Consider the following 60,963-nt stretch of genomic DNA (forward strand, 5'->3'; position numbering starts at 1 on the left):
TTTCATTCTCAACTACCATTCCACAATGCAAAAGCTGTGATGATAAAATTTCCAACTCTTTTATCTTCTATTTATATTTACTGTTTTTTTTTCCTTTTTATTGATTTTCATCCAAATGAAAATTAGATTACTGATGTGTCAAGTTTGAAACAGTTAAAAGTAAGTATTAGGTATGCGATAAGGACAAGCATTCTAGATTTATTTAAAGATTAATTTTTTGTTCCAAATTAACGCAAATGTCAAAAAGTTGAAGATATGATCTAAAACATAAATATACTTCAAGTGTGACCTGTGCAGCATAAAATGTTGTGTGATACAGTAAATTTTGAATGTAAAAATACTAATTATAAAATTATATACACTGGTCATTACTTGGGCTATTTTAATCAAGACGAATGTATCGTGCATGTGAATGTGTCAAAGTGTATTTCAACTTCAATTAGAATTTAATCAAAATAGATGTACCGTGTATTTAAATCATTAAATGTAACAAACGTGCTCTTAAAACTGAGCCTTCTATTCTAACAACGCGGAGATGCCTTCATCAAATTCGATCGTGCCTCACCGAGTGAAAAATAACAAATAAATAAATAAATAAAATTTAGAAAAAGAAAAAGGAGAGAAATTGAATATGAAAAAGTATTGGGTTGGAGTTGGTACTACACCCCACAAACCTTGATTTACTGTATTTTGGATTTGGACTACATATATATTTACTATTATGATCCACTCACTGCATCTACTCTCTCCTGTTTCAAAATTTTCTCATTTGTGGTCAAGCTTTATTGTCGTACCACATATTAAATGGAAATATTTAATTGAGTGACACCCGAGCAAAATATCCTCCACTATCACTAGATTTAATTATTTAGCTTAAGCGCGGCAACTTCACTTTAGGGATTTGATAACATGACCAATATGATAATTTTATCATAGTAGTGGTGCAGTTTAATCACGCCAACACATTATATCAATCTATGAAATGAGACGTGAATCTCCAAATTAAAGATAAACTCGACGCTATCGTTCTAAACAATGTTATCATTTTCTATTTATTTTTTAAAAATATTAAATAAGCAGAATTGTACGTGCAATAAGTGGAGACGCAAACAAAAATTACTTCATCCGTCTCATTATAAGTGGTTCAAAAGTTTTCGACATGAGAATTAAGGAGTATGTGTAAATGTGTTAAAAGTGATAGGATTCATACTTTTTTAAAGGGTTAAACTTTGCCTTTTGTGAAAATAGGCCACTTATAATGTGACGGTCCAAAATAAAATACAGATCACTCTTAATGGAACGGAGGTGGTAGTTTGTATGCGTTTGTTTTGATACTCGCCTAAGAAAATCGATATGGACAAGACCATGTTGGCGTCACCTCCATCTATTAAACTCAAAAATCATTTTTTTCTCATCTATTAACACATGAGAGTAAATACATTAACCCAAATATATAGAGATGATGCAAAATATATATAAAAAAATGAGTGGATAAGGCCACAGTAGGTTGATGTATGTAACGACAAAGAAGTACTGGAGTGCAGAAAAGAAAAGGGTAATTAATGTTGAGTGGTCTCACCTATGTCGACTCTCCTCTCTGTAGATCTTCTAAATTTTTTAAGGCGGTTAATAATTGAAGGGATGGAGCGGCCTAGCTCAAGTTTAAAAAGTTGAGGTATCATAATATTTTCTTCGGTAAATTTGGTATAAAATCATAATAAATTTTTAAATTTTGGTTTTTTCCATAATTTTTCATTTTTATTTCAAAATTCATAATAATTTTTTTTTTTTGGGAATTTTCCACAATGACAGATTCCGAACAAAAATTTAAATGATACAATATAATTATATAGAAATTATGTGACATGACAATCTAATTAATTGTCTCCTGCGTTTTAACGGTGCTTGATCCTGTTAGAGCTGCGCTTGGGGCAGCCGTTAAAATGTGAGGGTATTTTGCTTCAATTTTGAAACGTTGAGGTAGTAAACAATGTCAACTCTGATGTTAGGGTGTTAAAGGCGATATGTGTGTCAACGTTGAGGAAAAAAGTGGTACTTAACCCTTAAATATGCCACATCATTCAAATTCGGAGCCACGTCATTCAAAAAATTCGTCGGAAAGTCACACTATGGGAAATTCCAAAAAAATAGATTTATTATGTATTTTGAAACAAGAATGAAAGTTTGTGGGAAAAACCAAAATTTGAAAATTTATTATGGTTTTAAACCAAATTTACCCTATTTTCTTTTGTAAAAAGTATTGGATTTACCTATGGTGTTTTTTTATATTTATGTTGTGTAGATCTAGATTTTATCTGCGTGAGTTGTATTATGTCGTGTGTAGAGATTCTGCCTGTATACGGTGTATTAATATTTTTCAACTTTATGTGATGTAGAGGTTCTGTTTGCACACAGATGTTGTTGTATATTTTTCATCTTTATGCGGTGTAGAAGTTTCGTTTGTATGTGATGCAATGACTTATTTAATGATATATAATATTTATATAATTTTAAAAAAAAAAATTGAAGGGGTGGATATTTGAATCCTTATTTTACATGGCAAACTACGATTTTTACTTGCGATGATTCTTTTGGAAGAATACTTATCATAATTCATAATTATTTCCATACACAACCTATTGTGACTTTCTATAAGTAAAATATGGCAGACTTTAAAATATCTTCATGAAACAATAGAGTGTATATATAGTTCGCGAATATATATTAAGATTAATTTGTCTATTATTTTAAAAGAAAAGATCAATACTCATTATTACTTCATATATACCGGACTCATTTTAGTAAGAAGGTGGGTAACTTATTTTAGAACAATTTAAAAGATGCTTTAATTAAGAACTTATAAGATGTAATGTATCATGAGCTCATAAATTATCAAAATGTATATTTGAATAATTGAGCTTATAAACTAGCTAAAGAGATAAATTTGAGTTAGAGAGAGAAAAAAATTAACAAGATAGAGAATATTAAAAAGAGATGAAATTAGAAGGGTATATGCAGACAATAAACTGTAGTAGAATTATTTCCGTAAAATGATTGTTGTTTATAAGACAATAAATAAGTTTAATTGAAGAACATATTTGATGGGGATCTTATAAATTATTAGAGCTTATTTGTACAGTTTATAAGTTGTTTCAAAGTTTATTTTGCTAAATATTTATTAAGAACTTTTAAAATTTTAAATAGCTTTTAACGTAGTTTAAGGAACTTAAAAGCCATCTAACTAGGTAGGGCATAGATATTCGTGTAACAGTACAATCAGGTTGACTCGCACTCAAACCTTGACCTGCATTTTGATTCGAACCCGCATTGTGACCCAAATCGTGTAAATGACACTATTCGGGTATACAAATGACATTGCCTATGATTGATATTATTCGGTTATATAAATAACATTGTAACATTTTAAAATGTTATAGTATCATTTTCAATCTTATAGTGTCATTTAAAATATTATAGTGTCATTTAATTTACAATCTTATACTAATAACAATTACAGGAGGTGTCATTTATATTTTTGAATAATGTCAATTATATACACAGTGTTATTTACAATATTATAGTGTTATTTATACGCAGTGTCATTTGTATAACAAAATAGTATCAATTATAGACAATATCATTTGTATAATCGAATAGTATCATTTACACGATTTGGATCAGAATGCGAGTCAGAGTCTGAGTACGAGTCAATCCGATTATACGCAAGACCACCTTTTGGTGTAATATATCTTCATAGTCCATACTATTTCAAAAGAAAATTATCCTAAGTTCATGAAAGGTTCAATTATACATGGAGATATATGAGTGTCCTATTATATGTGGTGATGTGATTTAGATAGACGATGCCACATTATTAATGAATGGATCTGAGTGGGTGTGATATTAGCTGGGTTGGGTCAAGATGTGTCGGTATAAGTTGGGTTGGAGTTTCTTAACCAAAGACTTTGGCCCATTAGTAAATAGATCAGATTCAAGAATTTATAAAATTATTTGAATATACGTAGAAATAATAACAATTAATAGAAGTACAATAAAATGAGAAGTGGGATGGTCCTTGGTAGTTGACACTACATATGATAATGGAAAGTGGAGGTTTTTGGCCGGTGGGGATTGGAGAAGCACCCAAAAAGTAAAGCAATATTTGCACATATCTAAGAAAGAAAAAGAATTAGAAAAAAAAAAAGGACTTACTGCCGACATGTAACACATAGAAAAATAGCTGGGTATATGAAATAGCTAGTGTTCACAATAATTATATTCCAAAATCCAAATGCTTTAGATATAGGCACAACACTTAAATTAATAATGATGAGTCATACTCACAGTAAAGCAAACACGAGATATTGTCACATGGTGTCGTTGCAAATGTATCAATTCTCCAAGTGGCCATCAACCAAAAATCTTCACAAAACTAATGAAACAAATAACACTTGCCACAGAATTTGGGAAAGCCAAGCTTTGCCTAATATGAAAGTTTTGCATGAGATTGTCTCACACCATATATATATATATATATATATATATATATATATATATATATATATATATATATATATATATAAAATGAGTTAATGTTCAATTTTAAGATTGCGTTCTCTTTTATTGATAAATTTATTATACGGAAATGAAAGATAAAAAAAATTGTGCCTATAAATATCTCTTTTCTTTTTTATCATTTTCTACAAAAGAAAATTTCACCATATTTTGTTCCTTTTTTTAGGAGGAATAATATTATCACATAAAAAATGGAGTTATAATATATTATATATCCTTCTTTGAAGTAAAAAAAAGAAATAAAATATGATAAAATTCTCTTTTGTGAAAAATGAGAGAAAAGAAATGAAGTATTTATAGGCATAAATTTTTATTATCCCTCATTTTTCCATGATAAATTTTTCAATCAAAGAGAACACACCCTAAATTTATTAAAAGTGGTCTGATTCAGTTCAATTTCATGACAAGCCAACTAAATATTTATATATTTGTACGTAATTATGATGATGTAACTCAAATATGAGTTAAAAAACTCGTGTTTAATTAATTATCTGCAAATTTCATTCAATAAATGTGATATATGAATCGATCCAAATACACATATATGTTATTTGGTAAACATACGTACGGTTGATAAAACTAAGATTGATGAAAATTACAACATTTTTAGTTAGCAGAAAATTCAGAAATTAAGATAGCATATTCGAATCGCTAAGATTTCGAATTGCTAGGGACAAAGTGAGATTCATGCAATAGATTCCCTATACACGTATGCATTACATATGCTCAAATAGAATTGTTGGACACCTATTCCATATCATATGATAAATTAATGATATAGTATGAATCACAAACTAATATTAATGGTCAATAACACAGACTAAATCAGTTACACACCAACCAACATTAATAAATCGGCACATAATAAATGCTCTCCAATCAAATCATAAATTATTTTTATAAGGTCGCATGTCATTTCGTTGGTTTCTATAATTGGTTGCAAATTTCGGTTGACTTCACGATCGAAAAGTGAGAAAGGGAATATGCAGCACAAGAATCAGCATCCAAAACCAGTTGACAAATTGCCAAATCTTGTTGTAGCTAACCCTACTTAATTACTTCAACCAAGATCATGTGATTTCCAACCATAAACATGTGAATATTGCAGAAACTAACATCGTCACATATGTTTGCAGTTTCACTTTTCAAATAATGCAAATTTTAGTTAATTTCCCCAAATTTTCAACCACATATACGCTAAAGCTCACCACTTGCGTCCTATAAATATGGCCTAACTCTTACTCAGCATAGCTTCTTCCATTTTTTCCCATCAAATATACATAACATAAACATTCTTTTTTCTCTCAAGATTGATTAATTATATACATAAATGAATTTTTTTGGAATGGTAATGAGGATTTCTAGGGATGACTACGACGATGATTATGGTTGGACAGCGAAGATGGATATGGTAAAGAAGCGTTCAAGTGTGCTAGCGAAATCGACATGGATGACGGTGTGTCGGGTCGGGCAAGAAGATCCATGTCGGGTGTTTCATGCTCTGAAAGTAGGGTTTTCTCTCACACTCGTTTCTTTGCTGTATTTGTTGGAGCCCTTCTTCAAAGGCATTGGACAGAATGCCATCTGGGCCGTCATGACCGTCGTCGTCGTGCTCGAGTTTACTGCTGGTAATTACTTACAACCTCTCTCTCTCTCTCTCTCTGTATATATATACAGCTTAATCATAATTAAAGGTTGGCATGGAATTTTTAGGTGCAACATTGTGCAAAGGGTTGAATAGAGGCATCGGCACGTTGTTAGCAGGATCACTGGCATTTTTCATCGAGTTCATTGCTCAAGAATCTGGCCAAGTATTTCGTGCAGTCTTTATAGGAGTTGCGGTTTTTGTTGTTGGTATAAATCTATGCTATCCATCAACTTAATTAATTAAACCCTAATTATCTCTTTGTGAAACAGAAATAGTAGTATTAGTATTAGTAATTAATTTGAATTGGTAGGCACGGGGGCGACGTACATGAGATTTTTCCCTTACATAAAGAAGAACTACGACTATGGAGTGGTGATATTCCTCCTAACGTTCAACTTGATCACGGTGTCGAGCTACCGGATTCACAACGTGCTTAAGATAGCACAAGATCGCTTTTACATGATAGCCATAGGCTGTGGGATCTGTCTCCTTATGAGCCTTATAGTGTTCCCTAATTGGTCTGGCCAACATCTTCACAATTTTACTGCCTCTAAGCTTGAAGGAATGGCCACTTCCATTGAAGGTAATTTACTTCACTATTATGTTTACTTGCCTTAAAGAATCAAATGCTCATCCCTTAAGCTTGTGTGTGTTGCATTGCAGCTTGTGTGGCTGAATATTTCAGCAATGAATATCCAAATCATGATGTGGCCAAAGAGTCATGTGAAGACCCTATTTACAAAGGCTATAAGGCTGTTCTCGACTCTAAATCCACTGATGAGACCTTGGTACACACATCTCTCTCTCTATAACATAGCTTTTATTTTTTTTTTCTCCGAGTATACAGACTTTATATTTGTTATCATGATTACTTTTACCATTCTATCAAGTCAAAGCTATGTAGTATCGACATGGCTACTTAAAATACATGTATATAGTCCAAAAAATAATATAAGAATTACGAGCTATACGGTATCATTCTTCCTTTAAAATATGTTCTTTGAGTTTTAAAGTAAGAACAATACCATATATTAATTCCTATAATTCGTCGTTTCGAACTATACATATATGCTTTAAGTAGGCACATTGATGTCACGTCAGCTTCGATTTGGAAGGATGGTTAAAAAGTTTATGTAGTTGAGGAGAAAAATTGAAAACTGACATGAGCTGGACCAAAAATTAAGCCTTTGTAGGTAATTATAAGTTAGTCTAAAACATATGGTTTTTGGTTTAATTGGTTTATAGGCAATGCATGCAAGTTGGGAGCCATGCCATTCAAGCAAGTGCGAGAGGGTGCCATGGCAGCACTATGTAAAGCTAGGCGACGTTCTCCGCCATTTCGGATACACCGTTGTAGCTCTTCATGGATGCCTTCGTACTGAAATTCAGGTATACCTCTCTCTCTCTCTCTCTTCGCCTCTCTCTCTCTCTCTAACAATGGGTATATATATATGGTTGATATCAGACTCCAAGATCGGTTCGTGCCCTTTTCAAAGATCCATGCATTCAGCTGGCTGGAGAGGTAGCCAAAGCACTGATGGAACTGGCTGACAGCATAAGGCAGCGCCGGCAGTGCTCGCCCGAGATTCTCTCCGACCACCTCCACCAAGCCCTACACGACCTCGACGCCGCCCTCAAATCCCAGCCCAAACTCTTTCTAGGCCCCAACTCCAACGCCACCAACAACATGTTGGTCATGGCGGCTGCCGCCTCCGCCAGGCAGAACTCCTCCCTGTCCAGCGTGAAAACAGACTCGTCCGCGCTGCTCCAGTGGAAGTCCAAGAGGGCTGCTGCCGCCACCGAACAGGCCAAAGAGTTTGTCGATAGGAAGTCGTCTCTGCGCCCCACGCTGAGCAAGATTGCCATCACCAGTCTCGAGTTTGCAGAGGCACTGCCATTCGCCGCCTTCGCCTCGCTGCTCGTTGAGACGGTGGCAAGGCTCGATCTCGTGATCGACGAGGTGGAGGAGCTGGGGAGGGTTGGCAACTTCAGGGAGTTCTGTGCAGGTGATGATAAAGTTTGCCATAAACCTACAATGGGAAAAGATGCACCATTGGAGAATCATCTGCCTTCTCATGGCATGGAGTAGATTCATCATAATGCATCATACTCTTTCTTTCTCTCTCCTCTCTCTCTCTCTCCCTCTAAGTTATAATCATTTTCCCCCATGAATCAAGGGATACTCTGGCTTATCTGTTACTATACTTTTTTTAGGGGGCTATATATACTTCCCCTTTTCTATTATGACTTGTTTTTATACTATCCTACTACCTATTCATAAATAGATTTTCATCTAGACAATCCAACAGTTTCGAAGAAATGGCAACACCCATATTCTAAGAAAGCCACAAAAAAAGGATATAAAAAAGAAAAAGGTAAAACAACAAAGACAATCATAAAGCCATAAAGATTTCGCAGGTGGTGAAATAAATTGCAAAGGTAATATTCACAAGTTTCAGTTCTCAACAAGAACCGACGGGCTTTTGATTGCTTCTGATCATAGTTATTTACAGTTACATTAAAAAGTGAAACATAATTTATAAGTATGTTACAGTTCAAACAGTCTACACATAATCTAGCATTATAGGGTGAAGATAATGAGGGGGAAAAAATGTAGCAACTGATCCAGTAGAGCTATTTTCTTTCTGTATTGCAATTACAAATATGTACTAAGTTATCATTTACCTTCTTAAGCCAAGTAAGCACGCTGAATGCTCATAAAGAATAACTGGTAGATGGCTTTTGTTCACAGTGGCTATAGATCGAATAGCATGGCGTGCGCAAAATTTTCTCTCTCGTATCAAGGGAACTAAGCATCTGACTTTCAACTTACTAGGTGTATGTCAGTATGTGGATTGATGAAGATTCCTCGCAGCTTTTACCACTTCAGGTTCTCAAACAAGCTTCCTTAGTTGAGGGAACCGTAATCTCAATTTTTTCCACCTGCTGTTTGCCAGTAGCGGATGCAGATTTAGGACATGTTCTGGCCTGAAGTCATGCCTCGTCAATATACCCACAACTGGACGTCTCTGTTTAAGACAGACGTATCATTTTCAATAACCTTCGTTAAGAGTGACAATTTAAAAAAGAGTAGGATATGAAAGCATGAGCATGATTCTTCCTCTTCTATGCTTAAATAAGCATAAGCACATGAATTTACTGTAAATAATACCCCACAAATAATCGTGGAATGGTAGTGCCATGACTATTCTTATATATGATCATGATGATTCGCATGATTAAATTTAAAATGACTCACAGTTCATATTTGCACGAAGATATGAGACCAAGAGCGAAATCATTTGATAAATCTGTTTACGCATCAATTAAAATAACAAGGGAGAATCTTACCCCAGAGAACTTAGGAATGACCAGCAGGTGCCTCAAGCCAACTTGGCGGAAAAGCATCAGGGCTTTTGCTAAAGACATTGTCTCCACGACGGCGTAAGGTGATGTGTTAGTAAATGGGTGCAAATCTATGTACATCTCCATCTCTTCATTAGAGAATGCTAGATCTTCAATTCTATCGTCATGGCCCAAGCCCTTCTTTGAAAAATCGTCAACTGAAAAGAGCGCAATGGCATCTTGGCTAACTGGTGAAGGAGTTCGTGAGAAAGCTTTTGATCTTAACAATGTGAGAAGATGCGCTCGTAAAATTAAACCATATAAGACAGGGGACTCGGAGAATGGGGGCTCGTCGATCACGGGAAACCCATTATGTCGTGTGGTTCTAAGGACATGCACAACATTAGCAACCTTCTCGAAGCCACGAAAGATCTGTAGTGGGCCTGTAACAACATCGCCAACTGCCAATTGCCTCATATATGGTTCGGCATAATCTTCCAAGTAAGGTAAGCCCTTCAACGTCATTATGAGATCGTATACATTTTCATTGAAGACATCAGCCACAGTCTTCGAGATGAGAAGAACTATCATTATAAGTGGCAGCAGCAACAAATTATTGGTCAACTCGAGAATGATGACGCACAAAGAAACTGTCGTCCTCATCGATCCCCCAAGAAGGGAAGCAGAACCAAGAACTGCAAAGAGTCCATGGTTTAGATTTGACTTTGACCTGAGTAATAACATCCCTGCAAAACGTCCATAAGCAGCACCGGTCACGATGACCGGCACAAATAAGCCTGCCGGAGCGACAATGCCATAACTGAAAATGCTGAGAAAGAAGCAGGCAGCAAAGAAGATGAGCATTGATGAACGCTGAAACTCAGAGTCAGTGCCTTTGCTGAAGAGGTTTTTGATTGCATCATCGTTAGTGTTGAAAAAGAGGCTAGCGAGATCATTGTAGTAACCAGGAGGACACTGGAACTTCTTATAATTCCCTGACCGACCAATAGTAGGGCAAGGTTCTGATGGATCAGATGGACATGAACGACAGGAGGCGAGCCATGGTAGTCCAAATAGAAGACAAGAAGTGAAGATTGATAGAGAACAAGCCAACAGGATTCTTAAAGCAACTCCTTTCCTGGCATAAACGACAAGTACACACTTAAAATTGGTTTGAGTAGGAAACTTAACTAATTTCATAAAAGAAGTATGAGATTTGAAGACTTACTTGTTAATTACATTGTAAATTTTAAGAACATTATTGAGTAGAGAATTGTATATGCTTCCTAATATGCCACCTCCAAATGCAAGAAGAAGAACAGCAGGCACATCCCAGAGGTGATAGGAAATATCTACCGATGTGACGTCATACATTATAAGCCCCCCTTTGCCAAATAGGCCACATTGACCACTCAAACAGAGATCAATAAGAGCCCGAAGAACTATAGCAACAACAGCTGTAGTAAAGAAAGTTCTCCACAACAGAGCACTTCTCCACCTGCAGGAAAGAAATTACATAAAGCATAAGCAGTCCATATCGATACGATCACAAATAATGATTGATAAACAAGATTAACTGATATGGTAGTACCAAGATGCCATTTCTTCAAGAGCAAACAGCACACCACCAACAGGAGCACGAAAAGCAGCTGCTATACCTGCGGCAGATCCACAAGTTACAAGATCTCTCCTGTCACGGTCATTTTTGAAAAAACGCAACCACTTCCAGGTCAATCTGAACTTCTTTGATCCACCCTGACCCAATAATGCAGCTATGCAAGCACCGCAGTGAACCATTGGCCCTGCCTTTCCAACATTTAGAGATGATGACACAGCACATATGCTTCCCACTATCTGTGTTATGCAAAATTCAAAAGATTTAAATTTGACAGTTAATTAACATAAGGAAATACAGCCGTGCAATTGAAGAAAACAGTGAAAATGGCTTTCACTGGTGTTCCAGTATGCATTTATTTGAGATGAGAGGATGGGGAGATTCATGCCATAATTATACGAAGATATTAGAGAATTAAGTACAATGAATTTTTGACAGTCGTGATTCTCAAAGCAAGACTTAATTTCTTATGTTCCCTACATAATACTTAAATAGATTTGCCACAACAGCCCATCACAGTTTAAGAAGATCTTATAGAATTTTTGTGAATGATAGAGCTTAATATTGAGCTGCACTATGTCAATTGGAGGTAATTATCATGTTCAACTGGACAGCTATTTTGTTCCCCCCTATAAAGGGCTCATCTATTGCCTACTTGGCATATTGGTTATTTTAGGAAGTTCAAAACTTTAATTATCAATGATTTCAAGTTTTTTGGGAATATTTATACATTCGTGTATATAAATTGTGAGCTTCATGTCAAACGATCATTCAGTGTGGCAGCATTGTAGTCTCGGCCTAAATGTAGGAGCCTGACAAAAGTACTTAAAAGTTGAAAGTCACCTTCCTAGGATTGATAAAATCCATAAAAGAGTGTAGGACCAGAACAAAGACAAACAGATTCAATATGGTCACCACTTTGAAATTATGTGTATCTGTGTGTGTTATTTTTATCTTTTGAAGGGGGAAAAGTGGGGACATAAAAATTCGAATACCTTGACAATCAGAGTCCGGAGTGAAAATATTGCCGGTGCATCTACACCATTCAAATAAGCCTTAACCTCTGGTATACCTGAACCAGCAGCCTCAGGTGCAACAAAAGCAGTGATCAAACTTGCAAACAATGTCAAGCCTAGATTTGAAGATGAAAAAACGAGGAAAGCCGCCATGAACCTGTCCCATATAAAAAACTAGTAAATATACTCTTGAAACATAAATAACCGTGTAGCAAAAAAAGAAACGAGAAGGGGGTGCAGATGAAAAGAAGATAGAAGAGTACTAAGAAACTACGAAAGATCAATTTTGTCTTGTATTTGAATCCAAGACAAGATTTTGCAGTAACAAAAGGATTATATAATAAGCTGATGACAGCAAGAACTTAACCCAAAATTAACAATTGTCAGGTACGTTAATGTAAAAGGAGAAAACTTTCTTACCTTCTGGCCAACATCATGTTGGAGGTGACAACAAACTTCTGACCAGCTACATTTTCAACAGCGAGGTTGATGAAGAATCCAAGTAGACCAACAATTTGGCCAATAAGAAGACACAATATCCATTTTATTAACGTATATTGGCATATCTCGACCAATTCCCTACTTCGCCAGTCAGGCCTGACAAAATCATTCTCTATTATCCTGCACAAAAAACCTACAGTTTGTTGGACGCCAAATACTTTTGAGTTTTGTCATACTATAATGATATGGCAGATGTAACTCATTCCTATCAATTTCTCCTTGGCTAAGATAGGATCAAGGTTAAATTGTATCCAATGAATTGCACCAGAAGTAATAAAGAATCGGATTTTGGCAAAAAGAACTTGTATTACTTTAACATTACTGAAACATAAAATTTGAGGGGAGACAAATCTAATAGAAAATCTAGTATTCGAGAATTCTATTGCTCAGACAGACAATAAACATCTATTAATAAACAACAATCACAATTCACAAGCAGCGGTTTACAAACACACGCACACATAGATAATAAACAACAAAACAGAGAGCAATTTGAGATACGACGAATCAACCAGAGTGAACAGAAACAGCCAGTCTTTAAGATCATTCAAGGACTTATGGAAATACAAGCTAACGAACATTGGAACAACAGGAATACAAGATCATTAAAAACGCACACTCCATTCTGATCCAGAATCAGAATTCAGAAGCAACAGGAAGTTGGTATCAAAAGAAAAAAGCAGGCTTACTCATAATCAAGGCTTTCGATGGGGCAAATATTGGAGCCAACAATGGCGACCTGCGACGTGGTGTTGGAAGCGGAGCGGCGGAGGCGCAGCGGCAGCAGCGGCGGGTCATCGTGATCCGGCTCCAGCAGCGGGGCGGCCAAGCCATTGAGGAGCGGCGAAGACATGCTCTTGCGTTGCGAGAAAACAGAAATTGTGTATGGGAAAGAAGCAGTTGGGAAAAGAAAAGGGCAAACCTTTTAAATTGTTATCCTCTTTTCTCTTCTTCGTATATAAAAGTAATAAATAATACAGCAAGGCGAGGGAAAGAGCACTCAACGCTCTAAAACCGCCATTAACATAACAACAATTTGCAGGATTATAAAACAAATACCAGAGAATACTACTACTACTTGGACTACAATTCTCATCGCCTTCAACTTAATATAAATTGTTTAAGAGCTTATAAAGTGTTTGGCAAAATAAGCTCCTCAACAATTATAAACTTCAAAAATAAAGCTTCAAGAGCTTATAAGCTCCCAAAAAATAAGTTTCTCAACCCCAACTTATTTTTTTATAATCTCATATGCAACAATCTTTTTACAAATATTTTTCAATTATAATTTATTATTTTCATCATATATCATTTAAGTTTATTTTTCTTCGATTTTCTCTATCTAGAAAAATATTTTCTTTTTCAAGTAAAAAAATTATCTCTCTAGCTTATAAGTTCAATTATCCAAACACTTTGACAACTTATAAGCTCTTAAAAATGACATCTTATAAGCTCCAATAGCTTATAAGCTCTTTAAAATAAGTTTAGCCAAACACCCTCTTAGTAGTACACAAAAACTTGGGTGCAATCAGTTCCATCGTGCAACCGGGTTGAACCGCGTCTAAAATAATGTTATTTATACGGTTAGGATCATGATATGGATTCAAGTTAAGGTACAGATCATGATTTAAGTGAGGGTGTAATCGGGTTACATGGTGCAATCGGTTGCACCCAATACCACCTCTTAGCGGTAAGCAAAAAATCCAAAACCGAATAACTAAATCGATTCAAACCGAAATTTTAAAATATAGTTTTGTTTTTTCGATTTTTCGATTGGATTTGGTTTGAATTTTTAAAATCGAATAAAATTGAAAATCAAATTATATTTATATTATATATATATACTCCCTCCGTCCCTAAAATAACTTCCTCTTTTTCCATTTTGGGACGTCCCCCAAATAACTTCCTCTTTTTTTCTTTTCATTTTTGGACACCTACCCCACCACTAATAATACTTTATTTATTCTTATTTTTCACTTTTCACCACTCCCAATACTAATTATAACACTTTTCACAACTTCCAATAATAATTATATCACTTTTTCTCCACTATCAATACACTTTACAACTTTTCATTAAAACCCGTGCCGTCCCCAAAGAGGAAGCCATTTCAGGGACGGGGGGGTATATTATATTTTAATTATAATTTTTTAATATCTAACCCTAATTATGATATTTTAATTATATGTTCTTAAAATGAACGATGGATAACGATAAAATATGTAATCTAATTTTGAGCAGTTTTTTTTTTTATTTTATTAAAAAATCGATTTTTTCGGGTTTTTTGATTTTTTTTAGATTAGTTCAATTTTTCGATTTGGTTCGGTTTTAATTTTAAAATTTTTTATTAATTCGGTTCGGTTTAATTTTTTTATAAATCTAACATAAATTTGATTTGTTTGAGTTTAGCAAAAATCGAACCGAATAATCGAATGCACACTCCTATTCTATTCGATAATCTAATGTGCTAATACTAATTATACAAGGGATAATTGCGTGTAATATCACGAACTATTGCAAAATTCCATTTTTCCCACAAATTAAAAAAATTTCAAATTTTACCACGAAATGAAAGTTTGGTCCAAATTTCCCACGATTTGAAAAACTAAATATTCAAAATTAACCCCTTGAAATTGCACAAAACCCCACCTATCTTATCAAGATACATTGAAAACCCCAAAAAATTTCAAAAATGTATCCAATAACCCTATTTAAAATTGTTTTCTTATAATTATAGATTACACGACCCACGTTCACGCCTAAAATGGTATCAGAGCGGGTTTTTATTGAGGAATTAATTTTGTAATTAACCTATGTGGAAGGAGACTCCATTTAAAAATTATGGATCCGGACACTTGTCCGAGATGTATTATATACAGGAATTCTCTCCAACATCTGGAGAGAGAAACCTATCGTCTACTAGACGAGCTCAAATGGAACAATCGAGTCCTCGTAATGAATATTCGTCGAGGGAAAGACGGGAATATTATTCATGATATCATCACGAGTATTAGATCCTATCACGACCACCTGTTGGAAATCGTCAAGACCAGAGCGGCGGTTGAACAAGCCAGAGCTAACATCCATCTGTCTCACGACTAATGGAACAGATTGACAAGGCCAGTACCGCTTACCGGACGTACCAGCCAATCAAGCCAGATTCTTCCGAAAAAATTGAATTACGGGAGATTCAAAAGACGGTGGAGTTTTATAGCAACAAGCTATATGACATTCCCATGGAGATGAGCCAGATATCAACCAAGCAAGAGGAAATCCTAACTCTTTTGCATGATATCAAGAAGAGGGTGGAGGAGATCGAAAGGCGAAAACCATGTTACGGAAGAATACATGGTCCAAAGATCCAACCTATCCCTTACCACTGGATGCAAACGATAAAAAATTGCATGAGGCGGCAACCCGATTCTTAAAAGGGAAAAATCATGAATAACCTGGAAAGAATCGAGTTGGATGATCTCCAAGAGTTAGCCGAATCTTTTGCTAATCTCAATATGGTAGATCTCAAGATGAATCAAGGAGATCCCGCGCCAAAGGTCGAGGTGCCACCACAAGGAAATCCACCACGTGAGGTACCACCACCGGTGGAGTCAGCAAGTTGGTGGAGTCACAAAAAGATAAAGGAAGGTTCAGCTCCATGTGAAGGCACTAGCCGGTGTCGGCAATCATGACCGACAAAGGAAGGTGACAGTCACATTCCATGAGTTGGCCTCGATGGAAATGAATCCGAGGCCAACCACCAAGACTTATAGAGGGTATCAAACCTATATAAGAACCCAAGCTCTGAAGAGGAAGATTGATCTGAAAAACGCACACACCTTCACACAACACACTCTTTCTCTCTAGAATTCTATCCTTGTAATTTTAATTTTAGTTTTCAAAATTTTTTAGTTCTAAGTTTTGTTCTTTTTATTTTATGTATACAAGTTGTAACTACTAATGAGTAGCTAGACAAGTTTGTCTCTTCCCCAAGGGAGACATTACTAATAAATTAAATATTTTATAATTCCTCCATAAACGCTTAGTTTTGCTCAACTTTCCGGTTTTGAAAAGATTTTTCATTCATTTTCCAACTAAGTATTATACGTCGAGACTTAGAATTTTCAGAAGAAATCATCGCTTAACCATCTCTTGCGAGTGCATGGTTGGATTTATCTGTAAAACGAGGGTGATAGATTTTAGGTAATTCGAAAGTTATTGCTGAAGGAGGGGGGTTGCAACCATCTCTTGCAAGTGCGTGGTTGGACGAAGCCTCGGTGTGACAGACGGTCCGTAAAATGCAACGAAACTGACTCCAGAAGCGGTTTTCGACTAAAGGTATAAAGTTGGTTTATGTTTTGATTAATTTATTTATGATACGGAAGCATGTTAGGCTTTCTTGGGTGTTTTAATGAAGTTATGATTATAAGAATACTCGTTGGGGTAATTTGACCTAAATAGAAATATTGTGGGGGTTGTTGTAATATTTTGCATATCTGTAGGATAATTTTGTAATTATCATAAAACTGTTATAGGAAAAGTGGACAGCTTTTGATTTATGATAAAAAAAAATGGAATTTTGTCATAGCTTATGATATTACACTCAATTATCCCATTATAAAAATCAAATTTGAAACGCATACATTTATGAATATTTCTTTCTTTACCTATCATATTAAATTAATTACTTACTGTAATATATATATATTCACTCAAATTTATTAACAGTGACATGTTATTTCTCGTATTAGTACTTTTTTATTAAGAATAATCACGCCACTCATTTTAATTCACTTAATTAATTAGGTTCGATTGTTCATTAAACAATTTTTTTTTATCATAATACAATTCAAGTAAATTAAAATAGAAAAGTACACATAATTATTTGACATATATAAAAATTTGTTTTTTCTATTCATTATTAAATGTAACAAGTAGGAAAGATGTCAATGAGTTAGGCTAATATTTGATAGGTCTTAGGATTAATTTCTTTTAGAAGCATTACTTTTTTTTCAATTTTTTTTTTCATTTATATTTTCGTGTTTTGTATCTTTATTTATTTTATTAATTATTCCTCTAATACATTTTTTTTATATGTCCAATGTGCGACACTGTTGTTAGTTAGTTATATATTTATTCATATTTGTATTTAAGTGTTGGAATCCATTTATTTTTTTACTAATTTGTTGTTATTCTACTATACTATAGTTTTATGTAATAATTAAATAATGTGATTAATGTACGAGACTCTTCATATTATTAGTATGGTTATAAATAGATACCTACTATCCTATTAAATAGTTTTATAAATACTAAGGGTTAAGTATCAATTTCCTCCAACGTTGACACCCCTATCGCCTTTAACACCCTATACCAGGGTCAGTAATGTTGCAAAATTGAACCAAATCCCCCCTCTATCGCCTTTAACACCCTATACTCAGGGTCAGCGCTGTTTACTACCTTAATGTGGCAAAATTGAACCAAATCCCCCCCCCCCTCGCGTTTTAACGGTGCTTAACATCGTTAGAATTTTTTTGTTTGTTTGTTTTTAATTATGCTTCAGTCCAAAACTGAAAAAAATCCTCCTCGGCCCCAGCGGCGCCGGCAAATTTCCTCTCCAATCACCAGCGCCTCCACCCATTTCCCTCCAATCCCACCGCAACAATTCACATCGACTCCCCCCAAATTCCGGCAACTCCTCACCATCGCAACCATCGCCGCGTCGCTCAATCTGCCGCAACCCCTCAACCTCACCTCCTCCAATCCATCACACGACACCACCATCGACACCAGATCCTTATCAACCATTATCTCGTTCTGCGACAAATCCAGCATCTTCAATTTCCCCAATTCCTGCCTCAGCGCCACCAGTAGCCTGACCTCTCTCTCCACCACGTCGCAGTTTATCCCGTATCGCCTATCGCCCTCGCCATCGCCTTCAGCCATTCGCCACTAACGAGGCAGCAACTCTCCAATCTTAGGGTTTTCAGATTTTTGAAATTGGGATTTTCGGATATGGCCATCAAATGGGTGTTGTTGAGATCGAGGGACAATCTCAAATCGAGTTTCTTCAAGCTGCATTTGCTCTGATCGATGAAGCGGAGGAGGCTATCTTTGCTGCCGTCGTCGTAGACCAGCAGCAATTGCAGAGAGATGCAGTTGTCGGCTAATTTCAGCAGCCCTGAAGTGATTGCAGGAGGGCGCCACTCGTGGTCGCCGTTCGGGCGGTGAGGATGTCGAGGAGGGTGGATTTGTCGGCGCCGCTGGGGCCGAGGAGGAGGATTTGCTATAGTTTTGGACTGAAGCATAATTAAAAAAAAATGTCTAACGGTGTTAAAGCACCGTTAAAATGCGAGGGTGGGGAGGATTTGGTTAAGTTTTGTCACGTTGAGGTAGTAAACAGCGCTGACCCCGAGTATAGGGTGTTGAAGACGATAGAGGTGTCAACGTTAGGGGACGAATTGATACTTAACCCAAATATTAATGATGATTTATTTTTAAAAGATAATGTTGTATCATGCATTGCATGTTGACATAACTTCTAACACTAACACTCTACACATATAATCAATATTAATATGATTTTTTAGTCATATTAGCACTCTAACACAAATAACACTCTACACGTAATTTTGAGAATTTAGTGAAACAATAGTATTCATAAATTAATCATTTTTTTTTTCATTTTGATTTTCTTACTTTATATCTTCAATTTATTTTAATAAATATTTTTGTAATACTTTTATCATTTATACTTATTTTTATTTCTTTTATTTCGTATGTACCTATGATTGATGTAAGATTCTTATATAAACATCAACATAATAATATTAAAACACTTAGTAAATCAAGTGGAATTGGAATCGAGCCATTGATTTTTTTTAATATTTTATTATATATGATCACTTCTAAAGATTAAATCATCTTCATCCAAAACACATGATAAGAAACAAATATATAATGGATATTATATGAAATATTTTCATTTTTCATCATTAACAAATGTTTTTATTTAGGGTTAATGTACAAATACACCCTTAAACTAGACACCCCTAGAACATATACCCCCTCATTTTCGACATTGGCCCAAATACATCCCTAGAGTCCATAAAAAGGGTGCATTTAAACCCAGCAAGTTAACGGCCGTTTCTTGTCGTTAACTTGTTGGGTTAAAATGCACAATTTTTATGAACTTTGGGGGGTGTATTCGAGACAAGGCCAAGAATGGGGGTTATACGCGCAAGTTAACTTAATTTTTTTTTTAAGTGGGACCTCCTACTCGCCAAATGAAAAGAAGTGTCAGCGGCAATGATATAGAGGCAGCAACGTTTTCAGAAGAAGGGGACGAGGCATAGACCTCACCAATTTTTGAAAGCTACCGGCGACGACGTCACCAGATTTTAGAGAAAGGGATGGTAGCGCTAGGAGTTGACAGACGAGCACCATCCTTGCCTAGTCCTTCAGTGGCGGTAGCGATAAACTTTTATAGGGGAATTAGGGCTCGATTTAAGTATTTGAAATTTCACGAGAGAGAGAGAAGAAAAAGAAGAAAAATAAGAAGGTTGTGTGTGATTGAGAGGGGAAGCTAAGGAGCTCGCCGGCAACCCACTCACCAATTGATCTGCATGAGTAGGCTGTTGGCGAGCTCCTTAGCCTTCCTTCTCAATCACACACAACCTTCTTCTTCTTCTCTCTCTCTCACGTGAAATTTCGAATACCCAAATCGAGCCCTAATTCCCCTATAAAAGTTTGTCGTCGCCGCTGAAGGGCTAGGCAAGAGTGGTGCTCGTCTGTCGACTCCTGGCGCCACCATCCCTCTCTCTAAAATCCAATGACGTCGTTGCCGGTAGCTTCCGAAAATTGGTGAGGTCGTTGTTCTATGCCTCGCCCCTTTCTCCTGAAAACGCAGCTGTCTCTATGTTATTACCGATGACACTTCTTTTCGTCCGGTGATTAGGAGGGCCCACTTAGAAATTAAAAGGAAAAAAAAAAAGAATTTCAGTTAACTATTGTGCGCGACTTTCGCCGTTTCTAAAAAAACGCGGACAAAACGGAAGAAATAGTGGCTGGATCGACAACCGGACTAAAAAATGGAGATCGCCGTTTTTTCACTACTATGCGCGACTTTCGTATTATTGTCATATCTCCCTCGTCTGAACTCTGATTTGCGATCCGTTTGCGCTCACGGACTCGTATCGAGATGATCTACAACGTTTATTTCAGACCATTCTTTCAAATTCTGCTTCAATATTTCTAAAAAATCGCTCAAACAAAAAAAAGTTACAAGTTCTTGACAATATATAAACCAATATTCACTCAAATAAACCATCAAACACACAAAATCCTCACAACTGAACATCAAATATGACACACCAAAAGGTAAAAATATATGTTTATCATAAATGTATGGGATAATTGCGTGAAAATACACAAACTTTGCCAAAAATTCATATTTGACGCGAAGTTAGGATTTTACATTTTAATACACAAACTTTCGTTGTTGTCCAAATTTGACACGACTTAATTCTTAAAAATTCAAAAAATAACCCCTTTTTGTAAATAATTATACAAAGACCCACTTATGTTATAATTTAGGACATTAAAACCAAAACAAGATATTTCCTATGATGTTTTCTTTTAATCTTTGATCCGCGCCTAAAATGGTTTAAAAGAAAACCTCATAAGGAAATATCTTGTTTTGGTTTAAATGTCCCAAATTATAACATAAGTGGGTCTTTGTATAATTATTTACAAAAAGGGGTTGTTTTTTGAATTTTTAAGAATTAAGTCGTGTCAAATTTGGACAACAACGAAAGTTGGTGTATTAAAATGTAAAATCCTAACTTCGCGTCAAATATGGATTTTTGGCAAAGTTTGTGTATTTAGGTGCAATTTTCCCTAAATATATAATAAATATTTGGAATTAACATGAAAATGTATACATGCATAATTATAAAATTAAGAAAAATAGAATTAAATATTTATTTTATAAATAATTTTAGAACGCCGGATTTGCTAGATATTAGAAAGAATTAATAAATATTTGTTGGCCTATAGAAGAAAACAGCAAATCTTCAGTGAAGTTGGCGGCTAGGGGGAAATTAGGATTAGAGAAAAGGTAATTATTATATTCAAAGTATACGGGTATTATGTCTATATTATGTATGAATAGTATAGAATAAAAAATCTTACTTTTATAATCTCAGATTCAAATGGCTGCAGACTAATCACAATTTGTTGTGATCTGTAATTTATTAAAAAATTATAAATCTACGGAATCCTTGTCCATGAACAAACTTGGTCGAGCAAGGATCAGTTCTAACGTTTATTGAGATTTTATAACGTAATCGAAGTAGGTACAACTATGATATATATTAAATTTATAGAAAGATTAAGTCAGATGCGATTCCATTTAGAAAAGGATAGACGTATTACCTAATACATTAAAAAAATTACTAAATCTGTTTCCTTAAGAGCATTCATAGTAGTACGAGACAGTGTATTTAACAAATCAATATCATTTTTTTTTATGGAATCATGCATAAAATCACAGCATCGTGTAATTAAAAAAAAAAAATCAATATTTAAGACACGTGGATGTGGGGTTGCGTAGAATGAGTGCTTAACTACAAGTAAGGTTTCCATGCATCCTTTTCAATCAACTACCAAATCGGTTCAACCATTATGGCCAACTGTTATTGCTATATAGTTTTAATAAGGGAATCTCACTATTACATATCAACCTATTTGTAATTAATGAACAAAATAAAGAAGCTTAATAGATGGACTCTTTCTTTTTCCTTAGTAGTGAAAATAGTAATTGACTAAGAAGGTACTATTTGGTTTGAGTTATACAACACGACTGATAAAATAATTTAAGTGGTTTGCATTATTCGATTCATGATGAATAACTCGATTCACACTAAAATTAGATTGAGTATTTAACTATCCCCTAATTCTATTATATCTTATGAATCTTATCTATCACATTTATAAAAAAAAAATCTTGAATTATTACTGATGGCAAGAGACGTCAATGCTATGCGTAGAGGAGGATGAGAACTCTCCAGTTGAATCCACAATTTACACGAGAGAATTAGTATTGGTTTATGAATTAAGGAAAGAACATAAACAACATTTGATTTATCACAAAAATTTATTCTAATCTAAGGCCAAAGGTCTTGGGTTTGAGTCCCATGTGGCGCAACCTTTAATTTTTTTTATTTAATATTGTTAATTTATCAAAAGAAAAAATTATTATAATTGTCACGACACAAGACCCCCTCAATATATATGAATGTCGTTTGCCAGTAAATATAATTGCCAACAGAAAATCATATAATGAGATTCGAAAACTACAATCTCACACCTTGTTTAGGAGAAAAGATTCTAATATTTAATCGGGTTTGAAAATGACAATAATACTTTACGCTCAATTCTATGAGCCTTGGCTTGGGTTGCTATCAACATTGTTTCCGGTGAAGAATGTTTTTTTATGGCGAATGTTTGTTCTAATATGTTGCAAGATGAATGGAAGAGGATTTGTTCTATCATGACCTTCAAATTCTAAATGCCATCTTTTCATTCACGTTGCTACCGCCAACTAATTCTACTTTGAAATGTCGGAGTTCTTTTAAATTAAAATTGGCACAAATTCAATTTATTGGACTTGAATAATGTACTTATTAAGTTAAAATAATCATAAAGTTATAATTCATTTTTTTTTTGTTTTATACATTTATTTTGATTTTAATACTTCATAATTTTTTTATTGAGATTATTAATTTTATAAACAACATAAAAATCAAACCTCAATTAGTTCTTTTTATTAATATATAAAACCAAAATACAGTGCTAATGTAGCCTAAACATGATATGTACTCACATTCACACAAGGTATCTAACATAACATTTCTCTTTAACAAAAGTGATGTGTTTTATAAAGACTCGTTTTAAATACAAACTATAAACCATTCCATCCCTTAGATCGTGAAAATCTAAGATTGATTCATCATTTTATTGAATGAATTCACAATACTAAATTTGAATTCCATGAAAGGGCCATTTTTTTAAAATCATTTTTCACAATGAATTCGGAAAATTCAGAAAGTGATAAGACGTTAAAGGAATGAACTAATGATGTGGAAGGGTTTAAAAGACATAGATAGAATAAGACAAGTTAGTGTAGAATTGATATGATTCATATAAATCTCTGGAGGCATTCGCGCGTGAAATAAGATGGGGAAAAAGTCCATATTTTCTCTACAAGCACTGCACAATCTTATTATTTTCTCACGACCAACTCCAAAACTGCATTTTACATCATTTATATTTGGATAGATGCATCTTATATCATTCACATTTATATCTTATAAGTAACTGCAAAACTTTATTTCAAGGTTGGTAAATTCTATATCAATCTAGACAATGAAGTGGAGCAAATCATGAGTCTATGGCATTCCAATCGCTACTCGTTTCCAGTTTTAATATTAATGTAGTACAGATACATGCATGGAAGCTCAGTCTATCACAAATATTAGAAGCAAAGTTTTATCACAACATAGGTCCCAACATTGGAGAGGAGTAGCTTATTCTATATATCAACCTCTGAATCAGAATAAGAATGAGATCTCATATGCTCAAGATGAACTTACCTGCGCTTGAACCATATATAATTCACACTACCAGACTCAGAGGAAAATCGGACAGGACGGAATGGAGATGATTTTTCTTCAGTTTTCTTCTCCGACGATTAAGTCCCCTGCATCAACCCAGTCATATGTTTTTACAATTTTTTTGGCATAATAGCTCATTAGAGAGAAAAAAGAATCTAATTATTTGATCTCAATATAATCTGTTTGTAGTTCACAATTAATTTAACCAAAAACGTGGACCATTAACACCACAGGGAAAACAGTCCACATGCTGATAAAAATTGAAAAAAAAAACAAGAAATATAAAATTTGAATGTTACAATGCATTTGAGCTTAAAATGTGCTCACCAGTACTGGTTGAGTAGCACAAACGAATCGGTCGGTATCCTTTTTCCATCATCATTTCGATTCCAATGGTAAATTGCGTGTGTTCTGTTTTTAATCTCTAGTGTAGAATGTCCATAGCTGGCTTCACGAAAAGCAGAATAGTCTGGTTGGGGATCTCTGAATCTGCAGAGGCAGCATACACATTAAAATTTTAGTGAAACAGATACTGCAAATTACATATGGAGAATAGTCTAAAAGGTATGACTACCATTGTATGAACACCTAGGAAAATAACAGGCAATGCCAGATTACCTTTGAGCAAGACCCTCTTGGTTTCCTCCGTCTCCAACAGTTACGTAAACAGGTGCTGATTTGTCAGGTACAGGATAAGAAGGACCATTTGGCGCATTGTATTTTATGTTTGAGATACGGTACTGAAATATAAATAAAGATTTTATTATGGAGCAAAAATGCAACACTTAAGTGCAAATGATCACTCACATTTTGATTCAATTAATTGCAATTATGCACATTTTGGTTTGCATTTCAATAGATATCTCTATATAGTTGAATTTAACGAAACTCGCCAGAAACCTATCTGATAAAAGGTTTGAACTCGGTCCAGTTTTACCCAAACAGTATCTACCTCAGCAGACAGGGTAACAGGCAATTCTGAAGAATTTTTTCAAAAATGTCCAGCCTATACATGAATAATCAAGTTTAAGGGGAGAAACCCACCCTGACAAGAAGCTTACCGATCTTTCGTATGCATGGACGTGACCAGCAAAAATGATATCAACTTTATAGCGACAGAACCAGCTCTCGAACACAACTCTCATGCTTTCACCCTCCATAAAATGAGCATCATTACTGTTATAGATTGGAGCATGCATCAGGACAATAAGCCATGGAGTCTTCTCCCTGTCAACCTTTGTAAACTCTTCATTAAGCCACTCCCACTGAGGTGTATATTTTACTGCAATGATACGATGAAATAGAAGAATAATTCAGATGTGATAAAGAACTCAGAAAGACAAACGACACCACATGTGAAGGCTACAAAAACAAATTAAGAAAGTGACTAATCAACCTATTGAAAGACTACTTGTAGTTTTAAGAAACATTTTCTTTGCTAAATATCAGGATGGACTGCAGGACATGTTAGAGTCCACTCTCTAGCTTAAATAACACTCCATTAAACACCTTTTAGTTTGGTGTAGGGGGACAAATCATAAATTTTCCTTCATCAGTAATCTAGGATTTGCTTAAGAGATAGAAAATTTTGGAAGGAAAATATGCATCAAGGAAACTGAGGAAGTCCCGGAAAGAGTGGCATCTTTGTTATATCTTCATGCAATTGTGAAGGAAACTGAAATTAGTTGACCAAGAAATAAAAGTTGATAATATAAAAAAAATGTATAGTAAATCATGTTGTATCCTTCTTTTTTTTCCCTTTTAGCCAATTTCGTTAAACAGTTGACTTAGTGATGTATCTGTTTCATGCATAATGCTAAATAATAAATATCATGCGAAGTTACCAGAGAACAAAATGAACAAGCCAACGTGAAATAGAAAATGATAAATTACCAAATGGAGAGTAGCTGGACAGGACGATGATATGAGCAGAAGCTCTTCTCACAGAATACCACAGAGGACTACTGCTTTTACTAGCAAGGTAAGGGGTAGGGTATCTCTGAAGAAAATTTCTGAAAGGAATAACTTCCCCCTGAACATCAGGAATAGACGTTAAAGCAAAAAATATGAACTCCTGCCCATAGAAATCATACAATGGCTGTCCACACGTATAAACAATATAGAAAAGTGATGGAGGATCAGAAGGTTTCAAATAAATAATGATAGAATCAGATAAAGGCAGGAGATTAACCAGTAACTTTTCAATTGGCAACATCATATACAATTGAAGGGTACTATAATATGTTTCCAATATTTATGGAATAATATTCAGATAAATGCAACAGTTCATATATACAAAATGAAGAATGTTTTACAAGGGGTTAACTCTGAGGTTCACATTAATTGAAGGCCTCAAACACTACTTGTATTAAACCATTGTTGGGGAAAGTATTTTTGGCAGATGCAAATAATGGGTCATAAAGATGGAACAAATAGTTAAGAACTGGAACATATTATATCAAGAAAGTGAAGATGGGTATGAGTCAAACTAGCTAAAAGATCCCTTGAAAAGATTAGATAAAACAATTAACATCAGGGTCGTACTTTACCATATATGGAAAGTACTCTATTTCATGATTTCCAGCTGACCAAATCCATGGCTGATATGCTGTGCTACGTTCAACAAACCGACCCCATGAGTCCCAGCGGACACCAACATCATGATATTGGTATCTATCAGCATATGAAAGATCTCCAACAAATAATATAGTCTCTGCGCCAGTCTGCTTGCAATGCTCAAGAGTCGACAGAGAATTGTATGTTTGACCAAGATCACCTGCAATAGACAATAGGTGCCATTCAACAAGGGGTACTGCTCACAAAAGAATTGCAAGAGAATCACGATTAGTACTGAAAAAACTTGAGGTCAAGACTATTGTATGATATGTTGATTTTGGTGAAAAATGACAAGCATCAAACAAACTGTTGGAAGCTATATGAGCATCCTTAGTACTACTTGAAAATTTTCAAGTTTTTTACTGTCTATAGATGGTTGATACACGCTCAAACTTACCTCCAGCCCTTATAAAACGAAGAAAATCCAATTTTCACTTTATAGGTATGCCAGCTGATAGACTCTACACGACAAATATAGTTTACAAGTTATCAGGTTACCGACCCTTGTACTTTAAGATGGAAAAAGAAACTGACCAATTATTCCAAACTTTTGAGGTGCATCGGGATCAATTGATAAGGGTGTTCGGAACCAAAACCTCCTAGAAGAATCTCCATCTCCTAGCTCATAGTAATACTTGGTGTCATACTGAAAAAGCAAAAACCTATATAAATAGGAGAACATACTATAGGCAAAGTACAGTGCATCTGGTTTCCAGTGAGAACTAATATTTGAAAGTTGTACTTTGTCTACAACTTAATATATAGAAGCAAAATTGTTTAGTAACTTGGATAGAATCGCTTCAATTTGCAGCATTTAGAATATTGATGTCATGTTACAGACCATTCAACAAAGTACATAGTTACCTGAAGACCTTCAATCAAGCACTGATGAATATACCCTGATTTATAGTTGTAGAAGGTATAGTTGTGCACGGTCCCTTCTGCAGTTAAATCAAGTTTTCCTTCTGATAGGCCATATCTAACTTTGTTGGATCCAGGTTCATCAATTGTAACCCATGAAACGATCACAGCCTTCCCGTCATAGTCACCCTGTGTGATATGCACCTGGAAAACAAGTGTTGGTAAAAGACAGAAAACATCACATATTGATGATAGACCACTGCATTCGAGAAACTATATGCCAAACCAAATTTTAGAGCATGATTTGAAGGTGCAACAAAGATTTCAAGATAATTCAAAATCATGATGATTCCATAGGAATGGGCTATTATATTTGCTAAATAGTTTTCATCCATTTCCACATGCACCGAATTTTTGTGCACTGAACTGTCTTTAGAGAATAACAAATTCGAATTCCCCTTGAAAGTGTGTAATTATACGGGCTCTCTATCTCTTTTTAAGTGAGATCATGCAATGATTGAGGAATACGAGAGCTTACTTGCTGTGGTGCATTATAACCTTTAGGCACAGCAAAAACTTCATTTTCCAGAGGAATATCAACTGACGGCCACTCAGTACGAACAAAGGTACTAGTCACGCCAGCATTTCCATGGCTTGTGCAGCTCAACAGAACAAGTGACAAAAGCAGTAGTTTAAACAGCATGTCAGCCCCTTCCATTGTTCCTGAACACGGTTATAATTATATATCGAACAACCCCACAACCAAAGATACATTGCACTAACAAACAAAGCAATACAAACATCAAGCACCAAAAGCAGAGTTATAAACATATATAGTAGTATAATATATGTACATATAACAATTTTCTAAATATTCTCTAATTCTGTGATAGCAACCTGACTGCAACTACTAGCCTCAACGGTTTACACGCACACGGACAAACTCTCCGGAATCAGATAATCTTTGATCAAATATTATTATCAAGAGTTTCGTGCGATTGATTCACCTAAAAAATGCTTACTGAATTAAAAATCTGTATGTACCGATCAAAATTACATATAGAAATCATAAAAATCCAGCTACCGCACTAACAATAGATCTGTACACAAAAATCATGGTAACAACCATTTCCCATCCTAGAACTAAAAAAATCTGATTACATGATGTAATCCAGAAGCAACAATCATCGGTGCAGTTTAAGTAAAAATAGGGCGATCCTGCATCAGTATACGGATAGTGTAGCTATGATACGGTAGAAGTGTTTGAGCAGAACTTACATGCACCCGAAATTGGAAGCGAAAGCTAGTCTCACTACTTTGGTCTTTGAATCAACAGGCGAAATTTATTCAACGACTTTATGGATGATGAGGGAGTAGATTTAATGGATATTTAAATAAATATTTTAAGGCATGGCGCATGTTAGGCGATTGTTGTGAAAGGGAGGCGCAGGTTATCAGTTATCACAATTCACACACTGATTGGCTGACTCCGATCTCAGTTTGGTGATTTAAAGGTTGCGCATAAAAGAATCGAACTGAAGACCTCTAGCCTTAAATAGACATTAACCTTTTATCGTTTGACCAAAAATTTGATATTTCTATAATATTTAAGTCTGTACGTGGGGTTTTATTTATTTTCACATAAAACATAATAATGTATCCCGATCTGATTTACTTATTTATTACTTCAATATTCATCATAATACATCATAATAGTATAAATTATTGAAGAAACATGATTGAGAAGGCTGCAAATTATTGGTGCACGGTGCACCGTTGATTCCAATCATAGTACCACATAATAAATGGATATCGGGAATCTCGCATCTTTTTTATTATTAATTCCCTCTGATGTAGATATAACTATTGTAGATAATATTATCAATATGAATGTATAGTACTCTCTCCGTCCCACTGTATAGACTCTTTCTATTTAAGGCGTCCCACTGTAAGTGAGACCTTTTTATTTTTTGGTAATGATTTTACCCTTTAAATACATATTCACTTTTTCACCTACAAATAAAATACATTTTTCTTAATTTTTGTGTAAAAAAAAAAAGTCTCACGTGAGACGGAGGGAGTATTATATATGTGCCAAATATTAAGTGCAAATCGTAGTGTCTTACCCAATGCAATGGTATCACGTGACACTGGACAGGAGAATGGGCTGCCATATTCGTAATTGAACGTTATTCTGAATCTCTCTTGAATCTTCTACTAGATATTAAAATAGTTTTTTTTTTCTGTTTTTTTTTTGAGCGAAAAACAAAATAAAATAAAGTACTCCATTCGTCCGCCAAGATTATGGCAATTTGCTTGGGCACGGGATTTAATAAATTTGGTGATGATTGTAGTGGAGAAAGGGTCCCACCACTTTATGAAATGAGTGGTTGAGATTGAATTTTGAATGATTTTTTTGTAAATAAAGAGTGTTAGTAAGGATAAAATATTAAAGAGGATGGTGGGACCATTGCCATAAAAGGAAAGTGACATAATCTTGGCGGACGCCCGATATAGTAATTGTGACATAATCTTGGCGGACGGAGGGAGTACAGTTTTATATTGTGGAATAAGAAATCTAAATTCCCCCTACGTAATATACTCTCCAAATCTAGTTCCTGTATTTGTATTTTGTAATGTAGTCATCAGTACCATACATATTATATAATTTGCTTCAAATTCTTTCAATTTTTGAAAAATCCTAAAAATAGTCAAAACTAAAATTGGGTCATTGAATTTTTTGAGTTGTTTTTTTTAGGGTTAAGTACCAAAGCCCCCCCAACGTTGGGGCCCCTATCGCGTATAGGACCCTATAGTCAGGGTAAGCGCTATTTACTACCTCAACGTGGCTAAACCTAAGCAAATCCCCCCCCCCCCCCCGCGTTTTAACGGTGCTTAACACCGTTAGTTTTTAAATTTTTTTTTAATTTCTAATTAAGAGTGGGCCACTCCTCCCTCCCTCGTCGACACCGACTGCCCTGCCTGCTCCCTTCTCATCTCCTCCGCCGCCTACTCCTCCCTCTCTGCGGCTTCTCTGCGGCCTCCTCCGGCTCCGCCAACGTCTCCCTCTGCCAGTGGCTCTACGACACCTACCTTTCACCGCCACCAGACATCCCTTTCCCAAACCTCCCGGTGCTTCCCCCGCCACCGCCAGCCATGCCTTTCACCGCCGCTCATCGGACTCTTCACAATTCGAGAGACAAACAAACCATGAGAACAGATTTACCCAAAGACTCACGTTTCAATAAAATTCGAAAACAACGCGAGATTCAATTTTTTTAAAATCTGAAATTCCTTTACTTATCTTGGTTTGGGTTGTTGAGAGTCGAAGGGTGGGGAGGGTTCCTTTTCGTTTCTGGGGCTTCATGTCCGACTGGGAGAGGCGGCGGCGACTGGGGCTGGGCGAAGGCGAGGCGGCACAGACGTCAGTGGCAACGAGAAGTGGTGCAGGCGTTCGAGGAGCGAGGCAGCAGCCTCTCCTTGACTGCTGTTGCCGAGACCTGAGGAGAAGAGAGAGATCGAGACACCGCCGAACGGGACGGCGCGGCCGAAGTTCAGACGCCGCCGGTCGCGAAAGAGGACGAAAATGGCAGCAGCGGCGGTCCTCCATGGCCGCTCATTGAATGATATGTGCTGGAGAGATAGAAGGGCTGAGCTGGCGGTGGCGGAGGAAGCGGCAGCGGAGGTTGGGGATTTGCTTAGGATTTGCGGAGGTTGGGGATTTGCAGGAGAGAGAAAATGGGGCCACCTTCATTAAAAAAAAAATTAAAAAACGGCGTTTGGGGCCGTTAAAACTCAGGGGAGGGGGGGATTTGCTTAGGTTTAGCCACGTTGAGGTAGTAAACAGCGCCTACCCTGACTATAGGGTCCTATACGCGATAGGGGCCCCAACGTTGGGGGGGGGGAATTGGTACTTAACCCTTTTTTTTAACTAACAGTATTAAATAAAAAAAATTTATAAGTCGCACCACATAGATCTCGAATCTAATACCGTTGACCTTAGTCATTAATCCCTTATTGCTTCACCAACACACGCACGCTAAATTTTTTGAGTTGTTGGTTTAATTGATTCTCATTGAGTCATAAATAAATCAAGTGGTTTGATTTTCGTCGTGCCAAGCATATTCCACTGAATCCAATATCTGAATATTTGAACGGTGCCAGAAATAATATTAAGAGGCTCAATTATAAAGAGTCATAAGTAAAATAAAAACTTATAAAAAATGATTTTTTTAGAACTTAATCAACCATGGTATATCAATATTAAATTTAAACACAATCACCTCATAATAAACCTCTTCCATTTTTTATATTATTAAAACTATATATATATATATATATATAATAATTTTATTAGCAATATTACAACAGTAAATATTTACAATCAACTCTTAAGTTGTGTTAAGAACTTCAGTAATAAAAATGAAAAGAAAAAAAAAATGTTCCTAATGATATACCTGCATATTCGTATTTCATATAATTAAATACTCTTTAATAATGTTACACAATATCATATAGAAATAAAATAATTTAATTTGTTGAACAATAATTAAACAAACAATCAATAATAGCTACAAAATTAAAATAATTCAAAGTAACAAAATTATAAATTTTAATTTAAAAAATAAAAAACATCACCTATTATAAATCCAAAATAAAGCTTAAATCATTACTTAACCTTACATTAACAAATAAATACAAGTATACAACAACTAAAACAATAAAAATTAAAAATCTGGAGGGACCACGAGCCCCCTGGCCCCAGTGTGACTGCGCCCCTAACTCCACTCAATTATTATCATTAAACATACGTGAACGTGCGCGTGTCCACAGTCCACATATACTTATGGAACGCAATTTGCCACATCAAAGCCCATTAGAGCATCTCCACTCGACGTGTCGAGTGGAGTGTCGATCCGAGTCGAAGAGAAGGGCGCCGCACTGGAGACGCGGGCTGATGCGAGGCTGTGTCTTAGCCAAGACACGGGTCGAAGGCAAGAAGGGTGTGGCGCGTCCGGAGAACGCGCCCAATTAAAAAAAAATCAAAATTCGGTTTTTTAAATTTGAAAAAGCCGTTGCAATATTTTTTTTAAAAAAATTTCGACCGTTGCTTTAAATGGCTATTTTTTGTTTTTTTTTTTCTTTTTTTTTTCTTTTTTCCCTTCTATAAATACCACTCTTCCACAATATCAAATTCACTCTCTGTAAAAAAATTTAGATCCCAACAACAATTCTCTCTTCTACATTTTGCCTGTAATGGATCGTGAATTCGATGAATACCTCTAGCAACAAGGCGGTTCGAGACTTCCAATGATGGGATTTGCTCCATTTTCGCAAGCCTCCAATGTCTTGGCTGCGGGAAATCTTCCCACGCCGGCGGCGAACGCCAATGTCCAAGAAGAGCCGGAGGCGAGGAGGCCGAAAGCCAAGGGCACCCGCGCTTCATATTCTAGCGAGGAGTCCGAGCTCGTGGCAATCTTGTGGGCGGAGGCAACCCACAATCCTATTTTGGGGACTTCCCAAAAGTTGCTCCAATATTGGGGAGCAATCGCGGAGAAGTTCAACACGCTCAATGAGTCGGGAGCACCGCCGCAAAAGCCGGATCATCTCAAGTCCCACTTCGCCCGTTTCCAAAAGGAGATTATTGTTATTTTTTATTTTATTATCGTATTTTAATTATGTTTTTAATTTTATTTTAATTATTGTAATGTTTAATTTTATTTTTAATGAAATTGGGAATTTAAAAATAAAAGTGTAGAAATATGAATTTTATGGAAATGGAGATCTAAGACACTCTCTAAGCACCAATGCATTGGAGAGGGGTGTGTCTTAGGTGGGGACCACCATCTAAGACACCCCCTAAAACATCATGCATTGGAGATGCTCTAAGAGCATCCATGATAGAGTGCCAAAATGGGCTTTTAAAAGTAGTCCTCACCATTTAAGAGCTCATCCTTCATAGTGGAAGAACCTCTTACTTAACTTTTGTTAGGTCCCGGGGGGTCTCGAATAGGTGTATGGGGGGGGGGGGGAGGAATACACATATGGGCTATTTTCACAAAATCCTCAATCAGATGGATCTCAAGATAGAGATCTAAACGAAACTTTACACACAAACAAAGACACATGTTGACTGAAAACAGTTTTGACCAAACAGGGTTGACGACTGATACTGAACGCTCTTCAGTAAGAAGTTATCAGTTAAGCTACTGTAACTTAACTGATGCACTTATGGGCTTTAGTCGAGTTTGCTAAAACAGAGATGATAACACTCTTCCTGACTATTAAAAGATAGATCAGTCAGACTGATATCATACGCAGCGGAAATTAAACTTAGTTTCGCAATAGCCTCGGTAGAGCACGTTGTTGGTCTTAGGTTTCTCTTTGCCGTTAATCAGTATTCAGTTTATCAATTGAAACAACACAATTAGGAATGTAAAACTGAAAGCGATAAACAACACAGAGACTTTTACGTGGTTCGGAAAAACCCTTTCCTACATCCACGGTCAGTTGATCAGACCAACAATCCACTCCGCAAGTGCTTAACAGGTGCACTGCAAATCAAACCGTGTGCTTGCCGAGTGCACACAACCGTACCACTGAAGAAAATCCTTCTTCAGTACCCACGCTTCACTCGCGTCGGATTTCTCTTGCTTAGCACAACCCGCACTAAGACTCTCAGAGACAGAAAACCCTTCTGGCCTCCGAATCACTCAAAACACTCAAATCTTTCTTTTGGAAAGGAGGTTTGAACGAGTGCCAACTATACTGCAAAGAACAAGTTCTTTGTAGCAAGTTTGACCTTGGCTTCTGTGTAAACAGAGGTTTGCCTAAGATCTAAGAGAATGTATGTAATCAACAGTGACTGATTTTGGCTTTGGAATTTTCTTCTTCGATTCAAGCTTTGGGGAGGTTAAGCTTTAGGCTGAGTAGCAATTTCGGCAAAGCTTCAGCTTATGTCGTTGAATCGGTGAAGATTGAAGTTGATCCTCGAGCACTATTTGTAGGAGAACTCTTGAATAGATCCGTTGGCGTAGAGCGTCCTCAAGATTTCTTCCGTTGGAGAGCAATTCGAATTTGGGTTGAGGCTTCAATCTTCGAGGTTCCTTGTCTGGTGGAAACGGCTCTCCTGAGGGACAGGAGATGTGACGTCTCTGATAAAGTAACCACCAAATAGGAATGACCTCTGCAGAGATAAGATCCTGAGATCTCTGCATTTAATGCGGCTGTACTCTTGTGAGTACGTGGCTTCCTTTGAACGTTGGAAGATCAGTCCGAGGAAGAATGATCAACTGATACTTGTCTTTAGTATCAGTCTGGGGCACGCATTAAGTAATCAGTTCCTAACTGATTCTTCAAATGATACTTCAATTGGTATCTTCAGTCTTCAGTCCTTCGTTCTTCAGTCTTCGACACCGCAAACTAAACTAGAACCGAACTCTAACACTTGAGTTCAAAACAATTCTAGTCTATTACAATTACGACCTATGAATTTTGGTATCATCAAAACAAGGATTAGGATATTCCACAGAGTTCCCAACAACTTTTTAATTTTGTTTTTTATTTTAAATTTATTTTTAATATTATTTTTTTATTAAAACTGAAAGTTCATCATACATTCATTGAAATTTCAAACTGCATTACAGTAAAAAGGAAATCCTAGCTTAATTCAAACTAAAAGTTAACCCTACATTGATTGAAATTTAAAATTGCATTACAATAAAAGGGAAATCCTAACTTAATTGAAATAAAAAAAAAAAACATAAACAACCTAAAAATTTAAAGATCATTGCGGCGTTTGATTTCATCCACCTTCTTCAAGTGAAACTTCAATTCGTCCGGATTCATAGTAGAGATGTCCTTGAGAGAAAACTCTCATGACCTTGACCATATTTTCCATAGCCTCCACTGCGCGTTTTTGCTCCAACGACGACTCCACCTTCTTGCATTTTCCCTTGTCCCTTTTCACTGCCTTTTGGCCTTGGGGCCGTGTAGAGATGCTTGGCTCGCTCTCGGTCGTTGTGTAGCCTTCGCATGAGCCCTTTGAACGCTTTGAGGAATAGACATCCTCGCCAAAAGACGCGAACTTTTGAGTTTCGCGCAGTACCCTCCAAGCATGTGGATACTTGAACACACTACCATGCTCGACAGCGTACATCTGTTCGGCTTAAGCAATGATTTGGCCATCGCTCATGTCGGAGCCCCAATTCTTGCGACACTTGTCGTATGTTGACTCCCACAGATTTACATCCCTTTGAACTAGTTGGAAATGCGACTTTATTTGCTTGACGTCGCGTGGAATGATATTGGGCAGTCATTGCATGTTGTACTTTTTGACGATGGCGCCCTAATACGTAGCTCCCTTTTGGTCGGCACCTTTCACGGAGTCGCATGTTGCCTCCGCGTATAGACAACAAACGAGTGTGGTTTCGGCCGGAGTGTATCCACCTCGTTGTTTGGTGGACACCAGCGCCGATATCTCCTCCACTTCAAGGTTCGTCGTCGCCGCCGTCATCTCCTCATCAAAATTGGCATCCAAGTTGATGCCTTCAAGATCCGTTGTAGGAGCCGAGATAAATTCCTGCGAGAAAGACGAGAATGCCACCCGAGGAATTGCCGGAGTTGGAATTTTGTGGGTGAGTGTTCCATCATTGCTTGAAATTTTCATCCATAATTGAGGTGAAAGAACTTTTACAAATAAGAGTAGGAAGAAAGTGTAGAGAATTGTTTGAAAATGAAATGAAATGATCTATTATTTATAGAGGTAGAAAGTGAAAATTTTAAGAGTCAAACATTGCAATTAAGTCACCCGACAACAACAAATGTGGCACGTGCCGACGAACCACATCAGCGCCATATTGATTTAGAATTGGGAGAAAATGAAAACGGCATTAAAATTGAACAAATATGAAAGTTTGTGATAAAAAAAATGAAAATTTTAAAGTTCGTGGACAAAGTGTATTCGGCCATAACTTGTACTCCCTTCATCCCAACTATCTTGAAACCTTTTTTTTTTGCACAAAAATTAAAAAAGTAGTGTTTTGTATATAGGTGAAAAAGTGAAAATGTGAATAAATTGTAAATTTTTTGTCAAATAAAGAAATGTCTCAAGATAGATTGGAACACTAAAAAAAAATGTGTCTCAACATAAGTGAGACAAAGGGAGTAATATTACATGCATTTAACCTAAAAGGAAAAAATGGAAAAATTATCTTCTCTTTCCTAAGAAAATTTTCCAAACGTGTGAAAAAAGTGCAAAAAGAAGGGAAATATTTGTATTCCACCGTCTTACATGTAGAACGAACACTTAAGCGCTACTGATTGATTTTCTTCTGTTTTCTTCTTCGCCCATTTGACATCCTGCACCACCACAAACTAAAATCAGAGACAAAATTTAATGATATAATTATAAATGCAGTGCTACAAGAAACCAATGAAAGTTGAGAAGAATATGCAGTCACCACTCACCAGTACTGGTTGTGCAGCAGCATATGATCTGTGGGCACTCGTTTCCCATCATCATTCCGATTCCAATGGTAAAACGCGAGTGTTCTGTTTTTAATCTCCAACGTCGAATGTCCGTAGCTGGCTTCCCGAAAGGCGCAGTAATTTGGCTGGGGATACTTGAAGCTGCAAGCGCAAGGTATTCATGTTATAGTGAAATAAACGTGCATATCAATACACCATGCATTGCAAATTGCAAATATACCTCATAGCAAGACCCCCTTTGTTTCCGCCATCCCCGACATTTATGTAAACAGGAGCTGATTCGTCAAGTGCAGCATATGAAGTGCCGCTTGATACGTTGTATTTTATGTTTGAGATGCGGTACTGACACAAGAAAAAGAGTTTAATTGTTGATCTATCTCTAGAGTTTTATGACACTTGGATAAGAGGCAAACCGATCTCTCATAAGCGTGGACGTGACCAGCAAGAACCAGATCAACTTTATAGCGGCAAAACCAGCTCTCGAACACAACTCTCATGCTTTCTCCCTCCATGAAATGAGATATATAACTATTGTACATTGGGACGTGCATCACAACAATGAGCCAAGGAGTCTTCTTCCTGTCAACCCTTTCAAACTCTTCTTTAAGCCATAACCACTGAGGTGTATGCTTTACTGCAATCATGCATATATAGGAACGCTCGAGTCTTATAGATAGGCATCAGATATATGAAAATAAGAATGTTGAAATACTCGATTACCGTATGGGGAATAGCTGGACAGGACAATAATATGAGCAGACGCCCGTCTCACGGCATACCAGAGGGGATTACTGCTTCCACTATAACGATAAGGAGTAGGGTATCTGTAAATATAATTTCTGAAAGGAATAACCTCCCCCTGAACATCAGGAAAAGAAGCAGGTCACAAGCAGAGATCATGAAATCCTATGGAAATGGAGCCTAGTTGTGTTTGTTCATATCATAACTACCAAAATCATACTATGATGTAGAGAGTAAAGTGATTAGAAATCAACGAGGTAACTGAATAAAATTTGTGGAGGAAATGGAATAAATGCCTCACACATTGCTCCAATTAATTATACCTTTGCTGTTGCTAAAGCAATAATTAAAAGAACAAGTAGAGTGAACAGAGTAAACATTCTTTGGTAGTCACGTGAGCGAAACCAGAGCAGGAACAGAGTAAATCAGGAAAGCAAATATGCCAATGAGTTAAAATATCTTGAAAAGATTAAAAACAGTTTGAGAAGATTTGGTTCCATGTTTTACCATGTATGGGAAGTATTCTATTTCGTGATTTCCAGCCACCCAGATCCATGGCTGATATGCTGCACTACGTTCAGCTAAACGACCCCAGGAATCCCAGCGGATGCCAACATCACGATATTGATACCTATCAGCGTAGGAAAGATCTCCAACATATAAGATAGTCTCTTCACCAAGCTGGATGCTATGCTCAAGGGTTGAAAGAGAATTGTATGTCTGTCCAAGATCACCTGAATTGACAATACATGGTGTAGAGATGGGCATTGCTCTATCAACAATTTGCAAGACAGCCATGGATCACTATAGAACAACTAGTGTGTGCGTGTAAATATAAGCCGATAATTGCTACAAGCCTACAAGGGCAAAACTAAGGAAATCATACTAGCGGCTTGATAATAACACCAGAAATCATGTCTCCACATCTTACAGTGTTGCCACTTACAAAGACTCGGAAACTTGATAGTACATCTTTATTGCTGTTTATTGTGCCTTGACTTGAAGTAAAGATATCTGTTTGTTGCACCACTTAACCACTGGAAAATTATTTTCATTTCTATAAAGATTTTTTCGATATTTCCTTAATCTTCAAAACCTTGTAAATGTATATTTTTTATTCTTTTTTATACACACACACAGTTCATTTAATTTTCCAACTTTTATCAGTGCTAGATAATTAAACAAATTTATAAATTGCTGATCCGGATTATGTTCTGCATGGAAATATAAGATGCTCTATGCTGATATGAATCGTAATGGTCTAGCCAGAGAGAAACAGCCACATATAACTTTTGAAATCACAATTTGAGATGATTAAAACAAACAGGACTCCACTGTCATACAAAAAACTTGATCTTTTCATTTTTTCAAGACATAAAATCCATTGCTGAATTTGCTGCAGAGTATCCAATATTTAAAATGCAATAAAAGAAATACTGACCAATTATTCCAAATTTGTAAGGAGCATCTGGATGAATTGGTGGTGGTGTGCGAAACCAAAATCTTCTAGAAGAATTACCACCCTCAATCTCATAGTAATACTTGGTGTCAAACTGCAACAACCCAAAACACCTATTTCAGTTTTTTGATGATGGAAAGAACATGCTGGTTGCTTTCATTTGCAAAATATTGGATGTGAAATATCGAAATGCCACTCCTAATCACACGGCTAGCTACCTGAAGACCATCAACGAGGCAGTGATGAATATATCCAGATGTATAGTTGGAGAAGGTATAGTTTTGCAGGGTTCCCTCGACAGTAAGATGATATTCTCCATCTGCTAAGCCATATCGAACTTTGTTGGAGCCCGGCCCATCAGCTGTAATCCATGAAATGATCACAGCCTTCCCATCATAGTCGCCCTGTGTGATGTGAACCTGAAAAACAGTAACTGCCTAAGAACAGAAAGGATGACCAAACAGCTGAAGAAGAATCAACATTGGAGCATATTTCTACTATAGATCACCTGTTGCGGTGCATTGTAACCTTTAGGCGCTGCAATAACTTGATCGTCTAAAGAGATATCGAGTGATGGCCACTCATTGCGTACAAATGCACTAGTCACACCGGCATTGCCATTGCAAACGCAGCTCAACGCAACAGATGAGAAAAGCAGTAGTAGTTCAATCAGCATTGCTTGTTCCTAAACACGGTCTGCATTAACTTATATGTGCAACGAATCCGAAAGCAGATAGAGACTAAAACTCACTAGCAAAGACTGCTCTTTCCATATAGTAATAAATTAAATCAGAAGCGAAAGACAAAGATTTGGATTTGGTGATCACCGTCTAGATTAAGTTAGCTTGATCTCATATTTTAGACAGTCGTGTATATATGCTTGTTTCGAATGATTAGAGTACCTTAAAACCTCAGTCGCTCACTAAATTGATATAGCCTTCAACATTTGAATTCAAAATCAAAAGCTTCTGGTAATTTAAGAACCTATAGCAATCAAAATCATATATAGATTAATCAAAATCACGATTAAGTGTAGAAGGAATGATATTAGAATGGGAAGGTAGACGTACCTGAAATAGGTAGTTTTGCTGCGATGAGGAAATGTGGCAACAAGTATATATGGTGAGGACTAGGAGTGCACATTCCGAGACGGGGCCCAGGGAGATGAGATCCAGTGTCCCACAATCTTATGTGTGCCACTATGTCCCATGCTTACATCTATTATTTAAAAAAATATTTTTTATAAAAATAAAATTTATTATAATACTATGAATTATATTGAAGTTTTATTTCAAAAAAATAAAATTTTTAAAAATTATATACCATGACTTTGAATTTATCAACCTATTATTAGCTAATAAAAGTGAAATTAAATGATAAAAAATAATTATATACCCTAAATTGATGGAATAAAACCTAGTTAAAAATCACAAAATTAAACTAAAGCATATAAAATTGAAATTGAAGAAAATATACATAAGAAATTAAACAAAATTGAAAGTGGGACATAAAGTGTGGTACACTGAATCTCAGGATAAAACGGTGATATCATCCAACATCATGCGCGGAATGTTTATTCTACTTCCAGTTAACGTATCAGATCCTAATTTTATTCACGCTATTAATTTGACTATTTTATTACTCTTCTTCACTTAGACTAATTCTTTTCGACATAAGTAATATTTACAAAAATAAAATTATAGTGTAAAAATTTGTAATGACGTATGACCTCATATTTATTATAATAAAAATTAATTACAAAAAAGAAACAAACCAAATTGAATGAGGTCATCCAAAAGAAAAGCAGGTCACATCAAATGGGCGGAGGGAGTATTATTTATATAATTTATTATTATATATATATATATATATATAGGGGGCCGCTCCAATGAGACCCCCTAATTTTAGTGTGATTTAGGGCACAATCTGGTGCGTTTATTTTATCAATCCTATGACTGATATTGTATCTGGAGGGTGATTTTTTTTCGCAGGGTTCGAATCCTGGAGGGAGCAGAATATTTTAAATTTTGTTATTCATCAGTATATACTGCGTTGTTCATCAGTATATACGGCCATGTTCATCAGTATATATGTCTTATTCATTACGAATTTTTTAAATTTTATTTTTCATCAGTATATACATCTTGTTCATTAGATATACGTTTTGTTCATTAGTATTATATGTCTTATTCATTGTACTCATGTTACACGAAAAATAGGGGGTCTCACTGGAGCGCGCCCCTATATATATATATAATTTCTTATATGATTATAATTAATATCTATCATTAAAAATTGAGATTTAAAATAATTATACGTCCTAATTCCTAACTTTAGATTATTTATCCTAAATAATCAATTATTAATTTAAAAATTTGAAAATTAATATAAAAGATAATTATAAATCAACTCCTGTGGTTGGCCTTTACGCTTTCAATTGCATTCACTAATATAAACTTACTTTGGTCCTAAAAAAATATCAGTAATACTATTTGGACAATATATGTCCGTATAAAATGGTTAAATAATTTTAAATTTATATTTATTTAAAAAATGTATTCAAAATAAAAAAATATTTATTTTTATTTTTTTCTCCATATTGTATTTTTATAATATATTTTCCTAATTTTTTATTACTTTTAAGTACAAAAATTATAAAATAATAGTAAAAATTAAAATAATTATTAAAAAAAACAGTGTGGAGAAAGCAATAAACTAACTAAATACTTTTTAAATTTGAATAAAAAATTTAAAATAAATCTATTTTTTAAAGTATTTAACATTTTCTTGTTTGGACAAATTTTGTCCAAATAACACTACTACATTTATGCGTTGAAATTGCTGCGAATTACCTAATTCCTATCATTTATACAGTATAATATTAGGAATATGATGAACGTTTACAACAGAAGGTGGTCAAAATGAGTGAGTATTGGCCTAATATTTATATAATATAATGATGAACATTTATAAGAGAAGATGGTAAATATGTGCGTGTATTAATCTAGCGGTAAAATATATGGATAATATCTAAGGTTAAAGATCTTATATTTGAATTTATTTATCCTATCATTAAAAATAAATGGTCAAAAGTAAAAGAATATAATATGTACTTGTTGGAATTAGACAGAGAAAAAGTGAATCAAAAAAACAAAATGTGATGCACTCTCCGACCAATACTCTGTATGGTTTGCAAAGTATTTTAACAATAATGAAATTTAGTGAGAGCAGAATCTCAAGCAACGACTTCAGATTATCTCTTTTATGATTGTCTCTTGTCATAAAAGAAACAGATAGATCAAAGCCATTGTGAATAAATGGAGTTAATATTGAACTCCCACCATCAAGAAATCAGTAACTGTTTACTAATAACTACTCTATCCTAAAAGAATGTAGATTTCTTCTTCTTCTTCTTTTTGTAGCATGTAGTGGTGAAAGAATATCACCATTCTTGGTGCTCTCAAACTGTACATCCTGCATCAACTGCGTCTGGTTTCTCTAACAGATTAAGCTCGAAAAAGACGAAGTCAGCATGTAGGGAATGCTAGCTAGAGGGCCTCTCTGGCATGCTAGCTCGTCTAGGTCTCTCACAATGTCGAACACTGCATTAGGCTGCGCAAGTTCCACAGCATTCTCCGACATTCTATGGAGCTCGTCCTTCTTTGTTCCGAACCACTCAGCCACTATTCTTGCAGTTTCCTTCGCGTTTCTGGTGAATACACCCGCCCCATTTTCAACCACGTAGGGCACATTGCCTTTTTCCTGTCATTGCCAAATCACTATTAAGGAGGGGGAACATATTGAAACAAGAGAAGAAAGAAAAAGATGTTGAGATTTGCTTACTTGTCCGGGGATGTAATCGTTGAGTATAATTGGAAGGCCTCGTATCAATGCTTCCGCAATGGTACCAGGACCAGCCTGTGAAAATCCAGAACGCGTCATGATAATGCAAACTACTCCATGCTTGAATATAGCGTTATGAGGTAAAAGAGATGTGAAGATAGGAGTATGATGAATTTTGCAATACTTTTGTGATAATGCAGTCGCAAGCGCCCATCCATTTCTGCATCTGCTTCTCAAAGCCTCTTATCTGAATTGAAGCAAGATTTTTGTTCAAGTTCAGTTAAAAAACAATTACATGTTAGTTAGTTAGTTTGTTACCTTGACTGGGATTTTCCACTCAAGTGACTGCAATGTGGAAGCTAGCATCTCATTACGACCACAGATGATGATCAGTTGGCCTATCGGCTTCTCAAGTTCTGTGTCGAACAGAGATTCTGAGAGAGCCTTTGCTGTTTCCTTAACCGGCCCCATGCCTTCTCCGCCCCCCATCAGCAGAACAGCCGGCAACTGCAGGTCCATCTCGAGTTCTATCCTCAAATCATCCTACAATCACAAACAGAAATGTTCAGATTCAAGAATGTGTCAACTTTTTTCTTTCGAATATGGTAAATTTAGCATGAGAAGTTATTGCTATCCACCTTGGACAGAACTGCTTGAACAAAGGATGGTCGAATGGGCAAGCCAAATACTCGAATTTGAGACTCTTGAAGACCATCTAGCAAAGCCCTCTTTGCCACCTCCTCTGAGGGGCAGTACAGTCGATTCACAGATGGATGAAACCTTGACAAGATAACAGTCTGATATTAGTGGAGTTTGAGCATGGGTACTGAAATATCCAAATGAAACTTTGTTGTTACCATGTACGATGGCAAGTGTTAAGGTCTGTGATGACAGTAGCAAAGATCACTTTCTTGTGTAGTTTTTGCCATTTGAGCACCCACAACGGAATATGTTGCATCAGAGGATGGACGCTGATGATGATATCCGGCTTGTACTCCATCAGACCAGCCTCAACCTCCCTTCAAAACAGAAGTCGCGCATATATTAGGAAAGCTCGTACGAATGCCTAAATTTGAGAAGAAACGTGACAAGATACACATACTTGGCATAAAATGCAGCAATGGCAGCAAGATAGACAGAGTGTATCCATTTTGGAGAGGTGCTGTGAAATGCTAGGCTCCAAAGCTGCACGTGTTTAACCATGAATTTGTACTGACGTTCCATGTCATTCAACGGCCAGCCAGTGTACTCTTTCCACACATCCTTGACGAAAACCTTACACGCACAAGGAAAAAGATAAGTGCGCACAATGCAGCAAAAAGCTATCATTTCTTATCATGCCTACCACTCAACGAAATCCATCATATATATGAATAGAGAAATCGCAGAAGATTGCTATGTGATCAGAATTGTGACAGCAACGTATCAAGACCACAACGTCTCAGCTTAAAATATGAAGCAAATAAGGAAAAAGGCTTTCATCATGGAAGATATTGCAAACACTGCCACAATGAAAATTTGAGCTTCTAGCATATCTTCCAATGTTCTTTCACACAACAAGGTCTAGCCGATAGATCCTAATTACTACCAAAATTTGATCTTCCAATTTATATATACAACTCTAATTAATGTTTTCGAGCTTCTAGCACCAAATTCTAATGTTGTTGCATAGACAAGGTCTAACCAAACTTTGATTTTTCCAATAATGGCAAAATCCTCCTGAAAAATGTTCAAGAAACCACCAATTTCCAAGCTGTAGTAGTAAACACCAAACGTGCATTGTGACTGAGACAAAATACAACCACCAAATTTGACTTATTTAATAAACTCACCCTATATTGATCCCCATATTCAAGGAGGAAAGCATCCTTGATGGCCTCAGCCGATGCTCGGTGGCCGCCCCCGGTATCACTCATGAGAATGAGCACATTTTTGGTCCTCTCAGCAGCAATCTGTTGCAGTTCCATGGTTCCATCTTCTTCTCCATATTCATGTCTACACCTCTTTTGGCTGCTTCTACCTCCAAATCTGTACACCCCAACTCTTTCAAACACCTTGTTTATAGATTCTCTCGGCGAGGCAGCCTTCATCACCACCATATATATATATATATGTTTCCTATCTATGAAGGAAGCTGTATGTATATAGATGAATATATATACCATCAGCACACTAACCAAAATGAAGTAAAAGGGAAAACCTAAGAGCTAATTGGATACAGTTGACATAATCACACAAAAGAGAAAGAAACTTCCCAAAGAGAGACAGCATATAGTATACATGTAAAATAAATGTGCAACCTTGAAACACAAGACAAGATTTTGAAAACCCTTTTGTCAAGATCCAAACTTTACCTTAAACGCAATCGAACAACGCCAAGAACCCTAAGAAATTCAGTGAATTTTCTTTCCAGCAGTACCTGCAGAGAAAGAGAGAGAAGGGCGGGAGGAGCGTCGGTTGGCGAATAGGCTGTTATTTTTCAGTTAAATAAAGAAGAGGGTGCCATTTATGATGCTGGAATTATGCCCAAAGGGAATATTTTGGTGAGAAATATGCGCCATCGGGTTAGCAAGTTGGCAGTTGTGTTTAAGAATGTTCATTGCCAGATTCGGATCTTTTCTTAGGCTAAACAATGTATCTGTAGTGAGGCGAAAGTGATTGTCGTTTTACAGTTTTGACTTTACAATTGTTGTCTCCCAGATGAGGTCTTCCTGCTACGTCCTTGTCTTTTTTGTACCATTTTTTTCCTTTTTAAAACATTTTTTTTTTCTTCTCACATACTTAAGTATGATAATGGGTGTTAACTAGATCCATGTTCTACCCATCAAAAATATAATATTTGAACTTTATTACGGCGGTACCTTTAAGAAAAATAATATTTATTGCGATAATTTTTAATAGAAAACAAAAGAAATTGAGTCATTGTTTTTGGGTGAATACCATGCATGTATCCAAATTGAAACATTGAGATATCTCATGTCTCAAAGCTAATGATTATACTATAGTGTAATATGAGGTAACATGTTTGATTCATATCTTATTAAAGGGATTACGTTGAATTAATCGACCATAATAATAATAAAAAATACTTGATCATGAAAAATAAAATTCCGTATATATAATTAATTATTAATGTACATATGCTCTAACGAGACCATGAAACGGTCATTCCAAAAACAAACTACAAATAATGTCTCCTTCCAACATGCATGCAGTTATTGCAGCTAACATATATGTCGGTTCCTTCATTTATTGTATATGGATTTGGCTCCTGAGATTTTGGTGTGGGCTGCTACACTTTAAAAAAAAAAAAAAAAAAAAAAAGGTGTTAGAGCCTACTATAAATGCTTGGATTGGGCTTTTGGCCCGTAAATAATTGGGCCAGTCTAGAAGAAAATTGGGCCGTAGAGTACAATACATCAATATGTGATCAATCTTTTCATAGTCTACAGTACATCTAATATATCTAATAAAAATATGAGATTTTGTTATAACATGTAAGGTTGTAAGTACATATCAAAAACAGAATTTGCACGTTGAATGTTTGACCAATAAATTTATAGCAAGAATTAGCCATCGAGTCTGCTCAAAAGTTAATGAACAAATATAGTCAAACTTGAATTTACATGTTTATTTATTGACCTCCATTGAATGAACTTAAACAAACTTTTATTATGTCAAAACTCCTGACTTACTCGCACATGCTTCTTCGAGATAAGATGAGATAATGATTTTAATTTTAATTTTTTCGAAATGAAAACAACTTTTCATAATATATTCAGGAACCATGGCAAGACTATGTATGCCAAACTAGGCAAGGCATGAGCAGTTGCGTTAAGCTTCTCGAAGCACATGTAAACCAACCCACAATTTTCTTCACTCTCCTTGCTATTAAAATAAAATTAAATCTTGAAAATTTCAATTTTATCCTGCAGCCAATTTTTGTTTGTATCATATTCATAAGAGTTTACAACTGGAAACAGAATGCAACCGACCCAAGATTTTGGTGGAAGACTGCCAATCAACCAATTACCTACAAAAATTGAACCTTGAATAAACTTTATTATTAATTGTACAATAACTTACAACCACGTAAAAGATACACCATTCCAAATCTTTATTTCATAATGACATGCCCTATGAATATGATATATAGCTTTCCTACCTTTTATATCCATGAAAATTATGATAATAAGAAATAAAATGATATTTATTATAAATAGTAATAGTCCGAATGGGAAAACAATTTTCAGCTTTTGATTGATATAAAGTTAGATGAATAAATTTATGATAGGGAGGATTATTGTTTTGTTTGTACAGGTGGATTCGGCCCACTGTGATTTATGATGTCTGGATTTTAGCAGCAAGAATTCACGCATTTTTAGGTGATTTTATTAATTAAAAATTTTAAATTGCCACTTGCTAGCAAGAATATTTGGATTTTAAAAATATATTGCCCTGCTCTGCGAGTCCTTTGCCTGTCTAATTTAAGGAAATAGTAGTTTAAAATACAGCAATATTTGGAGTTTTACAATTAATCTAACAGACTCAATAATTTTGTGATATTAATTTTAGTCCCCGCCTTAATTATAGTTTCAGACGAATTGCAGAAATTCGTCAAGAATCAATACAATATTTCAAATTGAATATTTGATTTGAAATCAATTTTAAATTAATTTCGAAATAAATCGAAAGCAATTTTGTAAATAAAAACTATTTAAATCAAAGTAATTGACACAATATTTCAAATTAATTTTAATTTGAAAATACATTATATTAAATTAGTCGCCCACTAATATTTAATTAGTCGCCAATAATTAATATTGTAACCGGTAGAAGAGGGTCACTGATCATGAATTTATATACTTTTAATTAAGGTGTGGATTCTCGTCGCAATCGTCGCCAGTCCTTTTATCCGATTCAATAGAATGTCGTTATCGTCATCCTCTTCTCCATAATTCGGCAAACTACATCACTGCACCGTCATCGCTAGATCTAGTCCTTTTTTCCGATATCTATTCTCATATAAATGAGATCTATAAGTTTCAAATCTACGAAAAATATGAGATCGGGCTCTAAATCTATAAAGATCTAGAATGAAATGGTACAGATAATTACATTCATACCATCTATTTCAAGATCTGTCGCACAAATCGGATGAATGAAAGGTGGTGTCAATGCGGCCGTTAGCACCATTTATTTTGTCTGTTCCGAGATATGTCACTGCAAGGACTGGTACGAACTATGCGAGCCATTAGCACTATTTGTGTCATTCGTTCCGAGATTTGTCTCGCTAAGGGCTGGCACGAGTAGTACGAAATAACCGATATATACCATCAGTAGCAAGTGCGCGGGTAGAGATTTATTGGGCTGAATAAGACAACAATCTCCAGCCTCCACCATAATATGCGGCCAGAATTAGAATTCACTGCCATCGCTGATGGTATCCGTTTTAAATCATTGGAGAGTTAGCTTAAGCATTTAGTTAGATTTGTGAGATTTCGTGTTATTTGTGAGATTTGTAATTGGATTATTGGGTGGTGAAGAAGATGAGTGATTTTTTTTTTTTTCTTTCATGAAATGCACTTTAATTTGTTGGAACAAATTGCATGTCTATGATTTTTTTTTGGGATGACAAACAGTGTGAATAAGAATATTTATACCAAGTGTTGGCGCAACAGACCTTGGGGCGAATGGTGTAAATAGGCCATTTTGTATCATTCGTCCAAGGTATTGTCGCAATAGATCTTGAAACGAATTGTGCGAATCGGTCATTTCTTACTATTCGTTCCAAATGCGGATGAGATAGATCTTGGGATGAGTGGTGTCAATAGGTTATTTAGTACCATTCGTTCCAAGCACACGATCGACCGGCGTGTTAGGACACTGTGTGTTGTGACTGGTACAATTAACCTTCGTTCATACTAGGTCTGCAACACATCTGAAAAACAAGTGCAGTTTTTTAAAATATTAATTGTGATTATTCATGCTATTTGTAATTTTTTATTTTTAAGAATTAATTTTATAAAATATTAAACCTTTTATTTTATCAATGTATAACTCTATTTTTTATAATACAATTTTAAATATTTTAAAATTTACAATATTTATGTGTTATATTTAATTTTTTTCTCTAATTTAATACTCCATATATATATAATACTAATAATTATCACTGTGCATCAAATCGAGCATAAATTTGACCATAAATTTATATAATCAAATAAAAATCCAAAAGTCGTCAAACCCAGTATAAGTTGGAACATGATTTATAGTTGAAGACAAAACTATGTTGCAAATATTAAAACAACATTTTTACAAAAATAAGTATCATTTCTGTTTATGCTGTTGACCCCCCTAGACAGGTGAGCCTCGCTCGATTTATCCCGACGTTTTCCGAATTACTCCCTCCAACTGATTATATTACAAATCACTCCCTCCATTTGGCTATAAATATCTCAAAAATTTTGGATACAAAAATTTAAAAATATATAATTAATAAATAAAGTGAATTAGTGGAGATTGTTTAAGTATTATTTTTAAAATAGATGTAGATAGAGTAGGGTGAGTTGGTGGATTAGTTAATGAATTTAAGTTCTTTAGTTATTTGCTAAAAGAAAAAAAATAAAAAACAATGAGACATCTCACTATAAAAACTGAGATATTTGTGTGATGACTAATGAGAGAAAGAAAATAATACAAATAGAATCAATCCAGCAATTAAGGTAAATTACCGAGTCATTGTGTCACTCAACCAATAATGCAAAGTGTTACACGTTATAAAAACAAAATAATTTTTTGCTTAACAATTTTAATGAATTGGGTTTGAGTCTCACTTACTTAACAATTAATTTAATCACCAAGTTATTTTTGTATATGCAGTTTCTCAAAAAAAAAATATATCAACATTTAATCAAATTAACATAAATATCTATGGATTAAAAGTCGAAACAATGATTGCCATGCTAGTAAAATGAATCGTTAATTTCATACTAAGTGGAAAAAATAGGTTTAATAAAATAATTTTATTTAATCTACACACAAGTAGTCTCTACGTTAAAAGAAGACCAACAAAGTTTCATTTTTGTTTTTAGGCGAAGACCAACAAAGTTTTTTTTTTATAAACGAAGACCAACAAAGTTAATGCAACGCATTCCATTTCCAAGATATTTGATACTCACGTATCATATATCTTAATCTTATACCGGAAATATATTATTTATGGTGGCATATAATTATATATCTCGAAAATTAAAGATGGTTAATTAATTGAAAGCAACAGAAAATGTAGGGGACGTGAGGCTAAAGATAATGTGTCCCCGGAATGGGCCCCACAGTGACCACTCAACAGCTATGATTAACTCAACCTTCTTTCTCAATGCATCTGACTGTGAGTCTGTGACTACTTGACACCACAGCTAATGTTAGTATTACTGTGTTTGGCTGAGCTTATAAGCTCTTTAAAATAGCTTATAAGTTGTTTAAGAGCTTATAAATTCCTTCAAAGTGTTTGGCAAAATAAGCTCCTTAACAGCTTATAAGCTCCAAGAGCTTATAAGCTCTCCAAATAATAAGTTTATCTACCCCAATTTATTTTTTTATAATCTCATATGCAACAATCATTTTACAAATATTTTTCAACTATAATTTATTATTTTCATCATATATCATTTAAGTTCATTTTTCTTCGATTTTCTCTCTCTAGCAAAAAAATTCTCTCTCTAGCTTATAAGCTCAATTATCCAAACACTTTGACAACTTATAAGCTCTTAAAAATGACATCTTATAAGCTCTTGAAACATCTTATAAGCTTCAAGAGCTTATAAGCTCTTTAAAATAAGCTTAGCCAAACACCCTCTACTAATTAATTTTCTTCTTCATCATTGATTATTTATTTTTCCTTGGTTCACATATTCTTCAGCAGTACTATAATATAAATATGTGTTAATAGTCAAAAATTTCCAATTCCTTATGTTGTACTCCCTCTGCCCCGTTAATAATGACATGTTTCTTTTTGGCACGGAGATTAAGGAGAATGAATTAAGTAGAATAAAGAGTGTGGTCCACATGTTTAAGTTTGCGATTAAGGGATATTTCTATTTTATCAATATAAATAAAGACTTTATTTTTTTCTTTATTAAATTTATGACTTTATTTTTTTATTAATTTGATTTGATTTTTATTAACCATTAATTAAATGAATGTACTTTTTTTTCAACTGATATGAGAAATGGAATAGGCAAACCAAACTAAAATGGCGCCACTTAAATCTGATCTCTAGCTCATGAAAAAATCAAAAAGTAACAAAATGGCGTCATAATGAACCAAAATTTCAGAATCCGCACATCTCATTAAAAATTTCAGAAATTTTAAAATCTCCCTCATTTTTTAGTTTGGGCAGAAAGTTAAGCCCTTTATAAATAGGGCATACATTTCAGATCATTTACACAAAGCTAACTTCTAAAATCAAAAGAAAAACTACAATGGCTAGAAAAAAGGATCTTTCTTCCTTTGAGAGATCAGCCATTCTCCAATTCCCTCTTGAAGGGAGCAAAAACGGCAAACCGGGCAGAGGGAAGCTCACTGCAGAGGTGCAAAAGTGGAAGAGTTCACGACGAACCATTAGTCAACTTTGGGCAGCTGCAAAAAAGCAAAATGATCATGGTGAGGTAATTAGTTGTTTGAGTAAAAAACCTTCAACACCAAGAAGAAAACGTGTAGAAATTGATTTAGGATTGATTGCTAGCATAGACTTGACAAAAAAATCTACAATTAGAAAGCTAGCATGTGGGATTGGATGCAGTAAAACCACAGTTGGTAGGTGGATTCAATTTGGGCTGATCAGGGCTCATACAAATGCAATTAAGCCTGATCTTACGGCTCCAAACAAGTTGCTTAGGCTACGATTTTCCTTAGAAGCTCTGGAATGGAATAGGATTGTTAGGAGTTTGTCATTTAAAACCATGCACAACACATTCCACATTGATGAAAAGTGGTTCTACATCACAAAAACATCACAAAGGTTCTACCTCACCCCTGAAAAGACAGAACCACATAGGACATGCAAGAGCAAAAAGTTCATCCAAAAAGTGATGTTCATGTGTGTTGTGTGTCGACCAGTGTTTGGTGATGATGGCAGCTGCTTGTTTGATGGGAAGATTGGAATATTTCCATTCACAGAATTAGTGCCGGCTAAAAGAAAAGGTAAAAAAAGGGATGCAGGGACAATAGAGCTCAAGCCCATACAAAGCATCACCAAAGAAGTTGTGAAAGATTGCTTTATCAACCAGGTACAAAGGCTGATTGAAATCTGCCCTAAATGAAACAATACCATGTACCAAATTCATTTAGTTTCTTTGTATGCTTAGTTAATGCAGTGGCAGTTTGGAATCCTATGTTTTAAAGTCTGAATGCATTCTTTTTAAAAAAACATATTGTTACTGCTATTCAAGAAAAATGGCCAGCAAATGCTAGCAAACATACAACAAGATAATGCTAGTCCTCACATACAAGACTCAGACCCAGATTTCAGAGTTGTAGCTTCAGCAGATGGTTTTGATATTCATTTGATAAATCAACCACCAAACTCACCAGATACAAACATCAATGATCTGGGGTGGTTTAGGGCAATACAGTCCCTACAAACTGAATCAATTTGTAACAGTGTGGGTGATCTTGTGAATGCAGTCATTAATTCATTCAATGAATTAAGTCCAAACACTTTGAACAAAGTGTTTTTGAGCTTACAGAGTTGCATGATTAAAATTCTGAAAGTTAAAGGGAGGAATAGCTACAAAATTCCTCATATGAGGAAGAATGCACTAATTAGGCAGGATATGCTCTCATTGAATCTCCAAGTTCCAAGTGAACTTGTTAGGGAATGCATATCCTACCTAATTGACAATGGAGCATTATCAATTAGTGATACACTAATGCAAGTGTTAGGAGTGCATGCAGGATGTACAAATGAGCTTGAGGTGATGGTGCATCACCTTCAAATTCAAGGAAATGAAGTAATGTGAAAAAGAAAGAAACGTTTTGCAATGAAGAGCAGTGGAGAATGTGATGTGTTGAAGAAAAGTGATGAAGAATGACTGATTTTGTAAGTAAAAACTGTGAAGGTTTGCATTTTGTAAATGAACTGCTCTAAATGATTGAAAATTGTGAATGATTTCTTTTGTAAATGATCTGCTCTAAATCATTCAAAAGTGTGAATGATTTCATTTTGTAAATGAATGTTGAGCTAAATGAATGAAAAGATGAATGTTGGTTTCACTACAAAAAAAAGTTTCATTAGTGACATGAGGTTTGGTAGCTATTATGTGTGTCACAAAAATTAGTGACATTTGATGATATAGCTAATCACTAATAGTTACACTTTCAAACGCCACTAATTTTTATGACACAAATATTAGCTACCAAGCCTCATGTCACTAATAAGAACTTTTTTTGTAGTGTTTCATTTTGTAAATGAATGAATGAATAAGCAACAACAAACAGCAGCCAACAACACCAAATCAAACCAACATACAACAGCCAAGCCAAATCAAACCAACAAATAGCAGCCAACAACACCAAATCAGACCAACAACAGATACAATCAGTAGCAAACATCAAACACCAACAATCCCAAATCAAACTAGACATAAGGACACCAAACCATAAGAACAGGGAAACCATTAAGAATCAGTAAATTTTCATCTCATTCAAAAGAAAAGCAATCATAGATTTTGCCAAAAATAGGGACCTAATGTATGAGCATTAAATCATCATTTCAGACCTACATAAACACACATAACACATAGTACAATCACTGCAAATCCCACATGCAACAGCCTGAATTCGGATCATGGAGAGCAAATTAGGGATTAGGACATATCTCACCAGAAAAAGGCAGGAAGCAGGATTTTTAACATCGCCAACTCGCTGTCACCCATTTCTCTGTGTTGCCAATTTTTCTCACAAAGAAAAAATGAATCGGGGTAAGCATCACAATCGGAGACCATAGGAGTAATGATAGGGCCTTTACCTTGTTGGGCTAAAGCCAGGCGAGCCCGTTCTCTGCATCAATCTTCGATCACCTTGACCTCAATTCATGTATGTAACGAACTCATTCATTCCCAATCGTAAGAATCGTCGTAGTCTCTCGACATTCTTTCGATTAAATCCCTTAGACTTTGGATATAAACTCACAGAGAAATGCGGCGACAGGCGGAAGACGAAAAGAGAGAGATTTTGTTTTGGGTAAGGGTTTACATCACCGGGATTTTTCTATCGGGGACGATAGTGGAGGCCAAATTGGTGAGAGACGAACACAAAGGGGGACGACGGCTTACACCCTAACAAGGCGACGAGGGGCGGCAGGCGAAGAGATAGAGGTTTCAGGCGAAGAGAGTCAAATTTAGGGTTTCGGATTTGAGAGAGAGAGAGAGCAACGGACATGTGCATGAATTAAAATGGAATGGAGTGAACAAGACGGTTCCAATTCAGATGAGAGAGAGACACACACACACATTTTTTTTAAGTTGTTTTAATTAGGCTTTTAATTGGGGTTTTAATTAACTTTAATCACTCCCTTATTTTTTCCAAAATAGGAAACGTGTCATCAATAGCGGGACAACCCAAAAAAGAAAACATGCCATTATTAACGGAATGGAGGGAGTATATGAAAAATGCCCTACTTAATAAATTTAAGCATTTTATGCCCTAATTATGTGAATTACCTATTTTACCATTTGATGTTGATGAGTTTGCTTGATTTTCTGTGAAAGTCTTATACATTTGACCGATTTGTTGATCGATTTAACAGCTGTCAGTCATAAAAGTTAACGATTTGACAGCTATCAGTCAAGAGTACATATGATCGGTGGGTGGCTAGATTATGTGTCCGCCCGAACGGACACATAATTTTACCTGCCGGTAGAGCTGGCAAAATGGGTCCGGCCCGCCTGTATTTAGGGTTGGGCTGGGCTGTACAAAATGTAGGCCCAAAAAAACCCGAGCCTAAAAAGCCTGCCCAATCAGCCCGCCGGGCTAATCGGGCCAGAGGCTAAAAAGCCCGCCAGGTTGAATTTTTAAAATATATTTTTATTAATTTAATTATTATTAAATATTCTATTTTTAATTTTAATATACTAAAATTTGAGGAAATTCTATTATTGAAATTTGAAATTGGGCAATATTCTTTTTGAGGAAATTCTATTATTGAAATTTGAAATTGGGGGACATAGTGATTGGTATTCATTTCGCAGGTTAGAGAAATAGTTTGTAAAATCAATATATTATTAATATAATTTGTAGTGTTCAGAATTTCATATTTTTTTCATTCGTTCATCATTTTTTGTGCTTTCCTTGTGCATTATTGTTGGATTATGAAATGAGTTCGATTTATTAAATTATCATATAAATGATTTGATAAAATAAAATGTTGATGTCTGTGTTCCCACATTTGAAATAGCCGATTGGGGAGAGTTGAAAATTCCCACATTTAAAATGAGTAACAAGTGAGTATAAATGAGAAATTTCTAATTTCTTTGCTTATCTTGTTGTCGATTGTAGTAGACAAGTAGGATTTTATATTTCTATTTTGTCTATAATTATTATATGGATTTATTTTAGTTTATTTAATTTTTTGTAAAAAAAATAGGATTTAGTGAAAAAAAAAATCATTGGGCGGGTTTGGCCCGGTCGAGGCTGGGCTGGGCCTGAAAATTGGCAGCTCGGTCGATTTCGGGCCGGGGGTAAATCTCAAAAGCCCAGTGGGTCGGGCCGGGCCGGCCCTACCTGCCTATTTTGCCAGCTCTACCTGCCGGACACATGATCTAGCCATCCAAATCATGTGTCCGGCCGATAAAATCATGTGTCTGCCCTGTGAAATTATGTGTCCGCTCCACTGGTCATATGTACTCTTGACTGATAGCTGTCAAATCGTTGACTTTTATGAGTGATAATTGTCAACAAATTAGTCAAATGTGTAAGACTTTCACAAAAAATAAGCAAACCCATCAAATCAAATACTCCCTCCCTCCGCCAAGATTATGGCAATTTGCTTGGGCACGAGATTTAATAAAATTGGTGATGATTTTGATGTAGTGGAGAAAGGGTCCCACCACTTTATGAGATGAGTGGTTGAGATTGAATTTTTAGTGGTTTTTTTGTAAATAAAGAGTGTTCGTAAGGATAAACTATTAAAGAGGATGGTGGGATCATTGCCATAAGAGGAAAGTGACATAATCTTGGCGGACGAAGTGAGTAGTATTTACAGAAGTGTTAATAGGCAAAAATGCCTAGTTCCTTAAGTTTTTTTTTGTAAAAATGCCCTAAGTTATCATACAAAGCATTGTATGCCTTAATTATTTGAAGTACCTATTTACTCTTTGATGTTGATGGGTTTGCTTGATTTTTTGTGAAAGTCTTATACATTTGACCGATTTGACAGCCACCAGTCATAAAAGTCAACGATTTGACAACTATCAGTCAAGAGTACATATGACCGGTGGGTGATTAGATCATGTGTCCGCCTGGCCGGACACATGATTTTACCGGACTGACACATGATTTTATCGGTCGGACACATGATCTGCCATGTGTCCGCCCGGGCGGACACATGATCTAGCCACCCATCGTTCATATGTATTCTTGACTGATAGCTGTCAAATCGTTGACTTTTATGACTGATAGCTGTCAAATCGGTCAAATGTGTAAGACTTTCAAAGAACACCAAGCAAACTCATCAAATTAAAGGGTATTTAAAGAATAGGGCATAAAATACTTATGTTTATAAAAGAGGTCATTTTTACTATAGAACTTAAGAAATATGACATTTTAAATTTTCACTCTTTAAAGAATATGCCATAAAATGCTTATGTTTATAAAAGAGAGCATTTTTCACATATAACTTAAAGAATTTGACATTTTAAATTTTGACTCTATAAATATTGCCGTACATATTATGTCAATCTTTTTCCCATTAAAATAACGTTTTCCCTTTATTTCAGGATATGGTAGTGAATGACCAATTTTGAATTTTTTTAATATGATTTAAATAATTTATTTTTTAAATATCCTGAATTTTCCAAATTTATTTAATTTTACCTCACATCAAAATTTCCAACATCAAATACCTAGACTAGACTCATTCGTAAATATGTTGCTCGCGTATGAGCTTTTATTATTTAGACATTCCAACTCAAAAAACATGCTTTACAAGTGATCAACCTAATTATTTATCTGAACTTCAATTTTTTATACGGGATAATATTCAAAAAATTACAATGTCTAAAAAAATAAATTTAAGTTAAGATAATAAAATAGAATCCACCAAAACTGAGGTATAGACTATTATTGAGCCTTTATAAGGGGAAAAAAATGGCTCCACAGTCCACATAAAGCTTGACACGAGAGAGTAAAAGTAAAAGAAATAAAAAATATTTAAGTGAAAGCTGGGTATTATCTTCTCATAAAATAAAAGGCCATCTATCCTCGGAATAGACTCCCTAAGAGCTACGAGCCTTTCAAATATCTCTAAAATTCACCAATATTATCCCCAAAATATGAATCGAAACGAAAAAAGAATCTATATAATTTAATATTTGAAAAATGTAGGAGTACTTTTTTATGTGGATGAAAGAGAAGATTCCGATAAGAATATCCGTTTAGATAAATTCGATTCCTATAATTATGCTTGACATTTACACATTTATGGAATAAATGTGCGCTGGCTTTGCCAAAAGCATCGGATGCCCCTTTTTCTCTTCATGCCCATGCACATTTATTCTTTATCAGATACGTATTATTATGGTAAATTAATTCTACATTTTTTTAATATATAAATTATATAAGTAAATAAATAAATTTAAAAATCATTCGACGGAGGACTGAGACCCAGGACCTCAGATCTTGAACATTAACCTTCAACCACTGAGCCAAGACACGTACACTATATTTTTTTTATATATACTTGTAAGTAATCATATAATAGGCAATATAAATTTGTGAGTTAATCGTTTCAAAAAACTAAAAAATAAATAAAAAATTGTGAGTTAACATATAGACTAGGACAAAAAAAATTATATTGTAAGTATTAATTTACAAGCTACATTGCCTTTTATACCTGGCTTATTAATATACATGTTTATTCTGAAGATTATTGAGAGCTTATCGAGGTCATACATTATACTGTATTGAAGTTATTTCTTTGATGTATTTGTATTGAGTTTTAAACTTGTTTATATGGCATTCAATAATTTTCTTAAGTCTATGTCAAAAAAAAAAATCTTAAGTCGAGCTCTCAAAATTAACATTTTTATTTTGAATGATCATGATAAAGAATTTTGTTTCACACTTTCTTTCTTTTCTTTTTCTCCAATTCTAGATAGGAATGAATCCGGATAGAGTATATTCCGAGCAAAATATAAATATATTTGCATAACTAATTAACATATAAGTTGCATGACCTATATCCTTTTGATTAATTACTAAATATTACTCCATCCATCTAATTCTAATAGGTTCATTTCTTTTGAACACGAAAATTAAGAAACTTATTTTTTAGGAGAAAATTGGTGTAATACACACCAATTAAGTATATTTTTCTTACTTAAAATGGAAAACAAGTCTATTCTAATGAGACGTCCCAAAACGGAAAATGAGCTTATTACAGCGGAATTGAGGGAATATACATACACTAAATAGGAAACTATTTTTTCATTTTTTTTTGGATGAAAAATATTACACCTACTAACCTTTTTTTTTTTAAATCAGAGAAGTGATTCACACCCTCTATTCTAATACTAATAAGATTTTTCACCGGCCTACAATTTTAAACTTGTTATAGGTATTTAATTTTGTAGATCAAGGTTATAGGTATTTAGTTACCATCCAAGAAATTAATCTAATTGTGATTGATTTCAACGTACGTCCATTACTGTTATTGAATTATTTTTGGACTGTTATTGGAGGATTTTAATTCCACTTAATGATTAATTGACAGTACTGTTTATATCCTCAATTAAATCAAATTATTCAACATAAACACGAGTTACATTTTGATGAAATCACATTTTACCTCTAAGGCTCTAACCAATTGTTTGAGGGGTTGAGTCACCTCGTATACATGAGGATAGATATAGGAAGTGAGTATGAGTATGTAATTCTTTTTTTGAGGGAATGACGGAATTATATTAAATCAAGATGAACAATATTGAGAAGTTAAGATGGAAAGTCCGACTTTCAGACCATTACATCATCAATACTAGTAGCGAGATTCGCTAAAGAATGAGCGGCACAATTTGCCTCCCAACGAACATGACAAAAATCAATAACAAAATAATCACGCACATGACCGAACGCCTCATAAAAATCATCACACAAGGAATCCAAGCCCTTGAGTATATAATTCTAAATCTAAGAGATTCTAAAACTCAAGCACTAGTTTGATACGTGTAATTAGTGTGTATAATATATTTATCACATCATGAAGCATAATATTTTGTTTGATACAAAATACATTGTCCTTTATAAATCAACAATCAAAAAATGATACCACTTGGGAGAGGAGATATACTTAATACAAACAATAATTATAACTATTATAATTTTAATGCATTATACTAATAAATTATACTCCCCGTCTCATTTATATTGAGACACTTTTCTTTTTGAGTGTCTCAAGACATTTCCTAATTTGGCAAAAGTCTTATCATTTTTTTTACTTTTTCACAAAACACTCCCTTTTAATTTCTGTAAAGAAAAAAAAAGGTCTCAAGATAATCGGAACGAAGAGAATATTATATATATTTTAATACTATGTACCAAATACTATATCACACTTTAACTTTTACTTCGTACCAAATTATTAGCCCCAAATATATGAAGAATACACATTTACCACACCAATTACACATTTTAAAACAGGACTAGTAATAAAAGTTTGGCCTATAGCGAGAAAATTTATATTTTCTCATTTATGATTGAATTTCATTTTGTTGTTGTTTTTATATGCATATAATAAAATCACAATTTCTTAGCTAACATAGAAGAAAAGGTATAATTTGCCCCTTTATTCCAGTATTCTTCGAAAACGCATAATCAAATAAAACAAACATTTGCACGAATATAGATCCAACTCGATCTGACATTACTTCTTACCAAAAAGTATACGTACGTTTAAAATTATAACGGATTATGAAATAAAAATTATATTGGTTTGACCACTAGTAAAATAAAGGAGAAAGTTGTAATTGTAAATAATTATATTGTACAAAATAGGAAGAAGTTATAATAAAAACATACTTTTAACGTGAGAAATGAGAATTAATTTTTACAAAATCTTGGGTACACCTGGGTGTACCGTACAACCGGGTTAACCCGTATCCATAATAGTATTATTTATATGGGTTGGGTCAGGATATGGATTCAAATCAGGGTATGGGTCAAAATTTTAGTGAAGGTATAACCCGGTTGTACGGTACACCCGGGTGTACCCAAGATTACCTCATTAATTTTGGACATTTATTTTCCAAATCCCACGCTTAAGTTTTTTTTTTTTGTGCAACTACGAATATCATACAATGCAATAATAAATA

At 35.1% G+C, this 60,963-nt stretch overlaps 6 protein-coding genes across 10 annotated transcripts; 2 read left to right on the top strand and 4 right to left on the bottom strand.

Moving 5' to 3' along the window:
• Window positions 1-5,728: 5,728 nt before the first annotated feature.
• On the top strand, window positions 5,729-8,524 carry LOC130989188 (aluminum-activated malate transporter 12-like). Its single transcript, XM_057913130.1, has 6 exons — window positions 5,729-6,203; window positions 6,289-6,429; window positions 6,534-6,806; window positions 6,887-7,011; window positions 7,469-7,612; window positions 7,689-8,524. Exons 1-6 carry the CDS (start codon window positions 5,906-5,908, stop codon window positions 8,310-8,312), a joined length of 1,605 nt encoding a protein of 534 aa, XP_057769113.1. The 5' UTR covers window positions 5,729-5,905; the 3' UTR covers window positions 8,313-8,524.
• A 142-nt stretch (window positions 8,525-8,666) lies between these two features.
• Window positions 8,667-13,788, bottom strand: LOC130989176 (putative chloride channel-like protein CLC-g). 2 transcript variants are annotated; one of them, XM_057913117.1, is made up of 7 exons: window positions 13,390-13,788; window positions 12,620-12,820; window positions 12,179-12,356; window positions 11,160-11,422; window positions 10,797-11,066; window positions 9,575-10,706; window positions 8,667-9,252 (listed from the first exon to the last, which is right to left on the bottom strand). In XM_057913117.1, exons 1-7 carry the CDS (start codon window positions 13,551-13,553, stop codon window positions 9,118-9,120), a joined length of 2,343 nt encoding a protein of 780 aa, XP_057769100.1. In that variant the 5' UTR covers window positions 13,554-13,788; the 3' UTR covers window positions 8,667-9,117. The 2 variants fall into 2 exon arrangements, with proteins under 2 accessions (XP_057769100.1, XP_057769106.1); XM_057913123.1 differs by having other exon boundaries at window positions 12,620-12,833; window positions 13,390-13,787.
• Window positions 13,789-24,127: 10,339 nt separating this feature from the next.
• Window positions 24,128-29,487, bottom strand: LOC130989197 (bifunctional purple acid phosphatase 26-like). 2 transcript variants are annotated; one of them, XM_057913153.1, is made up of 10 exons: window positions 29,125-29,487; window positions 28,385-28,569; window positions 27,850-28,050; window positions 27,520-27,631; window positions 26,919-27,145; window positions 26,263-26,401; window positions 25,431-25,651; window positions 24,988-25,109; window positions 24,697-24,858; window positions 24,128-24,455 (listed from the first exon to the last, which is right to left on the bottom strand). In XM_057913153.1, the coding sequence occupies exons 2-10, from the start codon at window positions 28,562-28,564 to the stop codon at window positions 24,371-24,373; spliced, it is 1,449 nt and encodes a 482-aa protein (XP_057769136.1). In that variant the 5' UTR covers window positions 28,565-28,569; window positions 29,125-29,487; the 3' UTR covers window positions 24,128-24,370. The 2 variants fall into 2 exon arrangements, with proteins under 2 accessions (XP_057769136.1, XP_057769127.1); XM_057913144.1 differs by having other exon boundaries at window positions 29,008-29,205.
• Window positions 29,488-35,615: 6,128 nt separating this feature from the next.
• Window positions 35,616-40,621, bottom strand: LOC130989207 (bifunctional purple acid phosphatase 26-like). 3 transcript variants are annotated; one of them, XM_057913174.1, is made up of 11 exons: window positions 40,438-40,555; window positions 40,044-40,220; window positions 39,754-39,954; window positions 39,518-39,629; window positions 38,584-38,810; window positions 38,056-38,194; window positions 37,749-37,969; window positions 37,556-37,677; window positions 37,315-37,476; window positions 37,139-37,206; window positions 35,616-36,427 (listed from the first exon to the last, which is right to left on the bottom strand). In XM_057913174.1, the coding sequence occupies exons 2-10, from the start codon at window positions 40,209-40,211 to the stop codon at window positions 37,161-37,163; spliced, it is 1,398 nt and encodes a 465-aa protein (XP_057769157.1). In that variant the 5' UTR covers window positions 40,212-40,220; window positions 40,438-40,555; the 3' UTR covers window positions 35,616-36,427; window positions 37,139-37,160. The 3 variants fall into 3 exon arrangements, with proteins under 3 accessions (XP_057769157.1, XP_057769152.1, XP_057769148.1); XM_057913169.1 differs by lacking the exons at window positions 35,616-36,427; window positions 40,438-40,555 and adding an exon at window positions 40,606-40,621 and having other exon boundaries at window positions 36,972-37,206; XM_057913165.1 differs by lacking the exon at window positions 35,616-36,427 and having other exon boundaries at window positions 36,972-37,206.
• A 2,098-nt stretch (window positions 40,622-42,719) lies between these two features.
• On the bottom strand, window positions 42,720-46,040 carry LOC130989229 (monogalactosyldiacylglycerol synthase 2, chloroplastic-like). Its single transcript, XM_057913184.1, has 9 exons — window positions 45,733-46,040; window positions 45,211-45,512; window positions 44,481-44,653; window positions 44,236-44,397; window positions 44,017-44,158; window positions 43,697-43,921; window positions 43,563-43,625; window positions 43,379-43,453; window positions 42,720-43,297 (listed from the first exon to the last, which is right to left on the bottom strand). Exons 2-9 carry the CDS (start codon window positions 45,475-45,477, stop codon window positions 43,034-43,036), a joined length of 1,371 nt encoding a protein of 456 aa, XP_057769167.1. The 5' UTR covers window positions 45,478-45,512; window positions 45,733-46,040; the 3' UTR covers window positions 42,720-43,033.
• Window positions 46,041-51,861: 5,821 nt separating this feature from the next.
• Window positions 51,862-53,400, top strand: LOC131009299 (uncharacterized). Its single transcript, XM_057936599.1, has 2 exons — window positions 51,862-52,668; window positions 52,831-53,400. Exons 1-2 carry the CDS (start codon window positions 51,862-51,864, stop codon window positions 53,398-53,400), a joined length of 1,377 nt encoding a protein of 458 aa, XP_057792582.1.
• Window positions 53,401-60,963: the final 7,563 nt, after the last annotated feature.

This window comes from Salvia miltiorrhiza, chromosome 1, assembly GCF_028751815.1.
Source record: "Salvia miltiorrhiza cultivar Shanhuang (shh) chromosome 1, IMPLAD_Smil_shh, whole genome shotgun sequence".
Classification (NCBI taxonomy): Eukaryota; Viridiplantae; Streptophyta; class Magnoliopsida; order Lamiales; family Lamiaceae; genus Salvia; species Salvia miltiorrhiza.

Coding starts and splice junctions, on each gene's coding strand:
- LOC130989207 (XM_057913174.1), bottom strand. CDS start 40,211: ATGCTGATTGAACTACTACTGCTTTTCTCATCTGTTGCGTTGAGCTGC. Junction 39,955..40,043: donor GTTACAATGCACCGCAACAG/GTGATCTATAGT, acceptor ACTGTTTTTCAG/GTTCACATCACACAGGGCGA. Junction 37,678..37,748: donor TCCACGCTTATGAGAGATCG/GTTTGCCTCTTA, acceptor TTCTTGTGTCAG/TACCGCATCTCAAACATAAA.
- LOC131009299 (XM_057936599.1), top strand. CDS start 51,862: ATGGCTAGAAAAAAGGATCTTTCTTCCTTTGAGAGATCAGCCATTCTC. Junction 52,669..52,830: donor AAGATTGCTTTATCAACCAG/GTACAAAGGCTG, acceptor CTGCTATTCAAG/AAAAATGGCCAGCAAATGCT.
- LOC130989197 (XM_057913153.1), bottom strand. CDS start 28,564: ATGGAAGGGGCTGACATGCTGTTTAAACTACTGCTTTTGTCACTTGTT. Junction 28,051..28,384: donor GTTATAATGCACCACAGCAA/GTAAGCTCTCGT, acceptor CTTGTTTTCCAG/GTGCATATCACACAGGGTGA. Junction 27,632..27,849: donor GCTTGATTGAAGGTCTTCAG/GTAACTATGTAC, acceptor TTGCTTTTTCAG/TATGACACCAAGTATTACTA.
- LOC130989176 (XM_057913117.1), bottom strand. CDS start 13,553: ATGTCTTCGCCGCTCCTCAATGGCTTGGCCGCCCCGCTGCTGGAGCCG. Junction 12,357..12,619: donor AACATGATGTTGGCCAGAAG/GTAAGAAAGTTT, acceptor TATATGGGACAG/GTTCATGGCGGCTTTCCTCG. Junction 11,423..12,178: donor TCCGGACTCTGATTGTCAAG/GTATTCGAATTT, acceptor TGCATAACACAG/ATAGTGGGAAGCATATGTGC.
- LOC130989188 (XM_057913130.1), top strand. CDS start 5,906: ATGAATTTTTTTGGAATGGTAATGAGGATTTCTAGGGATGACTACGAC. Junction 6,430..6,533: donor AGTTGCGGTTTTTGTTGTTG/GTATAAATCTAT, acceptor TTGAATTGGTAG/GCACGGGGGCGACGTACATG. Junction 7,613..7,688: donor GCCTTCGTACTGAAATTCAG/GTATACCTCTCT, acceptor GGTTGATATCAG/ACTCCAAGATCGGTTCGTGC.
- LOC130989229 (XM_057913184.1), bottom strand. CDS start 45,477: ATGGTGGTGATGAAGGCTGCCTCGCCGAGAGAATCTATAAACAAGGTG. Junction 43,454..43,562: donor GCGACTGCATTATCACAAAA/GTATTGCAAAAT, acceptor GGATTTTCACAG/GCTGGTCCTGGTACCATTGC. Junction 43,298..43,378: donor ACGATTACATCCCCGGACAA/GTAAGCAAATCT, acceptor TGGCAATGACAG/GAAAAAGGCAATGTGCCCTA.